Genomic DNA, 72,089 nt, shown 5'->3' on the forward strand with positions numbered 1-72,089 from the left:
TTTGATTACGTCTATTTTGTCATTGTCTGCTAGATATGCCTTTCTAATACCGCAGCAATTGTAACACACACCAAATAAGCAAGACTGTTTTGGCACAAATTGTTATTCCTGTTTGTCTTTTATTTCCTTTCTGTCACTCTTAATCTGTAGGTTTCGCTAATAATTATACCAATGCTGATAATTCGCACACCCAATCAACCACATAAATAACCAGCAATTGGCATTCACCCGTTCGAGTTAATTCGGCTCACCACGTATGGCCCCGTCCCCTGCCGTCTGCGGGAAAGTTTTTCTAGGTGCGGCGAGGATTCCCCTGCCAGAGACACGACGTACGCTATGCATGCATTCAAAAATCATCCTACGATTTGTTCAGAAATCAACTTAGAATGTGTTCTTAAATCAACTTGGATGCGTTTCAAAATCATATGAATAATCGGAAGACCAACGTGCGTTGGATACTAGGCTCTTTGTGAAACAAGGTTTTTTGTTTTCTTTAAGGATATAAATTTGGTGCCCCTGGAATTGCCATCAGGGGCAGTTAGCCAGGTTTGTTCCACCCCCCCCCCCCTCCTCCCTCCTAGATTCAAGCCTGGTTGCTACAGTAAGGGTAGATTTTCACAGTTATTTTTTCTTTGTCCAAAAGTAAAGCTGAGAGCCGTAAACCATCACATTACCTTAACCTAATTTTACTGTCGCCACAACATTCTCTGGTAAATGTCGGTCACCAGCCTTGCAGTAAGTGGGGAGAGCTGTGAGGAGGACAGAGTTCCTTTCAGTTCCCGCTGCTAGACAACGGGTCGCCCGGGCCGCGGAGCTCATCGTCTCTCGAGCATTCTGTTCTGTCCGTACTGGTGGGCAGAGCCGCAAGGCTGCCTCTCTTTCAGCGATGTGCTTCTTTTGCGACAGTGGAGCTGTAAAACTGTGTATGACGCAACAAAAACTGTGAGTAAGCATAGGTCTGTCGCGGCGCTTACCTGATTTCAAAAGCGATCGTACAACTTTACGACGCGCACGCCGACTGCTCACGTAAGTTACGAGTTTGACGTCAGCCCTGTGCACCGGGGACCGCTACGCTGAGCGCCAGCACCGGCACAGAAGGTCGCTACGTTCTGCTTCGTCACCGGGGTTACGTATTGGACGTAACACTGGTCTCACACACCACGCGCAGTTTGTCGTAACGAACGCCTTGTGCCGCGTAATAAAACAAGTGCAAACCGAGCTTCCGTTTGGGCGCAACTGGAGTGAGTATTTGCTCCAAGGCGAACAAGGCGATTTCGTGTTCACTGTAAACTTTGTAGCCGAAGGGGCTATTTGCTAGTGCGTTAGCGTTCTTCCCGGAGGAAGCCAGTTCTATCCTGACTGTGGAAAATATTTTCAGTACCAATATTTTTAGAGCAAAGATCTTGGTCACCATGCGAAGTCGTTCAACAAGTAATGCAACAGGTTTTATTCGGGATGCAAATATACCATATTATTGCCCACTGTTTTGGCTACAAAAGCCTATTTTTCAATATAATTTCCATTCAATCCATTCAATGTGGTGGAGTTACGCCATCTTACTGAGAGGGCCTGTATGTCCGCGCTGTGCCTCTCTGGTGGACTACCGGAGCCAACATCTTGCTGTATCAATAACCTCCCCATCATCCACGTACTGCCTCCCGCGGAGCGCATCCTTCATTGGGCCAAAAAGATGGAAATCGAAAGGTGGGATACCCGGGCTGTACAGTGCGTCGTAGCGGGCACACACCTTTAGTGAACTGGTGAATGGGTATGTCAGCAGTACCAACAGAGGTATTCAGTAGCGCACTAAGGTGATTCGAATGGCTCTAAGCACTATGGGACATCTGAGGTCATCATTCATCTAGACTTGGAACTACTTAAACCTAACTAACCTAAGGACATTACATACATCCATGCACGAGGCACGATTCGAACCTGCGACCGTAGCAGCAGAGCGGTTTCGGATTGAGCGAGGTGTTCGATTGCCATCTGTCGATCACGTAGAATGAGTGTGTCCGCGCGTTCCAACATTGCAGGAGTCACAGCTGTGAGAGGCCGGTCGGCACTCGGGAAATCGGAAAGGTTTGCGTGACCTTGTTGCGATGACGATAGACAAATGGTTCAAATGGCTCTGAGCACTATGGGACTCAACTTCTGAGGTCATTAGTCGCCTAGAACTTAGAACTAGTTAAACCTAACTAACATAAGGACATCACACACATCCATGCCAGAGGCAGGATTCGAACCTGCGACCGTAGCGGTCTCGCGGTTCCAGACTGCAGCGCCTAAAACCGCACGCTCACTTCGGCCGGCGACGATAGACAATTTGGAAATTTGTGGTAAGGTCTTATGGGACCAAAACGCTAAGGCCTTCGGTCCCTAAACCTACACACTACTTACTCTAACTCAAACTAACTTCCACAGAGGGCAACACACACACCCAATGCTCGAGGGAGGACTCGAACCTCCGACGGGGGGAGCCGCCCGGACTGTGACAAGGCGCCTTAGAGCGCGCAGCGATGATAGACACCTCGCTCAACGACTCACTGTGCTTCTGTTCATTGCCAGGTGCCCGTGGACACTCTTCATGCATATCTCAATGACAGCTCTCTGCTTGAAACGCACGTCCGTTACAGACACCATTTAGAAGTCTACGGACAGCACCGCAACGCATCGAAACTTCATGTAACTACAGCGGCTGCAGTCGGAATACTCCAATATCTCTCACCACGAATTCCGCATTTTTTTCAACCGAAAGTGGCCGAGATAAAAGACTGTATTGCACAACTTATTGAGCTCTCCCTGTAATAGGGGCCAGCAGTCTAGTTGCAATGGGATATACAATCAAAATGAACTTTTTTGAATAAAGACAACGTGCAGCAGTGACTGCTCATACATTGGCTACAATATCCTTTTCATTAGTATTCTTCACTTCATTTCTCACTTGGTGTCGTGCCTATTTTAAAGTCCACCCAATCCGCTGCATTTTAACAATATGAACTGTCTCAGAGGAAATGAAATGAATACCCCTAGTTGCGTATAGGTGTTGATATAAGCAAACGGGGACAGTTGAAAAAGTGTGCCCCGACCGGGACTCGAACCCGGGATCGCCTGCTTACATGGCAAACACTCTATCCATCTGAGCCACTGAGGACAGAGAGGATAGTGCGACTGCACGGACTTTTCTCTGTCGCACAACCCCCCCCCCCCCTTCCCCCCATGAAACCCACATTCCCAACTTATTGCCCCGCACTATATTCATAGTGAGTTTGGGCACTGTTTGTGATGGTGAAATGGCCGGTGGGCCTTCATATATATGAGAGGATAAAGTGAAGCACTCAGAAAGAGAGGAGGAAATGAACTACAACACCACGGGTTAAGATGGTGCAAAATGTAATCGCATCGCATTTACAATGTAGTTGGCATTATGAGCGCACTTAATAGTATGACATTGCATTTCCTCTGACTTGCATGCATACATGCACTGATTCGATTACAGGACATGCCATAAATCTGTTGCTTTCTTTCCTGAGGTAAGCTGGCCCTCAACTATTGCTACTGGCCCTTGATATCCTGGATACTCGCACTGGAACGGAGCTGGAGACCGAGCTGGTACCACACAGTTCCTGTCGGGAACGAATCTATGTATCTTGCTGGCCGTAAGAATATCTCAGAATTATACGGGAACTTTCTGGCAGATTAAAACTGTGTGCCGGATGAGACTCGAACTTGGGACCTTTGCCTTTCGCGGGCAAGTGCTCTACCAACTGAGATACCCAAGCTCGACTCACGACCCGACCTCACAACTTTAATTCTACCAGTACTTCGTTTCCTACCTTCCAAACTTCACAGAAGCTCTTCTGCGAACCTTGGAGAACTAGCACTCCCGGAAGAAAGGATAGCTTCTGTGTGGACTACCATTGTTGAAAAATGGGATCACGAAACTGACACGTTAGAAGGTAACATATGGAGACACAATACGTCCGTGACGTATCCGTGACGTACCTTTGTGCTGCCAGTGTTCCCTCCACCACTGCCAGCCGTGACCTGAAGTCACACCCGATACCTCCCCACACGTTGACGCCAAGAGTAAATTCGCTGAGCCTCAGCAAAGTATTAGGAGGATGGGACCTCTTCCTTGGTCGCCACCATACTCACCAGCATTGGGCATCCACGACAGTGTAGAACCGCCATTCATCATTAAACACAATGTGACGCCACTCATCACCAGTCCGTGCTTCCCTGCCGTGACACCTCCCGCAATTCAGACTTTCATGTTATGGTATTAACTGCAGCCTACGCATCATCATCATCTTCCTTTCAAGGATTAGGCTGTGGAGTCACAAACAAAATCATTCTCATCTTTTTCGAGCTCTTCCGATAACTCTTTCCCTGTTCGGCTTTTAGGTCAATATCTTCTAGGGAATTCTGTGACCCGGCATTCTCATGCCATTTCGTCTCCGATATTAACGATATTTTTGAATTTTTGCTTCATGTTTAAAATATGTAATTCTGTTCTAATATCTTCATTTCTAATCATGTCCATTCTCGTGGAGCCTTTTAACTTCTCTTTTTCTCTCCTTTCTTTGTGATGACCCAACTTCCGCTTCCATAGGACAACGCAGGAATAGCCGTCACTTTATAGAACATTACGATGATCTCTTTTTGAACTTCACGCCCCAAGGTTCTGCTAATGCTACCACAGACAAGTTGGAATTTGTGTGTGTCATTTTAGCATCAGAGTCAAAAACAAAAAATGGTTCAAATGGCTCTGAGCACTATTGGACTTAACATCTATGGTCATCAGTCCTCTAGAACTTAGAATTACTTAAACCTAGCTAACCTAAGGACATCATACAACACCCAGTCATCACGAGGCAGATCAAAAACAAAACTTACGGCACAGTCTAAATAACAGATTTGAGAGATTTGTTCTAAAACTGAATTATCCGAAACATTTTATAATCTTACTGGATATTTCCTTCGGAATGCCACTATTTTCGTTTCTTTACTAGGAATTTTAAATTTGTATTTCTTGCACATTTCGTTCAGCGGATAAACTTTCTTCATTCTTTTAAATAATACCGATATCATCTCTAAACAAAAGTACATTCAGGTATTCTTCTTGCGTTATATTAATTTCTCTGTTTACTTTACAGTTCCATTTACGAAGAATGGAGTCGATATAAATATTAAAAAGCGTAGGTGAAAAACCACATATCTGTCTAACACCTTGGTTAATAATTATTTCTTCTCATCGCTTCTATTTTCGTGAAGACTTTTTACTACCTCTGTCAGGTGATAAAGGTATCCACATTCAGACATAATCTTGCATAGGCTATCACGGTCAGGACGGCCAAAAGTCTTCTCAAGATCGATAAAGGGCATATGGATTTCTGTATTAACTTCTAAGTATTTTCCACTATGTTTTTAATTACAAACACATTGTTTGTACATGAACGACCTGATCTAGATTAACTTTGTTGTTCAGGAATAATAACTTCCGTGATATTATCGATGCGGTTATTGATTATCTTTGAATATAGTTTCTAGCCATTGTTTAGCAGACCGATAGTACGACAGTCCTTAGAGCCACTACGCTGCCCCAAGACAGTACGGGCCACCTCCGTGTCCTTCACAGTGATACTCGACCTCGACCGCTGCTCACGCCCCTACGAATTGGACGTTAAGTCCCTAGTCCGATTGCTTCTAGTTTGCGAGCGTCGGTTGGAAACAGGAAGTCCGTTGTTTGTCCTCAGATGGCAGCCTCAGATGTGAAGTGGTTGCGCTGTGCTTGGTGATCCACGCAACGGTGACCCTCCCTTGTGGAGGTCAGATGTGATCGACCTGAAAATCGACGATAAGTATGTCTGCTCTGACGTTTCCAACAGCTGGCCACTGCCATATAAATCCGGACATCACACGGTTCGACCAGCCCGAAAAACTGAGACCCAGAAGGAGGGCCTTTGAAGGTCTGTCCCGCGCATGCAACGCTTTACCACGAGAGTACGCGCCGTCTCCGTTACCTTCACAGTTATACCCATCATCTGATGCTATTCATGCCCCTTTTAAACTATACCCTACCAGATCTGGTAACAACACTGAACACTAACAACGCTATTCAACCTTGTTGGGCTCTGGGTCCGTCACAGAGAACTGCAACTGCAGTCGGTTACACCACCCATTGATGGTGTGTTCTTGTACGAAGTTACGTTGACATCTGACCACGTGTTCTAGGTGCTTCAGACAGTGTGTGACCTACGTAAAGTTTGACTGCAACCCAGCTACTCTCACGGTTGACTTTTCCGTGAGAGTGAGTACTGCATGCTACCTATCTGCTCGCCTGCCTGTCCTGTCTGAGGTTAGTTTCAGGAATGCACGTGGACTGCGCAGCAACTCTCCTTATTAGAAGAGCCGCTGGCCACATACATCAAGCAGTCTGCCTTAATGTAGACATACCTGCTTAGCTTATTTCAGGAACAGGCTCATATAGTTAGTTCTGAAGTACATGAAATTCTTACCTTTACAAAAAACGAGACTTTAAATTTATTTATACCGATAACTCTCTATAATATTTTCTCTGTCTCGAAGTACAGGAATTTCAATAGTGCACTTACCACTAAATGCTTCACTGCACAGCTTCACAGCAAGAGAATAATATTGCGCATCCAGAGGGCACTATGTCGTGAATGTAGTCAGCAGTAAAAGCGCTGATACTGAGAAACAAATTGAAGACTGGAGCAACTGCGGACTGAGTTCATGCCGTTGCATTATTTACATTGTATTACAAAAACAACCCTATGATATATGGTAAAAGTTACATAACACATTAAATCGTTTTCCTCCTAATCTCAACGTGAACAAGTTGTTCGAAGAACTAATGTTGTTACATAAAGGCGGGATTGTGTCACAAGGCGATTTTTACGAAAAATAACGCGTTCTGGATCACGTAGGTTTCATCCGAAGTAAGACATATTCAGATCAAAAATACGGAGCGTTATCAGCTAAACCACATTCTTTTTTATTTTATTAGGCCTAAGTTAGTAGCCTGGTGCAAACATCGGCAACTAACTCAGAATGCAGAGCCATGTAAAATTATGCACTTAAAGAAGTGCAAGAAAAAAAGACAACAAAGAACTGCGCAATTACCAAATGCAGCTGGTGACCATCTTTATTTACAAAAACCTCAGAATAACAGTTCATGGGCATATGAACTGTGATTATCATATAGGTTCAGCGAATGGAAGTCTTCGATTCATTGATCGAATCCTGGCGAACTACAATTTACAGCTTAGATAAAATGTTTTCGGTACATTTGCCGCATAAAATTCGGATAAAATCCCAAGCTTTCGGTTAGTATCTCCTTCGTCGCCGTCAGGAGGTGTGTCTAACTCAGATAGTTTACTCTTTACGACTGGACGGATAGGGTGTGCGGCTGCTTCCTGATGACCTGTAGTGCACCGGGAAGTGCTGACATCGAGTGGCTGTAGGAAGATACAGGATGGCTTAGATAAAATTTATATTTGGTGGTGGTGAACGACAGCTTACTGTAAATATGGAACAATGTAAATCAATGTAGATGAGTAGGAGAAATAAACCTGTACAATGTTCAAAACCAGGTGCCAGTTATAAGAATCGAAGGGGATGAAAGAGAAGCAGTGGTTGAGGTGAGAGTGGGGCAGTTGTAGTCTATCTCTGACATCAAATCCGTACACTGAGCTAGCGGAAGAAGGAAAACAGAGAAAACTGTGGAGTAGGAATTAGAGTCCAAAGGGAAGAAATATAAATTTTGAGGTGTGACGACGACATTGTAACTGTGTCAGAGAAAGAAAAGGAGATGGAAGAGTATGTGAACGGAACGGACATAGCCTTGAAAGGAGGACGTTAGGTAAACATCAACAAAAGCTAAAGAAGTATAGTGCAATGTTGTCGAATTCAATTAGTCTAGCTGAGGTGATTAGATTAGCAAATGAGACACTAAAAGCAGGAGATAAGTTTTGCTATTTGGGTAGTAAAATAACTGATGATTGCCGAATCAGAGAGGGTATAAAATGTAGACTGATAATGACAGGAACAGCTCTTCAGAACAAAAAATACATTTGTTAACATGGAATATAAATGTAAGTGTTAGGAAGCCTTTACTGAAAGTTTTGTCTGGAGTAGAGGTTTGTACGGAAGTGAAACTTAGACCATAAACAGTTCATTAAAAAAAAAAGAAAATAGAAGCTTTTGACATGTGGTGCTAAGGAACAATACTGAAGATTAGCTCGGTGGATGGCGTAACTAATGAGGTGATGACTGGGTGTCGTATGCTGTCCTTAGGTTAGTTAGGTTTAAGTAGTTCTAAGCTCTAGGGGACTGATGACCACAGATGTTAAGTCCCATAGTGCTCAGAGCCATTTGAACCATTTTTTTCTACGAGCATAACACACAGTTTAACAGTACCTCAAACTCGGCAGTTCTGTACATTCACTGCACCCTTTAGTGTAAAATGTGTTTCAATCCGTCCCAGAAACACAATCTGCATGTCATGAGGTTTCCGTTGCTCGACTGTCTGGATTTTGTACGGGTATCAATCAAAAACAGACCGCAAAACTTTCCGCACTGTTGACCATGGGATAGACAATTCTCGTGACGCTGCACGAGCACTAGCTTTACCCGGGCCACGTGTTGCCTGGTCAGTTACAGCAACAACAACCTAGGCAATAACTTCCACTGGGATAGGACGCGTTCCTCTTCCAGCTGTCACAACGATGTCGCTCATATTTTCGAATTTCATTATCATCTTCTCTAAACCATTTAATGGTTCAAATGGCTCTGAGCACTATGGGAGTTCACATCGGAGGTCATCAGTCCCCTAGAACTTAGAACTACTTAAACCTAACTAAAATAAGGACATCACACACATACATGCCGGAGGCAGGATTCAAACCTGCGACCGTAGCAGTCACACGGGTCCAGACTGAAGTGCCTAGAACCGCTCGGCCACCGCGGCCGGCTAAACCATTTAATATCCCCTCCCTGTTGCTGAGTTTTCAGCGCGACGGACTGTCAATTCTAAGGGCCCGGGTTCGATTCCCGGCTGGGTCGGAGATTTTCTCTGAACAGGGAATGGTTCTTGTGTTGTCTTAATCATCATCATTTAATCCCCACCGACGCGTAAGTCGCCGAAGTGGCGTCAAATCGAAATACTTCCACCCGGCGAACAGTCTACCCGATGGGAGGCCCTAGTCACTCGACATTTACAACCATTTAATAACGTTACGCCTCTCCTCAGACGTTTCAGTAGCCTATAACTCTCAGTGCAGTACTGCAGTTGCTGCCGTTCACATAAAACAGTTTCACTAACCGCGCACGGCCTCGCTTCTCGATAGCCATACTGTTCACTCACGCCTTGGCTTGTCAAATGACAATATGGATGGCATTTCATCATGCAGCAAGGGTACAGCGCCAGATTTTCTCCTTGTGGCTACAACTGGAACTAATTTGTTACCATCGTAAATCGGTTGCGCATTAACGCATTACCACATCTACCAAGTTCCACTGCTATACGGTAATTACAGCCCACGCTGGATCTCAGTGGGAAGCTGCGCTATAATTATAATCACTCAGTGCCATATATTTGAACGAAATCGATGATGACGGTATGTGCGGTACCATCGTGAGTGGAGCAAGTCGCTCATATAAAATGGATTTAAAGAGAACACAGTGTGGCTGGCCTCGGGCTTGATTCACAAGAGATCGTAACGATTGCAAAAACTACGCTTATTATTGTGCACCATTGGTATTGGTCTTGTGAAGAAGAAATTAGACCAATAACAGCTGACGCATAGGCGTACCAGCAACCAGTCTTCCCACACGCCATCCGTGAATGGGACGTGAACATATGGCTCAGGGAAAAGCACGCCGCTTCTCGAGATAGAGAAAGAAAATACCCTGTTGTGGACAACTGCATATGCGGTGTGTGTGTATGAGGAGAGTGTGTGCGTGTACGCGGCCGTCTCCGGATGCTGGAGCGGGCGCGCGGCCGAGAATAGCCCGGTGGCTGCGCCCGAACCTCCGCGGCCGGAAGTGAGGGCGAGGTCGCGCCTGAGTCACGCGCGCAAATACACCCGGCCGGCCGCCTTACGTAACGGGCCTCGAACCCGGTCTCCTCCTAATGAATGGGCGATCTTGTTTCGGGGGCGAAAGATACAGCGCGCGCGCGCGGCCGCACATGCGCAGATCGGCCTCGCCGCGAACCGCCTTCAAAATACCGCCCACCGGCCGCGAGCTCCGCGCTGGACGCGCCCGCCACCTGTTGGCCGCGGCCTGGAACTTCGTCGTCCCCGGCGCGCTGCTACCAACATTCCGGTGACGGTGCTGCCGCGAACCTGCATTTTCGGTGCTGGTCCCCCCCGTCCTCCCGCAAGACTGACCGATGATGACCTTGATTCGAGTATTCGCAGTGTACGACGACATTTCGCGGACTTTTTGCTGCTACCGAGTAAGTATGTTCCAATTTTTCGCTTCCCCACCTCTTCTCTCCCATTAGCATAGGACATGCGCATCTCCAGCAAACTCGTTTCGTAAACAGTACATTGTCTGATCAAAAGTTTCCGGACACGCCTATGGAAATCGGAAGAGATCACGAGTCACGAGAGGCGGACCTGCCAGCATAAAAGCAGGCGGGGAGTGTTGTGTGGTCGCCAGAGAAGCAATTAAGGGGTAAAGCACTCATCAGGAAAGCTCAATACTTCTAACGTAGACTAATCATTGGATGGCACCTGAGTAACAAACCCATCACGGGTATTTCAAGGTATATAAAGCTGCCCAATCGACTGCTGGTAATGTTACCGTGAAGTGGAAGGAACAAACAGCAAAACCAAAACCAAGCAATCCAGTAGTCCAGCTAGCATAATGACTACACTTAGGGAGATACAAGGAAGTGGGTACAATGATTGAGCAGCTCCTCATAAGCCGTATTTCTGCAATCAGTGCTAAGCGCTGAACTTGGCGTAAAGAGCGACGCAACCAGACAGTGGATGACTGGAAACCGGTGATCTGAAATGATGACTCATGCTCTATCCCAAGGCAGTCGCGTGGAAGGTTTTGGGTTTGGTAAATGCCTGGAGTACTTTACCTGTCGTCATGTGTGATTACACTGGTGTTATTACGGGATGAGGGTGGAAGGATATGAAAACATCGAATGGGATTATGTACTGCGTACAGTAGAAGAACAAAACGGTGACGATTACTGTTTGTATCAGCATGAAAATGCACCCTGATATGAAACAGCATCTGTGAAGCAACGGGTTGTAAAATAAAAGTCGTGAAATGGTCTGGCATGCCCAGAGTCCAGACGTGGACTCCGCGGAACACTTCTGGGGTACGTTAGAACGTCAGCTTCGCCCCAGACCTCGGCGGCCAACACCGCGAAGACTGGGCTTCCATTCCAACACAGACAATCAGCCACTTTATTGAAAGTGATCCCAGCAGGGTTCATAACTTTGTAAAGGCAAATGGTTGACGTGCCCCATATTTAATAGGTGTCCGGATACGTTTGATGAGGTAGCGCATGTTAAACATACTTTCGAGGTGTTTATCGCTGTTGACAAAATTACTACTCCTTCTTGCATCCCTGTCGCACATTCTGCATAAACAGAAACTTTCTCACAAATGAAAACTGTTTGTTGTACCGAGAAACAGTATTTGATAATGTGGCTCTTTATAAGTAAGCAACTAAGGACCATTTAAATCACAAAGCGTCAATGGAAGTCAGAGGAGAAAGTAGCAGCTGAACTAAATTAGGAAAATGAATAAGATAAGGCTGCTTCCTGTCTCCCGCTCTTTTCAATCTCTACTTACAAAATGTAGTTGAGCACCGCCCACTAAATCGAAAGGGGATACAACTGCTCAAAGAAGAATATGGTGTTTTGTGGTTTTCAGACGACATTGTCTTTCTAGCAACAAATGAAAGAGAACTGTAGGATGTCATTTAAAGTAAAGGGATAATCGTATGGAACGAAAATATAAATGAGAAAAAAGTAATGATACTAGGAACAAAAAGGTGGTGGTGGGGGGGGGGGGGGTGCACTACACGGGGAAACATTACAACATGCGTAAATATTTAGATACTTAGGAAGCAAGAAGGCAAGATAAAAGGCAACTCCAAGCGCAGCAAATAAATTACAAGGATAGTATTGGTGGAATAGGTGTATGGTAAAAAAAGCGGAGTTTCCAGTAGTAACATGGACAAAGATTTCAAGAAAACACAGATGTGGAGGTTTGGACACAGAATTGTCCTGTATGGTGTGAAATGTGGAAACTGAGGAGGGATGAGCATGGATGGTAGCTTTTGATTAGTAATGTGGTGGATGGTGAAATGTATAACTAACATGGATAGGATGGAAATGTAGAGGTACTGGGAAAGCAGAGAGAATCACTGCGCATGAAAAAAGATGGAAGAGAAACTGATTTGAACATATATTACGGAAGTAAGAGAGGCTTATCGAAACAGGTTTATAAGCGAATATGGAGGGGAAGAGAGTGTGAGGCAGGAATAGAACTCAGATTCCAGTGATGTGCTGGACGGTAGCACATGCAGTAGAATGAAGAAGTAAGCGATGGACAGACGTAAAGGACCTGATAACTTAGCAGAAAACTGATAACAATACAACAATGTCATACTCAGACTCGAATTCCGTCCGTTGCACTTAACAGGAAGATCTCATTCTGTATTTATGTGAGATCAAAGTATGGTAACTACAATAATAATCAGCTCACACCTTAAACAATAAAGATAAATTCTTAGACTCGGGGATATAAAAATTCACATACAAAACTCACTCGAGCTACTACACAGAACTACATAGATACACCGAACACATGAACTGTTGCACACACAAACAATTTAAAAAAATCAGCCATATCAACACACGAGTCAAAGACACCAGACACTCAGTCATAAACAATTTGTAGAGCACAAGAATCGAGGAGAAAAAAATTCTCAGTGGAAAAGTAAGTAGTGAACCGATTAATTTCTCCAAACGTTTCTCCTGTATCTAACAACCACAGCTAATCCATAAATGTGTTCAATCAACTTAAGTGGTGTGAAATAGAATGTAAAGAATAAGTGATAATTTAAAACAGTCAGAAGCCTTAGGATGTAAGTGAATTTACAGCTTCACGTATATAATAAATCAATGAAGAACGGAACATCTCCGACTATTCCAAACTATTTGGGAAGCCAAACTGCCGTAAATCTTTGTATCAAATTTTAATTTCGCGTAGACAAAAAGTATGAGTGAAGATTCGCGTGTGTGTGAATTTGGCACAGTACCTACAAGCAAATATGCTAGAAATACTGTTTTCTAACATTAACGCGTAAAAAAATCACAAGATCTTTATTTTCCGGTTACCCGATTGCAATGAAACCACAAAAATATGACCGCACGTCAAGAGAGGCGGGAGAAAACCCGAGCAAACATCACATAAAATGCCAATATAAATTTTCGTTCTTGATGATGAGAATAAATTCTAGCATCAAAATCGTAACAGGTGCAGTGTTTTATCACTTAAACCATCTGTAGCTGATTACTGTCCTCCACGATTTTCAAATAAATTGCAATAACTCTTCTGTGGCTGCAACAGTGCATTGTTATGAGTGTACTTAGGAATAGTCCGAAACAGGCACATGGCACTGCCTCATATTCCCACAATGAGATGCAGAAAGCAAACGACATTCTACGGTTCGAGAGTATGATGCTATCCCTCTCATGAAGCTAAATGACGATACCGCATTTCCAGTAAAATCGCTGAGTAGTTATTGTGTTCTCAATAAATTAGCGATATAATTCTCTATGGAATGTGCGTCTGTGTATTTTCTTACACGTCTGCGAGTGAATTTACTGCAACGTGCGGTCTGGGCGTCTCTCAGTGCTCCTAGCCAGCTGCCAGCTATCGATTCCACACGCTACTACAGCACAGGTGGGGATAGCTTGAGTGTGGTCGTTCCTGAGTCTGCACTAGCCCACCAGGTGCGAACGGTAGATGTCAAGGAGAGCACGATGAACAAATTTCTTACTGAATCAAACATATCATCATACCGTATTGCTTGAAATACAGCGACTGCACTTGGGGCGTTCAATAAGTACTGCAAGACTTTTTTTTTTTCTCTCGGCAAATTTCGGTCGAAAAATTGCCGAATTTGTCGTGGAACATTGAGAAAAATTCCTGCCTTAGGCCCTATAGTTTCAAGAAGTTCCGAGAGGTGGCGCACTGTAACGGAGTTGCTTTCCAAGCAGAGACGTGTCACTCAGCTTCTTTTGGCGTAAACCCAGAGCATCATAGATATTCACACATGCTTATGGGATGTCTATGGAGACCTGGCAGTGAACAAAAGCATGGTGAGTCGTTGGGCGAGGATTCTGTCATCATCGCAACAAGGTAGTGCTAACCTGTCGGATGATACGCGTGCCGACCGGTCGCACACAGTAGCCGACTCCTGCAGTGTTGGTACCCCCGGACACTCTCATTCGATGTAACCGACGGATCATAATCAAACTCCTCCGTGCTCAGCTGGGCGTCTCTGTTGGTTGTGCTGACACACGCGTTCACCAGTTGCGGTGCTCAAAGGTGTATGCCCGATGGCTTCCCCACTGCCAAACAAAATGCCAAAAAGAACAATGAAGAACCATCTGTGCGGAACTTCTTGCATGTTGAGAGGCTGAATGTGAAAATTTTTGTCGAACATCGACACTGTTACCGAAAAATGGATTCATCACTTCGAACCGGAAAGAAAGAGGCACTTCATGTTTTATGTCCGCCCTCATGGTGCAACGATCAACTCTGAGGGGCCGGCCGGTGTGGCCGTCCGGTTCTAGGCCCTTCAGTTTGGAACCGCTTGACCGCTACGGTCGCAGGTTCGAATCCTGCCTCGGGCATGGATGAGAGTGATGTCCTTAGGCTAGTCAGGTTTAAGTAGTTCTAAGTTCTAGGGGACTGATGACCTCAGATGTTGAGTCCCATAGTGTTCAGAGCCATTTGAACCATTTGAACTCTGAGGGTATTTTGCTACCCCCAGGAAATGGAAAAAATGACGGCGTGTTCGGCACCATAAATCTACAAAACTCCTTCTCCATGAGTACACAAGGCATCGCGCAAGACTGCACACCCTAATGGAGCTCAAAAAAATTGGACTGTTTTTCGTCAACCACCCTACAGTCAGGAACTCGCACCTTCCGCTTTCCATCTGTTTAGCCCAATAAAGGATGCACTCCGTGGGAGGCAGTACATTGGTCATTGGGAGGTTGCTGATGCACCAAGCCGGTCGGTGTGGCCGTGCGGTTCTAGGCGATTCAGTTTGGAACCGCTTGACCGCTACGGTCGCAGGTTCGAATCCTGCCTCGGGCATGGATGAGAGTGATGTCCTTAGGCTAGTCAGGTTTAAGTAGTTCTAAGTTCTAGGGGACTGATGACCTCAGATGTTGAGTCCCATAGTGCTCAGAGCCCATTTGATGCACCAAGACGTTGGCTCCGACGTCGACGACGTCGACATGGGGGCATACAGGCCCGACCAGTATGGTGGCGTAAGGCTGTCGTATTGAACGGAGATTATGTTGGAAAAAAGCGTTCTGTAGCCAAAAGAGTGGGGAATAATATGGCGTATTGGAATCCTGAACCTAAACCAACTAGCTTTCCAAAAACAAATGTGTTGCTTAACGTGCCGAACGACCCTCGTACATCCACTTCACGATGCAAACAGGAATAGTTTATGACATTACTTGTTTGTAAAGCAATAAAGTATTCTCCACGTCGGTGTGAAGGCGTTTTACTTTCAATAATCCTGAATCCTGAGTATTGACAGCAGTAATAAAAAGGGAACTGAGATACGAAGAATTCAAAATCACGGCAGATTACAGAGAATCAGTTTAGTAGCGATGTGGGGCGTAAATAGAGAAACTCACTGACAGAAGTCACTTTGATAAAGAGAAGGAAGGAAGATTAGGGTTTAACGTCTCATCGACATTGAGGTCATTAGAGATGGAGCACAAGATCGGATTAGGGAAGGATGGGGAAGGAAATCAGCCGTGACATTTCAAAGCAAGGAGACTTTCTGGGCCTCCTAAAACACCAAGTCTGGTTCAGGTCCTTTGATGATATCTTAATGATATGAACCCAGGGTCAAGACATACTACCTTCTTTCCTTCACAACTTCAACACGTTTTCTCCAATATGCTTCACATGGTTCCCCTCAATCAACCGTGTTACCATCCTAGATGTTGACCACCTCCTCTCTAATGGCTCCATCCACACCTTTGTCGACATTAAGCACATGAACCTTTAAGAATACCTGCATTTTGATAGCTGCCATCCCTTCCATACAACCTGGCTGCCCAGGGGCGGAGTGTCTGCAGTGAGAAAAACTCCTTTCTTCAGCATGCTGAAGTTCTCGACAAGGCCTCCACAGGCAGGCACTATCCCCCAGACCTAGTCTGCAAACAGATCTCCTGTGCCATTTCCCCTCACAACCCCAACCCTCTCACTAGCCGCAATAAGCAACCACAAAGGAATGTGTCACCCAGTACCACACTGGACTGGAACAACTGAGCCACTTCCTTCGCCAAGTCTTTCATTATCTATCATCATGCTCTGAAATGAGGGGCATCCTATTCAAGACACTCACAATCTCTCCTAAAGCGGTGTTCCAGGGCGCACCCAACCTCCACAACATCATAGTCCATCGCTATTCCACTCCTAATCTCAACGCCTTGCCACAAGGATCATATCCATGTGGAAGACCCAAGTGCAAAACCTGCCAATCCACCCACCCAGCACTTCCTATTCCAGTCCTGTCGCATGTTTTCTCATACGTCATCTGAAGCGATTTAGGGAAAGCACGAAAAACCCAAATTAGGACGCCCGGACGCGGGTCTGAAACGTCGTCCTTCCGAATGTGAGTCCAGTGTGCTAACCTCTGCGCCACCTCGCTCGGTTTTAATAAAGGGCAGTTTGCTATGGCCCGGACCCTAGTAACAAACTTCTCAAAAACGGCAAAGCTAGTCGGCTGTCGAGAGCATCTATGGGAAGTTATTGAGTTTAAACACTTCCACTGGCCACTAAACTCCCCTGATATGAACATTATTGAGCGTATCTGGGATGCCTTGCAAAGTACTGTTGAACTGAGAACTCCACCCCCTCATACTCTTACGGACTTATGAACAGCCCTGCAGGATTCATGTGGTCAGTTCCCTCCAGAACTACTTCAGACATTAATCGAGTCCATGCGAGGTCATGATGGCGGCACTTCTGCGTGCTACATGATATTAGACAGGTGTACCAGTTTCTTTGTCTCTGCAGCGTAAATAACTCGTTTCTGCAGTTAACAGCTACTCTTGTAAAAACCCACTGGTAATACTACTAGAATATCAGCCCCATAAATTAGAAGAGAATCAACCACCTTATTTAAAGTAATTTGTTTAAAGTTCAGTAAAATTTTGCACCAGCCAAAGAGCAGCCAAACTGTTATGCTGTTCCTGGACACAAGATGAGCTAGTTGCTGTTTGTAAGCAGCTGGAAATCGTTTTGACCGCTATCAAGCAATTGAAAGGTGCTGCGAATGAGTGTGTTGGTAGGGCTACCTATACTCATGTATGAATGATACAAAAAAAGGTGTCAAGGAATCCCCTGCGGATACTGTTGCCTCTATAGGAAGTACAGGAACTACAACAATTCGTACACTTGATAGTCACTAACACATCAGTGATAGGTCTTGCCACTCTGTACAGGGGAGACAGGGACCAGGGGAACACAGATGTAAAACCCACCGATTAATTTGACGTGCTGTCTTCCTCTGAAACTGAAACGTAGCCAGTGAGACTTACATTCACCTGTTAGGAAACTTGTTGAGTCCCGTGTCAAGGCGGGGCACAAATAGAAGGATAGATGTTTATTAATGCTAGGTACTTCAAATGTATCCCTTAGCGAAATGAAAACAAGGGATAAGCCTGGAGGCCTTCATTCAACATGTTGAAGGGGCTCTTCTGGTAGCCATTGAGGAAACAGATTGCAAGCAACTGCAGTCTGCGGCGCAAGTTGGGACAGACGATGCCTGTCGTCTGGACTCCAAGGTCATACCTGGATCATTCCAGCGACTGCCAGAGAAGGTTGAGAATAACAGATTTGCTCATGGATTTTCAACGAACCTCACAATTTTCAGCATTGTCCCCACAACAAATTGAAGCCCCATCGTTCTGAATCAAAGGCTGGAACCGGGACTGTGAAGGTTATGTGACAAGCTAGGCTGTGACTTCTTAGACTTGCGTTATAAGTATAGAGATCTGTAGAGTCACCCAGAACGGGTTGGATATCCACTGTACATCAGAGACAGCGGCCCTGGCAGCTGACTTTGTGTGGGGTGCATGCAAGGGTCTTTTAGATTAGGCGACTCTCAATGCATCTAAGATAACGACAGCTGTAGGAGATCCGAAGGTATCCGTTTAAGATCCAAAGAAATGCCTCTCACAGGTGAAAAAATTAAAATCCTAGCGTTTAACTGAAAAAGGATTCGCAAAAAGCGGCAGAGTCTGAAGTACTCCTGAAAAGCAGTACTATGTACAGAAAGCTGAATAAAACCCGAATATGAGAGCATTGAGATTTTCGGGGAAAATCTAAGCGTACATAGAAAGGATAGGCTAATGGGTAATGGAGGCGGTGTATTTTTCACAGTATACAAGAAACTCAGAATCCACAGAGGTATAAATTGAAGCTGCATGTGAGACTCATTGGGCAAGTCTCAGTATATAGGGTGTTACAAAAACACACAAATAAAGAATAGATGTTATGTGGACATGTGTCCGGAAACGCTTAATTTCCATGTTAGAGCTCACTTTAGTTTCGTCGGTATGTACTGTACTTCCTCGATTCACCGCCAGTTGGCCCAATTGAAGGAAGGTAATGTTGACTTCGGTGCTTGTGTTGACAGGCGACTCATTGCTCTACAGCACTAGCATCAAGCACATCAGTACTAGCATCAACAGGTTAGTGTTCATCACGAACGTGGTTTTGCAGCCAGTGCAATGTTTACAAATGCCGAGTTGTCAGATGGCCATTTGATGTATGAATTAGCACTGGACAATAGCCGTGGCGCGGTACGTTTGTATCGAGACAGATTTCCAGAAGGAAGGTGTCCCGACAGGAAGACGTTCGAAGCAATTGATCGGCGTCTTAGGGAGCACGGAACATTCCAGCCTATGACTCGCGACTGGGGAAGACCTAGAACGACGAGGACACCTGCAATGGACAAGGCAATTCTTCGTGCAGTTGACGATAACCCTAATCTCAGCGTCAGAGAAGTTGCTGCTTTACAAGGTAACGTTGACCACGTCACTGTATGGAGAGTGCTACGGGATGTGGCGATACCTGTAAGACACCGCTAGCCCACGCCTCTCGCGGTGTGCGTTTAACCCCATTTAAATGACGCGCCAAGCGCGCGCCCAGCGGCTGTACGATTAATTAAATAATCGGCGTGCTATCTCTGGTCCAGAGGGACGTGAAGAGGCTGTGGTCCAGAGAGAGAGTAGAGTCAGTCGAGTCTTGTTCAGTCTTAAGAGTCAGTCGAGTCTTGTTCAGTCTTAAGAGTCAGTCGAGTCTTGTTCAGTCTTAAGAGTGAGTCGAGCTAGAAAGTGTCTTGTGAAACGATCATTCTGTGAATAGTATTAGTGTGATGATTTCTTTTATATGTGTTGTGTTGTCTTCTTCGATGAGTAAAAAAAATATAGGTAAAATAAATTTTTGTGATGTCCATCAATAAGTTCATTCCAGTAAAAATAGAACCACTTCCCTTCACCTTTATTCAACCTTTTTTCTTTCTTTCCTTTCAACAAAACAAAAAAAAATTACCACCCCCCCTTTTTTTTAATTACGGACATCACACTGGCGACCGTGACAGGACGCCAATCTTCGGATTTTACTGGAATGAACTTAACAAGGGCAAATTAAAGTAAAATCATACGTGTAGTAATATTTATTGTCTTGTACATTGGCTAAAAAACTGTAATTTTCTCTTTCATGCCCAATATGAAAACGAGAGCTAACGTTGTTTCAAGATTAACAAGATTTCTGCAAGCTTCAACGCAGTGCGGTGAGTAGTGCAAAAGCATTTGTTCTGCTATGCCATTGTCCAGCGTGCGCCTCCCGCCTATGCTAACTTTTATTCCCATTTCCCATGCCTTTCCCTAAACAAGAATCATACCCTTTGTCAATGGAATTTCTATTATTGTAACATTGAAATTCAACAGTAAGATATGCAGCAGTCATTGTTATGAGTCAATCCTGTTTGTTACGTCATGTCACCACTTTCAGATTAGCTACGCGAATACGGTTACAACCGCAATAATAATTCAGACATTTTTGGAAATCCTATCAAGTAATAGTTATTACCGTCTAACTATTTAAATTTTATTTATCTTTTGTACTTTGCAAGCCATCGCCATTCTGGGTGTACTATTTGTATATTTCACGTTTGTTAATTATTGGCAAAAATGGAACAACAGCAACAGCAAACTGATAACGGTGATGCTACTATATCATCAGCATCCCCTTTCCTAGGCTTTTCCAGCCCAGAATCTATGGAATTTACTGCAGGTGTATCACATCAAATAATACTAAGTAACGAAAGTAATTCATCAGGTGACACACCCAATAATCCTGACCCTATGGAAAACGATAGTAGACGTGTCCCACTAGGGATTTCCCACTCCGATCCTAATTTGCACAACTCTAGTGAAAGGAACAATGATCCAAACATTGATCCGAATCAGTACGGAATTTTAATACAACTTCTTACGCGAAGTATGGATAGCATCCTTAATGAAAGGTTTGATAAACTAGACACTAGATTTGATAAACAGGAGCAGAGTACAAAAGAATTAAACAGCAAAATCGATCAATTGTCTTCTGAGGTAACATCTACTCTGGAAAAACAGGCTAACCAAATATCAGAACTTAATTTAAAAACGACACAATTGACCGAAAGTTTCAACGAATTGTCATGTCGTGTAAACACTCACGAAAATTCCTTTGTTAAATATCAAACAGTGACAAATTCCGAAATGCAGTCATGTAAAACCAAGTTGGATCAGGTCACGAACGCTCAGGCTCAGGTCAATGATCTAGTTCAGAATTTCGTGCAAAATCAAACCACCTCACAAAATAAAATTTCGATGGATATCGAAGGTATTACTCAACAAGTTAGCGTAGTATGCTTACAACAATTAGAAATGAAAGAAAAAATTTCCCATTTGGAGGAAAAAACAGAATCGCTTTCTTTAGAGTGTAACGCAAATATTGCAGAAAAATTAGTGCACGAATGTGGTATTTGCAACAAGCTCATTGAGCAAAGGGTAGAAACCGCTACAAAAGAGATTTTACACCAGGCCATGTCGCAGGTGCAAACCGAGACCAACACTTTAAAAAACCAAATTTCTCAGTTATTAACTCCCGATTCTAACGTAGTTACTGTTCCGCCTACAACCCCACTCACAACGAGTTCACCGCCTAATTTCACTGTGCAGTTTGTTCCACAGTCTAACAGCGAATCACTTGCGAGCGAAAAACATCAAACAGAGCCGCTCTCAGTGATCGCACAAAACAGTAATTCTCAACCACCATTGTGCCATGAAGTTTCACCAGGGAACAATAGTTCAGGCCCTATAGTGCCTGCCGGTATTGTTGACGGTAACATGATTAAACATGAAACTTCCTGGCAGATTAAAACTGTGTGCCCGACCGAGACTCGAACTCGGGACCTTTGCCTTTCGCGGGAAAGTGCTCTACCATCTGAGCTACCGAAGCACGACTCCGCCCGGTACTCACAGCTTTACTTCTGCCAGTAGCTGTGAGTACCGGGCGTGAGTCGTGCTTCGGTAGCTCAGATGGTAGAGCACTTGCCCGCGAAAGGCAAAGGTCCCGAGTTCGAGTCTCGGTCGGGCACACAGTTTTAATCTGCCAGGAAGTTTCATATCAGCGCACACTCCGCTGCAGAGTGAAAATCTCATTCTGGATGATTAAACATGCCTATTTTCCAACGTTCAGTTCCGATGATACCCAAGCGGTGCATCCGATTGTTTTTATTAGGTCTTTTGACGGAATGTTTCCGCACAACTGGTCAGATGCGGAAAAGATTTTTTTTTGTAAGTAATCTGTTGAGGGGGCGAGCATCCAGATGGGGAGCTGAAATAAAAAGGCAAAATTTAACTTTCAAGCAATTTGAAGAAGCTTTTCTGCAGGAATTCTGGTCAGAACATGAGCAAAAACAACTTCGACGTGAAGTTCACAATCCCGAACCATACAACCCTCGTAAAGAAACTTTGCGTCAATATTTTGAAAGATACCTGGACAAAACACTTTATTGGTCAAAACCGGCCGATCTTGCCGATGTGATTAACACCTTAAAAAGTCATTTACCCCTGCATTACCGGACACAATTAATTGGTGTTCCGGAAACTAACATTAAGAAATTTCTAGATTATTTGAATGAAGTAGACCTTGTGTTTAGAGGAGATTCAGGGAACACTCCACATATTTATAATGCTAATTCCAACTCTCGCCAAAACAATTGCCATAATTTCAATCAAAATAACAACAGCGGTAACATGTGGAATGCAAACCCGCTTCCTCAAAATCAGGGGCAAAAATCACAACAGCCCAACTTCACACAATATTCGCAGCAATCTTGCGATCCCCGATTCCAAAATTACAACAGTTTTGGTAATGGTCAATTTTACCGAAAAAGTAATAGTAATGGCAACAGACGCAATGGTAGTTTCAACAACAATCAGTACTCCAGAGGCAACAACAACCGTAACCGAAACAACAACAATCAAAACAGACGTCAGGATGGAAGATACAACCCTGGTTATTTTGAGAGAAATTCGCCATATCAGCAGAATAATTCAAATTGTCAAAATTCTAGAGTCAGTTATCCACCCCCGCAGTGGGGAAACCCGAACTATACACCACACAACTACAATTATATGTTTCCGAATGCACGACACTTTGTACCAACAAACAATGCTAATAACAGGACTGCCAACGGTGCAGGCATCTCTCTAAGAAATATGAATCATCCATTGATCAATTTCAAAGTGGCTATTTTGTAATGTGCAACAATTTATGTATATTTACTTAAACTTTGTACTTTAGGCTATAATTCTTTATACACTCCTGGAAATTGAAATAAGAACACCTTGAATTCATTGTCCCAGGAAGGGGAAACTTTATTGACACATTCCTGGGGTCAGATACATCACATGATCACACTGACAGAACCACAGGCACATAGACACAGGCAACAGAGCATGCACAATGTCGGCACTAGTACAGTGTATATCCACCTTTCGCAGCAATGCAGGCTGCTATTCTCCCATGGAGACGATCGTAGAGTTGCTGGATGTAGTCCTGTGGAACGGCTTGCCATGCCATTTCCACCTGGCGCCTCAGCTGGACCAGCGTTCGTGCCGGACGTGCAGACCGCGTGAGACGACGCTTCACCCAGTCCCAAACATGTTCAATGGGGGACAGATCCGGAGATCTTGCTGGCTAGGGTAGTTGACTTACACCTTCTAGAGCACGTTGGGTGGCACGGGATACATGCGGACGTGCATTGTCCTGTTGGAACAGCAAGTTCCCTTGCCGGTCTACGAATGGTAGAACGATGGGTTCGATGACGATTTGGATGTACCGTGCACTATTCAGTGTCCCCTCGACGATCACCAGATGTGTACGGCCAGTGTAGGAGATCGCTCCCCACACCATGATGCCGGGTGTTGGCCCTGTGTGCCTCGGTCGTATGCAGTCCTTATTGTGGTGCTCACCTGCACGGCGCCAAACACGCATACGACCATCATTGGCACCTAGGCAGAAGCGACTCTCATCGCTGAAGACGACACGTCTCCATTCGTCCCTCCATTCACGCCTGTCGCGACACCACTGGAGGCGGGCTGCACGATGTTGGGGCGTGAGCGGAAGACGGCCTAACGGTGTGCGGGACCATAGCCCAGCTTCATGGAGACGGTTGCAAATGGTCCTCGCCGATACCCCAGGAGCAACAGTGTCCCTAATTTGCTGGGAAGTGGCGGTGCGGTGCCCTACGGCACTGCGTAGGATCCTACGGTCTTGGCGTGCATCCGTGCGTCGCTGCGGTCCAGTCCCAGGTCAACGGGCACGTGCACCTTCCGCCGACCACTGGCGACAACATTGATGTACTGTGGAGACCTCACGCCCCACGTGTTGAGCAATTCGGCGGTACGTCCACCCGGCCTCCCGCATGCCCACTATACGCCCTCGCTCAAAGTCCGTCAACTGCACATACGGTTCACGTCCACGCTGTTGCGGCATGCTACCAGTGTTAAAGACTGCGATGGAGCTCCGTATGCCTTGGCAAACTGGCTGACACTGACGGCGGCGGTGCACAAATGCTGCGCAGCTAGCGCCATTCGACGGCCAACACTGCGGTTCCTGGTGTGTCCGCTGTGCCGTGCGTGTGATCATTGCTTGTACAGCCCTCTCGCAGTGTCCGGAGCAAGTATGGTGGGTCTGACACACCGGTGTCAATGTGTTCTTTTTTCCATTTCCAGGAGTGTATATGTATGTACTTGTCGTATGTTTGAAAATGTTGTATAATGCTGGTGCAAACACTGCACAACCTTGTTCGTCAACTCAAATCTGGTACTGCCGCGAAGTTTGAAAAACTTACGCACCAGTAGAAGGGGCTGTGTGGCGATACCTGTAAGACACCGCTAGCCCACGCCTCTCGCGGTGTGCGTTTAACCCCATTTAAATGACGCGCCAAGCGCGCGCCCAGCGGCTGTACGATTAATTAAATAATCGGCGTGCTATCTCTGGTCCAGAGGGACGTGAAGAGGCTGTGGTCCAGAGAGAGAGTAGAGTCAGTCGAGTCTTGTTCAGTCTTAAGAGTCAGTCGAGTCTTGTTCAGTCTTAAGAGTGAGTCGAGCTAGAAAGTGTCTTGTGAAACGATCATTCTGTGAATATTATTAGTGTGATGATTTCTTTTATATGTGTTGTGTTGTCTTCTTCGATGAGTAAAAAAAAATATAGGTAAAATTAATTTTTGTGATGTCCATCAATAAGTTCATTCCAGTAAAAATAGAACCACTTCCCTTCACCTTTATTCAACCTTTTTTCTTTCTTTCCTTTCAACAAAAAAAAAAAAAAAAAATTAGCACCTCCCTTTTTTTTTAAATTCCGGTCATCACAGGGAGAACCAGTTGTTTCCGTACCATGTACAGCGTGTGCAGGCACTATCAGCAGCTGATTGGCCTCCACGGGTACACTTCTGCGAATGGTTCAACCAACAATATGTCAATCCTCATTTCAGTGCAAATGCTCTCTTTACGGATGAGGCTTCATTCCAACGTGATCAAATTGTACATTTTCACAATCAACATGTGCGGGCTGACGAGAATCCGCACTCAATTGTGCAATCACGTCATCAACACAGATTTTCTATGAACGTTTGAGCAGGCATTGTTGGTGATGTCTTGATTGGGCCCCATGTTCTTCCACCTACGCTCAATGGAGCACGTTATCACGATTTCATACGGGATACTCTACCTGTGCTGCTAGAACATATGCCTTTACAAGTACGACACAATATGTGTTCCATGCACGATGGAGCTCCTGCACATTTCAGTCGAAGTGTTTGTACGCTTCTCAACAACAGATTCGGTGACCGATGGATTAGTAGAGGCGGACCAATTGCATGGCCTCCAAGCTCTCCTGACCTCAACCCTCTTGACTTTCATTTATGGGGCATTTGAAAGCTCTTGTCTACGCAACCCCGGTACCAAATGTAGAGACTCTTCGTGCTCGTATTGTGGACGGCTGTGATACAATACGCCATTCTCCAGGGCTGCATCAGCACATCAGGGATTCCATGTGACGGAGGGTGGATGCATGTATCCTCGCTAACGGAGGACATTTTGAACATTTCCTGTAACAAAGTGTTTGAAGTCACGCTGGTACGTTCTGTTGCTGTGTGTTTCCATTCCATGATTAATGTGATTTGAAGAGAAGTAATAAAATGAGCTCTAACATGGAAAGTAAGCTTTTCCAGACACATGTCCACATAACATATTTTCTTTCTTTGTGTGTGAGGAATGTTTCCTGAAAGTTTTTTGTAACACCCTGTATAGTGATGGGCATAAAATTATAACTGGATCCTTCTACTGAACACTAGACTAATCTCCTGATGTCACTGGCAACTTTAGAGAAAAATTCAGTTCACTATTTCATAAATTCCCCAATAATACCGTAACAGTCGACAAATTCGTTAGTAATGGGCGTGACAGGAAATCCTGCGAAACATGACCAAAGACCTTCTCTGAAAATTACCAGGAACATAAAGTTCGGAGTGAAACTCATGATGGAAATATATTGGTTGAAACGACAACGAACAGACCTGACTTCTTTCAGGATGTCCACATCGAAACTGGTGTCAGTGACGGTGAAGAACTGCAGCAACAATGATTACCAAAGTAAAAATGGCAACTAAAATATGTAGAAATATTTATATGTTGAGTATCAGTAGCAGGACCTATCATATCACAACGAGGAAGCTGAAATCTTCACCTCAGCGCAGGATCACGAAGGAGAACTATGATCTGAGTTCGAAAGAGTATTTGGGATGAGTATGTTGTGGTTGGCAGGAGAGCCAACCGTGTTCCTTAAAGGAGGCCGAAATGCACCCGTTTTAGCTCACGCAGGCTGGCGTAAAGTCTGGAACATGACAAGGAAAATTAGAATTGAGAGAAACGGACGTAGCTGGTTGGAATACTTAACTTTAATCCATTAATGATGGACGTCGCTCTTTATGGTACATGATTCACAATATCAATAGTACGGATACTGGCGCCTTGCTAGGTCGTAGCAAATAACGTAGCTGAAGGCTATGCTAACTATCGTCTCGGCAAATGAGAGCGTATTTAGACAGTGAACCATCGCTAGCAAAGTGCTAGGAAGTGCTAGGAAGTCTCTCTAGACCTGTCGTGTGGCGGCGCTCGGTCTGCAATCACTGATAGTGGCGACACGCGGGTCCGACGTATACTACCGGACCGCGGCCGATTTAAAGGCTAACACCTAGCAAGTGTGGTGTCTGGCGGTGACACCACAGAGTACATACCTAATAGAACAGTACATGTCGGGACGATCCCTACAAGGGTCACTGTAAAGAAATTTCTAAAGAAACACTGACCAGTGCATAATAAATGTTAAACAAAGCATAGAGCTAGGGATATAGAGATGCTGAATGGACCGTGTTTGGCTACGAAGCCTTAATTTATTATCGTAGCTGAATATTACCGAACGTTCTTTCTCAAAACCCGAGGAAATTCTGATCGTATATAAAGACTGTTGGTGGCATAAAAGTTTCTGTCCCGACACCCATGGACAAGACAGGGGCAGAAATTAAGGATCGCAAATCAAGAACAGAAATGCTTAATTCCGTTCTCTAGTTATCCTTTACATAGGAAACCCCAGGAGCAATGACCCAGTTTAATTCTTGTATCTCTGTAAAGTGGACTGAAATTGAAATCAGTGTCAGAGGCGCTGAGAATCAGCTGAAATCGTTAGAACTGAACGAAGTTCTTGAACCTGATTTGCGGTTGACTGCCCGACCGAGACTCGAACTCGAGACCTTTGCCTTTCGCGGGCACACAGTTTTAATCTGCCAGGAAGTTTCATATCAGCGCACACTCCGCTGCAGAGTGAATATCTCATTCTGGAAACATCCCCCAGGCTGTGGCTAAGCCATGTCTCCACTATATTCTTTCTTTCAGGAGTGCTAGTCCTGCAAGTTTCGCAGGAGAGCTTCTGTAAAGTTTGGAAGGTAGGAGACGAGATACTGGCAGAAGTAAAGCTGTGAGTACCGGGCGTGAGTCGTCCTTCGGTAGCTCGTAATGGTAGAGCACTTGCCCGCGAAAGGCAAAGGTCCCGAGTTTGAGTCTCGGTCGGGCACACAGTTTTAATCTGCCAGGAAGTTTCATATCAGCGCACACTCCGCTGCAGAGTGAAAATCTCATTCTGGAAACATCCCCAAGGCTGTGGCTAAGCCATGTCTCCACTATATCCTTTCTTTCAGGAGTGCTAGTTCTGCAAGGTTCGCAGGTGAGCTTCTGTAAAGTTTGGAAGGTAGGAGACGAGATACTGGCAGGAGTAAAGCTGTGAGTACCGGGCGTGAGTCGTGCTTCGGTAGCTCGTAATGGTAGAGCACTTGCCCGCGAAAGGCAAAGGTCCCGAGTTCGAGTCTCGGTCGGGCACACAGTTTTAATCTGCCAGGAAGTTTCATATCAGCGCACACTCCGCTGCCGAGTGAAAATCTCATTCTACCTTTTTCTTGTTAATTCTCATTCTGAATTCCTGATAGGTCTCATTTAATTCTTTCAACATTCCTATTCCTTTGTATCTTATTCCAATAATAGTTCTTTCGCTCAGTGAAAATAACACCATGTCACCCGCAAATTCAATACTTTCTTCCTCTTGTCATCGCGCCGCACTTCTGTTTCTCGTTTCAAACATTTCTTAATAATATGCTCCAAATATATTTTAAACATTATCGATGAGAGACAACAGCCTTGCCTCACTCCACGTCCATTTGTGTTTTTCTCTGTCATCCCATTTGCAATCTGTATTCATATTTTCTGTTGCAGGTAGAGATTCTTAATCGGCCTTCTATAACTCCAGTTGAACTCCATTCTTCCTTAGAATTTCCATTAATTTATTCCATTTTGAACAGATCGGAACATGGTCATTACTGATCGAAATCGATAGTAAGACGACAAAAAAACATTTTTGCGATCATAGATACGCAAAAATAAATTCAGTTGTGTTCCTGGGAAGTGTATTGGCACAATTGCTGTAACAGTAATAGTAACCTCAGACTACCCGCAAATGATGCAGTTATATGTAATGAATGTTTCAGAACAATGCGCAAATATTCAATCACATCTTGATAACATTTGAAAGTAGTACAGAGATAAACAACTGGCTTTAAATGATGAGAAATGTAAATATACTAACCTTCGACTACTAGACCAGTGAATCGGTGGACTCATACAAGTATCTGGGCGCAACAATTTCTATGGATATGAAATGGATTACTTTTTGAAACTACCTGTACGTTAGTGCAGGTTAACATGCCAGGTATCACATATTGTAGCAGGTAAAGCAGCTGGCAGACTTCAGTTCATTGGTGAAATATTAGGAAGTGCTGTCAGTATACAAAGGAGATTGCTCACATAACATTGGTGCGACTCGTCCTGGAATATTTCTATAGTGTGTGGGACTCGTACCAAATAGTACTGACAGGGGATATTGAACGTATGCAGAGAAGGGCAGCACGAATGGCCACAGATTTGTTTGACCTGTGGGAGAGTGTCATAGAACTGCTCAAAGAACTGAACAGGGAACAGCTTGAAGACAGAGGCAAAGTATACCCGTGAAAGGTTATTTGGTAAGTCTGAAGAGCCACCTTTAACAAAGGGATCTAGAAATGTACTGCTGCTCCCTACGTATCTATCCTGTAGGGATCGCGAAAACAAGATTACACAAACTGCACTGCAGCACGTACAGAGGCATTTCAGCAATCATCCTTCACGCACTCCAACATATCCGGATACCTATTAGCGGATGTTAATATGGATTTGTGTGCCCCTTGTCCTTTATGGAGGCTTGAACTCTGCTGAGGACACTCGCAAAGTGTCTGAATGTCCATGGAGGAATTGCAGCCCATTCTGTGTCCGCATATTTGTGGAGGAACGGCAACCCATTCTTCCTCAAGAGCCGAAACCAGAGAAGGTAATGACGTTGGAGGCTGGAGTCTGGAACGAAATCGATCTTCTAATTCATCCGCAAGGCGTTCCATTGGTTTCAGGTCGGAACCGTGGGCATGCTAGTCCATTTCCGGAAGGTTGCTGTCTCCAGGCCAGTCACAGATGACGCTTTATGAAAGGCTGCATTGTCATACTGACACAATCATTGTCTCAGAACTGTCACTCTACTGTATGAAGTACGCTATGTTGTAAACTGCGTTCACATTCTTCGGCATTTAATGTTTTCTAACGTGCACAAGATCTACACCTACATACACACTCTGCTAGCCATCAAGCGGTGTGTGGCGGAGGGCACAATTCGCGCCAAAGTCATATTTCCCCTCTCTGTTCCACTCGCGGATCGCACGAGGGAAAAACGACTGTCTGAACGACCCAGTGCAACCTCTAATTTCCCTTATCTTCGAATAGTGATCAATGCGCGAATTGAAAATTGGTGGTAATAATAAATTCTCTACGTCCTAGGCGGAATTTAGTGAGCAGCCCCTTCCATCTAGCGCGTCGTCTATCTGCAAGTGTAACCCTCCTTCAATCTTTCTGTGAGATTTGTAACGCTCGCACGATGGCTAAATGTACTTGTCACGAATCTTGCCGCTCTTATTTGAACCTTCTCAATCTCTTGGATCAGAGCCAACAGGTAAGGGTCCCAAACAGACGAACAATACTCTAAGACGGGACGAACTAACGTATTGTAAGCAATTTCCTTTGTTGAAGGACTGCATCGCTTAAGAATTCTACCATCGCCTTACCCGTTACTTGTGTAATCTGATTGTTCCATTTGAGATCATTTTGAATAGTCACACACAGACACTCGACGAAAGTTACCGCTTCCACAGACTGGTCATTTATTTTGTACTCGTACATCAATGGGGATCTTCGCCATGTTATACGCAGTAGGTTACACTTACTAACACTGAGAGGTAACTGTCAGTCATTACACCACGCATTTATTTTCTGCAAATCATCGTTGATCTGTTGACAACTTTCGTGTGATACTACTTTCCTGTAGACTACAGCATCATCGGGAAACAGTCTAATGCCGCTGTCAATACCATCAATGAGATCGTTGATGTAAATCGTAAAAAGCAGCGGACCTATTAGAAAACTTTCTATCCAACCGCATATGTCACCGGACAGACCGTAAGCGCGCACTGTTTGGAGCAAGTGGCAGTGCGGAACTGAGTCGAACGCCTTTCGAAAGTCGAGAAATATGGCATCAACCTGGGAGCCGGTATCTAGAGACTGTTGTATATCATGACCGCTGTTTCCTGAAACCGCGCTGGTTTCTGCAGAATAGCTTCTCAGAGTCTAGAAAGGTCATTATATCTGAACACAAAATATGTTCCATGATTCAACAACAAATCGATGTCAGTGAAATTGGCCGGTAGTTATGTGCATCCGAGTTTCTACAGTTTTTACAGATTGCTATGACATGGACCTTCTTCCAGTCCCGTGGAATTTTCCTCTGTTCCAATGATCTCTGATAGATGATGGATAAGAATGGTGCTATATTTGTAGCAAAGTCAACATATAATCTTACGGGGATACCGTCTGGGCCAGATGCCTTCCTGGCGTCTAAGGATGTTAACTGTTTTATAATCCTAGATACTAAACACTATGTCAGCCATCCTTTCGTTTGTTCGACAATTGAAAGTGGTAATGGTGCTGCAGTCATCTACCGTAAATGAGTTTTTGAAAGCTAGGTTTAGAATTTCGGTCTTCTGTTTATCGCCATCGTTACATTACCCGTACCGTCAGCAAGAGAAAGTTTTGAATTATTTGTAGCGTTCACAGATTTTACGTTCGACCAAAGTTTTTTGCGGTTATTTTTAGAATCTGCAGATAAAATATTGCTTTCAAATTGTTTAAAAGAATCTCCCATTGACCTTTTGACAGCTGCTTTCATTTCGCATGATTTCTGTTTGTCAGTGGGGCAATGACTACGTTTAAAACTACTGTGCAAAACTGCCTGCTTTCTCAGCAGCTTCCTCATATGTTTGTTGTACCAAGGTGGATCCTTTCCCTCCCCGATATTTTTGGTGATTCACCACACCGAATCACTCGTATCCGACCGTCCAATGCCCAGTGGCGTCGCTTTCCACACAGGCGTCGCTTAGCATTGGCTAAAGAAATGTGTGGCTCCACGACCACTGTACTCCAATCTGTACAACGCCCTACGCGCAACCATTGAGTCAACGCGAACTGTTGGTAGTGTTTCGGAAGCTGCGAGTCATTCCTTCCGCTGACTTCGTGTAATGTTTTGAAGCAGACTTCGCATCGCTCGACGGTCCCTATCCGTGAGTAAATGAGATCTATACGGTCTTGGTTTAGCTGCTATTGTTCCTTCGCGTTTTCACTCCACAATCACATCACCAAAAGCCGACCTGGCCAGCTTAAGAAGGCCTGAAAAGTCTCTGATGGATTTATTAGTCAGGAGACATCCAATGACCAGTCCATGTTCGAAGTCACGGACCTCTCGTAGCCGACTCATTCTCCACTTACTGCTCTCTCTACTTGTCACAAACATGCCAAGTGTAATAATTATGGCAATCAATGTTCAGACTACTAGCAGTTTCACGGCAAACGGAAATTGCAAACTTTATGTGCTACAGGTGGGTTCTTGAGAGTAACCTCTTACCTTGTGAAGATGACTCGTAGCTATCGTCCCGATTGGTATCTTCTCCGCCGGACGCAGACTTTAATATACAAGTAGTAAACAGTACATAACGAAGTGACAAATGGTAAAATTCTCAGTGATACCAGAAAATGAAATTACGAAATATAGGGACGTCACTTGATTTTCCTTTCTGTGAAAGAGTCGCAAAAACAAAAAAAACAAAAAACAAAAAAAAAAAAACGATTCAGAGGGCCAGTGTACTATTAATACTTATTATTTCCAGAGCACCGTAAAAGGTCGTAACAAAATGCTCCACACAATCTTAGAATTCACACGAGATCTCACATATAAGAGTTTGTTTTCGGAGCCAACTGATAACAATTTGATCCGCTCTCACGCGAAATTGCACTTCACACAGTAAATCAGTTGTTCCCTCCCCGGAAATCGATCATAGACTAGTGAGGTTCAAAAAATGGTTCAAATGGCTCTGAGCACTATGGAACTCAACTGCTGTGCTCATTAGTCCCATAGAACTTAGAACTACTTAAACCTAACTAACCTAAGGACATCACACACATCCATGACCGAGGCAGGATTCGAACCTGCGACCGTAGCAGTCGCACGGTTCCGGACTGCGCGCCTAGAACCGCGAGACCACCGCGGCCGGCACTAGTGAGATTAACACAAGATCGATTAAGTACGTCATGCGAGGAAATTTTTAACAAACTGTTCCGTGTTTATACCGGATCGCATTTTATATACGAGTTCATATACTTCCGCCTCGGAAGCCGATCTTAGGGCAATAGTGAGCTGTGTTAACAATTCTGCAGCTTTCCGCTGAGGGCGCGCTTGTATTCACTGAAATTTCTCATTAGTTTTTTACGTGTGATTTGAGAATTATTGAAATTATTACTAACAACGTATCAGTGCAAGTAACGTCAACAGGTTAGAGATGTACATTAACAGTCAAACATTAGATGTAGATAATGAAAGTTATGCTTCTTCGGCCAGGCCTCGTAGGTGAATCCCCGCTGTCTGTATAGGTTTGCAGCACGATGTGACTCTTAATCGTCCCACAGTTTACACACTTTGAGACAATTTGTCGGGTGGCGTGCCTGCACGCATCTTATTACTTTAAGGCAAATACAGGGCAGATGAACGAAGCCCAACGAATGACAACAAACAGACTCCCCTTGGCTGAAATTTGCGTAGTGTATACAGGTAGCAAATCGGAGCAATTGAAGCTTTTGACTTTGGTTGCGATTCCGGCTGCCGGCGGTAACATCGAGTGTGGACGCCGGGTCGGACGTTCGTTTGTTTAGTAGCCTTTTGCTGTGTCTGTTGAACGGGTATGTACTTCTTGAACCTGAAAATGTTGGAGCACTGAGTGGAATAGGGAGTCAGCAGTAAAGCTGATAGTTTTATCATGAACGAGAATGATTATGGGACGCTTCAATCTGCGCTTGTAAAAACAAATTGGAAAGGTTAACTTTAAATGCGAACATTTTAGGTTAGACTTTACCGTGACTGTTATTGACATTAAATGAAACAAGATTACTGTAACCAGCCACTGTTTCTTTATCTCCACGACGCGTTACAAAGGTTCAAACCTCCATCATTAGGTGGATTTACATTTGTTAGTTTGAAATTTGTGTGTGTTGTCATACTCTGTAAACAAATATGGCGTCTGGAAACTATTTCAGAATATTTACTATAAACAATAAACAGAATATAACAGTGTACAAGTTACGACAGTAAAAGGAACCTGTGGCCTCTGGAGAAGGTGCCACAAGTGCCTCAAAAAAAAAAAAAAAAAAAAAAAAAAATTCAAATGGCTCTGACCACTATGGGACTTAATATCTGAGGTCATCACTCCCCTAGACTAAGAACTACTTAAACATAACTAACCTAAGAACATCACACACATCCATGCCCGAAGCATGATTCGAACCTGCGACCGCAGCAGTCGCGCGGTTCCTGACTAAAGAGCCTAGAACCGCTCGGCCACATTTGGCTGGCTCCTCCAAAAAATCGTAACAGAACACACACAAATGTTATACTAACAAATGTAATCCACCTGATGATGGAGGTTTAAACCTTTGAAACGCGTCGTGGAGATAAATAAACAGTGACTGGTTACAGTAAACATGTTTCAAATTGGAAAGATTAGGTGCTTGGAGGGAAATGAGAGAGCTGTTAGAAAATAATATGCCCGATGTGGAAAAGAAAATGGAATCTTGATGTATATCTTTTTACTGCAGGTGCAGCTCTCCCAAAAGGCGTTTCATCTTTGAACATTTTAGGATCTACACAATTCAATAAAAATTCGAAATCTGTAGCTCTAATTCGCAAAAAAAGAAAAGAAAAAAGAGAAAAACAACCCATATTCCCATTCAGCTTTAACATCAGAGGTTAATGTTGTGCCGTCACACTGCTCCCTATTTCTTAGAAGAGGGGTCGTCTGCCAGCTCCGTTACTTCTGTTTCTTTTTCTGACGATCAACTTCCTGCAGTCAAGTAAATGCTGCACATGTGACAACTCCTAAATCCTCTTCTTTCCTCACAGTATCGGTCGATGAAATTGTTATTAAAACGCTACTTTATAACAATAACAAAATTTGAGAGAAACTCTACAAGTTATTAAAGTCAACGGCGATTCCACGTGGCGGCTGTCGTTCGTTCGCCTTCGTCGGGCTAGTATGCATCAGCCGTTTACAGCAATGTGAATCTTTCTATACTGAACGTTAAAATGTAACAACAAACTGTATTAAAATGTAGGCAGAGATTGGGCATAAACCCCACATACTGGCAACACGATACTTCCTGCCTTCTTTTACACTGGCGGGTCCGCCTCTCTTGACATCAAGCAGTCACTACTCCAGAACATAGGAGTGACCGGATACTTTTGATCAGATAGTGTAAATGGAACGATAAGAAGCTCCAGCAGTGCCACGTAGTTCACAGTGGTTTCCAAAGTACGGATGTAGACTGAAACTCTAGTCAAGCGACGTCGTTATCCTGAAGGAAGTCATTCACAAGATGTGCACGACGGGGCCGGCCGCGGTGGTCTCGCGGTTCTAGGCGCGCAGTCCGGAACCATGCGACTGCTACGGTCGCAGGTTCGAATCCTGTCTCGGGCATGGACGTGTGTGATGTCCTTAGGTTAGTTAGGTTTAAGTAGTTCTAAGTTCTAGGGGACTGATGACCAAAGCAGTTGAGTTCCATAGTGCTCAGAGCCATTTTTTTGCACGACGGGGGTGCACGTTGTCGTCCATGAAGACGAATTCCTCGCCAATATGCTGCCAATCGTCCTCTTGGGTAAAATATTCCTGAGGTAAAATAGTCCCCCATTCGGATCTCCGGGCGGGAACTACTCAGGAGGACGTCGTTATCAGGAGAAAGAAAACTGGCGTTCTACGGATTGGAGCGTGGAATGTCAGATCCCTTAATCGGGCAGGTAGGTTAGAATATTTAAAAAGGGAAATGGATAGGTTAAAGTTAGATATAGTGGGAATTAGTGAAGTTCGGTGTCAGGAGGAACAAGACTTTTGGTCAGGTGAATACAGGGTTATAAAAGCAAAATCAAATAGGGGTAATGGAGGAGTAGGATTAATAATGAATAAAAAAATAGGAGTGCGGGTAAGCTACTACAAACAGCATAGTGAACGCATTATTGTGGCCAAGATAGACACAAAGCCCATGCCTACTACAGTAGTACAAGTTTATATGCCAACTAGCTCTGCAGATGATGAAGAAATTGAAGAAATGTATGATGAGATAAAAGAAATTATTCAGGTAGTGAAGGGAGACGAAAATTTAATAGTCATGGGTGACTGGAATTCGTCAGTAGGAAAAGGGAGAGAAGGAAACATAGTAGGTGATTATGGATTGGGACTAAGAAATGAAAGAGGAAGCCGTCTGGTAGAATTTTGCACAGAGCATAACTTAATCACAGCTAACACTTGGTTCAAGAATCATAAAAGAAGGTTGTATACATGGAAGAATCCTGGAGATACTAAAAGGTATCAAATAGATTATATAATGGTAGAGATTTAGGAATCAGGTTTTAAATTGTAGGACGTTTCCAGGGGCAAATGTGGACTCTGACCACAATCTATTGGTGATGACCTGTAGGTTAAAACTGAAGAAACTGCAAAAAGGTGGGAATTTAAGGACATGGGATCTGGATAAGCTGGAAGAACCAGTGGTTGTACTGAGTTTCAAGGAGAGCATAAGGGAACAATTGACAGGAATGGGGGAAAGAAACACAGTAGAAGAAGAATGGGTAGTTCTGAGGGATGAAGACGTGAAGGCAGCAGAGGATAAATTAGGTAAAAAGACAAGGGCTGCTAGAAATCCTTGGGTAACAGAATAAATATTGAATTTAATTGATGAAAGGAGAAAATACAAAAATGCAGTAAATGAAGCAGGCAAAAAGGAATACAAACGTCTCAAAAATGAGATCGACAGGAAGTGCAAAATGGATAAGCAGGGATGGCTAGAGGACAAATGTAAGGATGTAGAAGCTTATTTCACTAGGGGTCAGATAGATACTGCTTACAGGAAAATTATAGAGACCTTTGGAGAGAAAAGAACCACGTGTATAAATATCAAGAGCTCAGATGGCAACCCAGTTCTAAGCAAAGAAGGGAAGGCAGAAAGGTGGAAAAAGTATATAGAAGGTTTATACATGGGCAATGTACTTGAGACAATATTATGGAAATGGAAGACACTCTGTGACCAAAATGGTACTGAAACAGAGGATGACAGACTAAAGGCCGAATTACTAAATGTCTTCTTCCAAAGCTGTTTCACAGAGGAAGACTGCACTGTGCTTCCTTCTCTAGATTGTCGCACAGTTGACAAAATGGTAGATATCGAAGTAGACGACAGAGGGATAGAGAAACAATTAAAATCGCTCAAAAGAGGAAAGGCCGCTGGTCCTGATGGAATACCAGTTCGATTTTACACAGAGTACGCGAAGGAACTTGCCCCCCTTCTTCCAGCGGTGTACCGTAGGTCTCTAGAAGAGCGAAGCGTTCCAAAGGATTGGAAAAGGGCACAGGTCATCCCCGTTTTCAAGAAGGGACGTCGAACAGATGTGCAGAACTATAGACCTATATCTCTAACGTCGATCAGTTGTAGAATTTTGGAACACGTATTATGTTCGAGTATAATGTCTTTTCTGGAGACGAGAAATCTACTCTGTAGGAATCAGCATGGGTTTCGAAAAAGACGGTCGTGTGAAACCCAGCTCGCGCTATTCGTCCACGAGACTCAGAGGGCCTTAGACACGGGTTCACAGGTAGATGCCGTGTTTCTTGACTTCCGCAAGGCGTTTGACACAGTTCCCCACAGTCGTTTAATGAACAAAGTAAGAGCATACGGACTATCAGATCAATTGTGTGATTGGATTGAGGAGTTCCTAGATAACAGAACGCAGCATGTCATTCTCAATGGAGAGAAGTCTTCCGAAGTAAGAGTGATTTCAGGTGTGCCGCAGGGGAGTGTCATAGTACCATTGCTATTCACAATATACATAAATGACCTGGTGGATGACATCGGAAGTTCACTGAGGCTTTTTGCAGATGATGCTGTGGTGTATCGAGAGGTTGCAACAATGGAAAATTGTACTGAAATGCAGGAGGATCTGCAGCGAATTGACGCATGGTGCACGGAATGGCAATTGAATCTCAATGTAGACAAGTGTAATGTGATGCGAATACATAGAAAGATAGGTCCCTTATCATTTAGCTACAAAATAGCAGGTCAGCAACTGGAAGCAGTTAATTCCATAAATTATCTGGGAGTACTCATTAGGAGTGATTTAAAATGGAATGATCATATAAAGTTGATCGTCGGTAAAGCAGATGCCAGACTGAGATTCATTGGAAGAATCCTAAGGAAATGCAATCCGACAACAAAGGAAGTAGGTTACAGTACGCTTGTTCGCCCAATGCTTGAATACTGCTCAGCAGTGTGGGATCCGCACCAGGTAGGGTTGATAGAAGAGATAGAGAAGATCCAACGGAGAGCAGCGCGCTTCGTTACAGGGTCATTTAGTAATTGCGAAAGCGTTACGGAGATGATAAACTCCAGTGGAAGACTCTGCAGGAGAGACGCTCAGTAACTCGGTACGGGCTTTTGTTAAAGTTTCGAGAACATACCTTCACCGAAGAGTCAAGCAGTATATTGCTCCCTCCTACGTATATCTCGCGAAGAGACCATGAGGATAAAATCAGAGAGATTAGAGCCCACACAGAAGCATACCGACAATCCTTCTTTCCACGTACAAAACGAGACTGGAATAGAAGGGAGAACCGATAGAGGTACTCAGGGTACCCTCCGCCACACACCGTCAGGTGGCTTGCGGAGTATGGATGTAGATGTAGATGTAGATGAAGACGAAATGGGAGATAAGATACTGCGTGAAGAGTTTGACACAGCACTGAATGACCTGAGTCGAAACAAGGCCCCCGGAGTAGACAACATTTCATTAGAACTACTGACTGCCTTGGGAGAGCCAGTCCTGACAAAACTCTACCAGCTGGTGAGCAAGATGTATGAGACAGGCGAAATACCCTCAGACTTCAAGAAGAATATAATAATTCCAATCCCAAAGAAAACAGGTGCTGACAGATGTGAAAATTACCGAAATATCAGTTTAATAAGTCACAGTTGCAAAATACTAACGCGAATTCTTTACAGACGAATGGAAAAACTGGTAGAGGCGGACCTCTGGGAGGATCAGTTTGGATTCCGTAGAAATGTTGGAAAACGTGAGGCGATACTGACCTTACGACTTATCTTAGAAGAAAGATTAAGAAAAGGCAAACCTACGTTTCTAGCATTTGTAGACTTAGAGAAAGCTTTTGACAATGTTGACTGGAATACTCTCTTTCAAATTCTGATGGTGGCAGAGGTAAAATACAGGGAGCGAAAGGCTATTTACAATTTGTACAGAAACCAGATGGCAGTCATAAGAGTCGAGGGGCATGAAAGGGAAGCAGTGGTTGGGAAGGGAGTGAGACAGGGTTGTAGCCTCTCCCAGATGTTATTCAATCTGTATATTGAGCAAGCAGTAAAGGAAACAAAAGAAAAATTTGGAGTAGGTATTAAAATTCATGGAGAAGAAGTAAAAACTTTGAGGTTCGCCGATGACATTGTAATCCTGTCAGAGACGGCAAAGGACTTGGAAGAGCAAGTTGAACGGAATGGACAGTGTCTTGAAAGGAGGATATAAGATGAACATCAACAAAAGCAAAACGAGGATAATGGAATGCAGACATATTAAATCGGGTGATGCTGAGGGATTTAGATTAGGAAATGAGACACTTAAAGTAGTAAAGGAGTATTGCTATTTAGGAAGTAAAATAACTGATGATGGTCGAAGTAGAGAGGATATAAAATGTAGACTGGCAACGGCAAGGAAAGCGTTTCTTAAGAAGAGAAAGTTGTTAACATCGAATATAGATTTATGTATCAGGAAGTCGTTTCTGAAAGTATTTGTTTGGATTGTAGCCATGTATGGAAGTGAAACATGGACGATAACTAGTTTGGACAAGAAGAGAATAGAAGCTTTCGAAATGTGGTGCTACAGAAGAATGCTGAAGATAAGGTGGATAGATCACGAAACTAATGAGGAGGTATTGAATAGGATTGGGGAGAAGAGAAGTTTGTGGCACAACTTGACTAGAAGACGGGATCGGTTGGTAGGACATGTTTTGAGGCATCAAGGGATCACAAATTTAGCATTGGAGGGCAGCGTGGAGGGTAAAAATCGTAGAGGGAGACCAAGAGATGAATACACTAAGCAGATTCAGAAGGATGTAGGTTGCAGTAGGTACTGGGAGATCAAGAAGCTTGCACAGGATAGAGTAGCATGGAGAGCTGCATCAAACCAGTCTCAGGACTGAAGACAACAACAACAACAAATGCTGCCAATATGGTTGCACTATCGGTCGCAGGAGACATTCATATACCTACAGCCGTTACGTCGCATTCCATGACCTACAGCGGCGTATGACGGCCCCACATAATGCCACCCCAAAACAGCAGGAAATTTCACCTTACTGCACTCGCTGGACAATGTGTCTAAGGCGTGCCTCCAAACACGTCTCCAACGTTTGTCTAGTTGAAGGGATATGCGACACTCATCGGTGAAGACGACGTGATGCCAATCCTGAGTCGTCCTTTCGGCTTGTTGTTGGGCCCATTGTACCGCACTGCATGGTGTCGTGATTGCAAAGATGGACCTCGTCATGGACGTCTGGAGTGAAGTTGCGCATCGTGCAGCCTATTGCGCACACTTTGAGTCGTAAAAGGACCTCCAGTGATTTCACGAAAAGCATTACTCAACATACTGGCGTTGATGTCAGGGTTCCTCTGAGCCATAATCCGTAGGTAGCGGTAATCCACTGAAGTAGTAGCCCTTGGGCGGCCTGAGCGAGGCATGTTATTGACAGTTCCTGTCTCTCTGTATCTCCTCCATGTCCGAACAACATCGCTTTGGTTCACTCCGAGACGCCTGGACACTTCCCTTGTTGAGAGCCCTTCCTGGCACAAAGTAGCAATGTGGACGTGATCGAATAGCGGTACTGACCGTCTTAGGCATGGCTGAACTATAGACAACACGATCAGGCCAGAGTGGCCGAGCGGTTCTAGGCGCTACAGTCTGGAACCGCGCGACCGCTAAGCTCGCAGGTTCGAATCCTGCCTCGGGCATGGATGTGTGTGATATCCTTAGGTTAGGTAGGTTTAAGTAGTTCTAAGTTCCAGGGGAATGGTGAGCTCAGCAGTTAAGTCCCATAGTGCTCAGAGCCATTTTTAGACAACAAGAGCCGTTCACCTCCTTCCTGGTGGAATGACTGAAACTGATCGGCTGTCGGACCCCCTCCGTCTAATAGGCGCTGCTCATGCATGTTTGTTTACATCATTGGGCGAGTTCAGTGACACCTCTGAACTGCCAAACAGACTGTGTGTGATACAACATCCACGGTCAACGTCTATATTCAGAAGTTCTGGGAACCGCGGTGATGGAAAACATTTGTTTATGTGTGTATATAGGGAAAATCACTTGCAGCGGAGCATGGAAAAGGAGTTCACCCAAACATCTCAACTGGACAACACCCATCCAACTTCAAGAACTTTTATTACACCTACCTTCTTCAATATTAACTTTGATTTATTTATTTTTTCCACAGCTATTATTCCCAACAATGTGGTTACGCCTCTACATCTGTATCTAAAAAGATACTCCTCAAGCCACGGTACAGCGCGTGGCGGAGGGTGCCCTGTACCAATACTTGTCATTTCCTTTCCTGTTACCGAGCGAGGTGGCGCAGTGGTTAGACACTGGACTCGCATACGGAAGGACGACGGTTCAATCCCGCGTCCGACCATCCTGATTTAGGTTTTCCGTGATTTTCCTAAATCGCTCCAGGCAAATGCCGGGATGGTTCCTTTCAAAGGGCACGGCCGAATTCCTTTCCTGTCCTTCCCTAATCCGACGAGACCGATGACCTCGCTATCTGGTCTCCTTCTCCAAAGCAACCAACCATCCTTTCCTGTTCCACTTTCAAAGAGACCGAAGGAAAAGCGAAAGTCTGTATGCCTCCGTATGAGCGTCTATTTCTCTTATATTATCTTTATGGTCCTTACACGTAATGTATGTTGGAGGATGAAGAATCATTCGGCTGTCAGCTTCAAATGCCGGTTCTCTAATTTTTCTCAACAGTATTTCTCAAAAAGAACGTCGCCTTCCCTCCAGGGATTCCAATTTAATTTCCCGAAGCATCTTCATAACACTTACGTGCAGCTCGAACCTACCAGTAACAAATCTAGCAGCCTACCTCTGAACTGCTTCGATGTCTCCCTTCAGTCCGACATGGTACGAATCCTAAACAATCGACATGTACTCAAGAATAGGCCGCACCAGCGTCCTATATGCAGTCTCGTTTTCAGATGAACGACTCTTTACTAAAATTCTCCCAATAAATCGAAGTTGGCCATTCGCCACTCCTACCACAGTTCTCACATGCTCGTTCCACCTCATATCACTTTGCAACGTTATTCCGAGATATTTAAACGACAGAATTGCAAGGAAATCAGCATTGACCGTATTTTGTTGCTTTATTACCAGCAAAATCGATTTTCGGGCACTTAGTGACCATCCTCAGTGCTGTAATAATTAAAATTGGTAGGCACTGGTATCAAGCTATAACCACAAGCTTAGAGCGATCACATAACTGAGCTCAGTTTATTTATTCCTTCCAATTCTATCGACTATTTGGTCGTGGCGCACACAACACGCCATGGAGTCGCCAATCAATAATATTTAAACGACTTCACTGTGTCGAGAAGGACACTAGTAGTACTGTATCCGAACATTGCAGGTTTGATCTTCCTACTCATCCCCATTCATTTGAATTTTTCTACATTTAGTGCTAACTGCCATTCATCACACCAACTGGAAGTTTTGTCCAAGTCGTCTTGTATCTCCCTACAGTCACTCACCTTCGACACCTTACCGTAGACCACGGCATCATCAGCAAACAACAGCAGGTTGCTGCGCACCCTGTATATGGAGAACAACAGTGGTCTTATCACACTTCCCTGGGGCACACCTGACAATACCCTTGTCTCTGATGAACACTCGCTGTCGAGGACAACATACTGGGTACTATTATTTAGCCGGCCGTGGTGGCCGAGCGGTTCTAGGCACTACAGTCTCGGGCATGGATGTGTGTGATGTCCTTAGGTTAGTTCGGTTTAAGTAGTTCTAAGTTCTAGGGGACTGATGGCCTCATAAGTTAAGTCCCATAGTGCTCAGAGCCATTTGAACTATTATTTAAGAAGTTTTCGAGGCACTCACATAACTGTGAACTTATTCCATGTGCTCGTACTTTCGATAACGGCCTGCACTGGGGCACCGTGTTAAATGCTTTCCAGTTGCCCCTCATCCACAGGTGTAGTTGCAAACAGTCTCAGCGGCTGATGGTGTTGCCTGCGGAGCGCGGACGGCCGTACCGGGAGCGTTGCGGAGGCGCGGCCCGCGGCAGCGCCTGCTTCGCATTCAGGGACGCGAATCCCTGTACAGTTACGTAAGGCGGGCCAGTTGCACAAGCAAGTGCGCGGAATGCCGGCGTACACTTCCTGGGCCGCGGGGTCGCCAAGGCTGGCCGCGGACGTCGCCTGCCAGCACACCTACGGCTGCGTAATAACTGAGCACACCGGACAAGCAAAAAGTTAGCCGCATCGGCAGGCATCACGCTAATGGCGTGTAACACCACCTCTAGTGTCGGTAATCACCTCTCTTAAGCGAAGAAGAGTGTCCACAGGTTTCTGCGGGTGTGCCATACACAGGGGGCGGACAAAAATGTGGAAACACAAACCGTGGCTAATATTGCGTAGGAAAAGAATAGCCCTCAAAACAGCTCAAGGGAATCTTATACCATTCTTGCCGCAAAACAGTGGGAACTTCAAGTAACGATAATGGTTCAAATAGTTCAAATGGCTCTGAGCACTATGGGACTCAACTGCTGTGGTCATTAGTCCCCTAGAACTTAGAACTACTTAAACCTAACTAACCTAAGGACATCACACACATCCATGCCCGAGGCAGGATTCGAACCTGCGACCGTAGCAGTCGCACGGTTCCGGAATGCGCGCCTAGAACCCCAAGACCACCGCGGCCGGCTAACGATAATGGAAGTGGGTGGCGATCAAGCACACTTCTCTCCAAAGAAGACCACAAAGGCGAAATAATACGAGAGTGAGTCAAATGAAAACCTTGTAATACCTGCTTTGCGCTTTAAAGATTGAGTCAAACGTTATGTAAACGCATTTAATATTGACAGTGACATATGGGAGAAGCTTATCAAAGACTGCAGCAGATGGAGGAAAATGATCAAGGATTTACTTGGGAACCCGTGTCTATGGCCCTCTGAGTCTCGTGGACAAATAGCGCGAGCTGGGTTTCACACGATCATCTTTTTCGAAACCCATGCTGATTCCTACAGAGTAAATTTCTAGTCTCCAGAAAAGTCATTATACTCGAACATAATACGTGTTCCAAAATTCTACAACTGATCGACTTTACAGATATAGGCCTTTCCTCTTTTGAGCGATTTTAATTGTTTTTCCATCCCTCTGTCATCTATTTCGATATCTACCATTTTGTCATCTCTGCGACAATCTAGAGAAGGAACTACAGTGCAGTCTTCCTCTGTGAAACAGCTTTAGAAAAAGACATTTAGTATTTCGGCCTTTAGTCTGTCATCCTCTGTTTCAGTACCATTTTGGTCACAGAGTGTCTGGACGTTTCGGTTTGATCCACCTACCGCTTTGACATAAGACCAGAATTTCTTAGGATTTTCAGCCAAGTCAGTACATTGAACTTTACTTTCGAATTCATCAAGCGCCTCTCGCAAAGCCCTCCTCACACTAAATTTCGCTTCGCGTAATTTTTGTTTGTCTACAAGGCTTTGGCTATGTTTATGTTTGCTGTGAAGATCCTTTTGCTTCCACAGCAGTTTTCTAACTTGGTTGTTGTACCACGGTGGCTCTTTTCCATCTATTACGATCTTGCTTGGCACATACTCATCTAATGCATATTGTACGATCGTTATGAACTTTGTCCACTGATCCTTAACACTATCTGTACTTGAGACAAAACTTTTATGTTGAGTCGTCAAGTACTATGAAATCTGATATTTGTCACTTTTACTAAACAGAAAAATCTTCCTACCTATTTTAATATTTCTATTTACGGCTGAAATCATCGATGCAGTAACCGCTTTATGATAGCTGATTCCCTGTTCTGCGTTAACTGTTTCAAATAATTCGGTTCCGTTTGTCATCAGAAAGTCTAATATGTTATCGCCACGAGTCGGTTCCCTGTTTAACTGTTCAAGGTAGTTTTCAGATAAGGTACTTAAAAAAATTTCACTGGATTTTTTGTCCCTGCCACGTTTGAGTCTCCCAGTCTACATATGGCAAATTAAAATCTCCACCCAGAACTATAACATGGTCGGGAAATCTACTCCAAATGTTTTCCAAATTTTCCTTCAGGTGCTCTGCCACAACAGCTGCTGAGCCAGGGGGCCTATAGAGACATCCAATTACCATGTTTGAGCCAGCTTTAACCGTGACCTTCACCCAAATTATTTCACATTTCTGATCTCCGTCAATTTCCTTCGATACTATTGCACTTTTTATCGCTATAAACACGCCTCCCGCTTCACTGTCCAGCCTGTCTCTGCGGTATCTATTCCAAATTGAGTTTAGAATTTCATTACTGTTTACATCTGGTTTCAGCCAACTTTCTGTCCCTAGTACTATGTGGGCATTGTGACCGTTTATTAAAGAGAGCAGTTCTGGGATCTTTCTAAGGACGCTCCTGCAGTTTACTATTACCAATATTGTTATTCCCTGTTGCGTTTTGTCTACTACTACCTTGTCGCGTCTCAGGAGGCGTCTTGTCGGGCCTAGGGAGGGAATTATCTAACCTAAAAAACCCACATGTGCACTGCACACGTACTCCGGTACCCTTGATAGCATCCAGAGCTTCATCGGGAGTCACTTCTTTCTGAAATTTTAGCCACGTTCTGTGGCACGGTTATGACAGTGTGTCTCGCTACCAATTCAATTAAGCTAGGGTGATTTGGGATGGGAGGGTGCAGCCGACTGAAATGGGAATGGAAAGTATGACCCACGGTTCATTGCGTAGTGTATCGTCGCTCTTCCACATCGATGAGGTCGTCTATGAGAGCTCAACGATGACGTCAGCGTTCTGTGAGGAGGTAGTATATCGATGGCGTTTCGTGAGGCATAGGGACACAGGTGGAGGACCTAACAAGAGTCCCTTCCAAGTGTTGTCGCATGAGTGAAGTGATCTTCACTTTAGCACGATGCACTACCGTCTGACAGACAGGAGAGAGTGCCATCGAAGTGCAGCTATGTAGGATCGCATAATATAAATCCATGGTACTCGCTTGACAAAATTAGAAGTCTTTGCCAAATCCCATCGGTGCCCTGCGTAGAGCCAGTTTCGAGCAGGATAGCCATAGAAGTGCAGCTATGTATGCTCGCATAATAAAAGTCCATGGTGCTTGCTTGACAAGCTCCGAAGTCTTTGCCAAATCCCATCGGTGCCCTGCGTAGAGCCAGTTTCGAGCAGGATAGCCATAGAAGTGCAGCTATGTATGCTCGCATAATAAAAGTCCATGGTGCTTGTTTGACAAGCTCCGAAGTCTTTGCCAAATCCCATCGGTGCCCTGCGTAGAGCCAGTTTCGAGCAGGATAGCCATAGAAGTGCAACTATGTATGCTCGCATAATAAAAGTCCATGGTGCTTGTTTGACAAGCTCCGAAGTCTTTGCCAAATCCCATCGGTGCCCTGCGTAGAGCCAGTTTCGAGCAGGATAGCCATAGAAGTGCAGCTATGTATGCTCGCATAATAAAAGTCCATGGTGCTTGTTTGACAAGCTCCGAAGTCTTTGCCAAATCCCATCGGTGCCCTGCGTAGAGCCAGTTTCGAGCAGGATAGCCATAGAAATGCAGCTATGTATGCTCGCATAATAAAAGTCCATGGTGCTTGTTTGACAAGCTCCGAAGTCTTTGCCAAATCCCATCGGTGCCCTGCGTAGAGCCAGTTTCGAGCAGGATAGCCATAGAAGTGCAGCTATGTATGCTCGCATAATGAAAGTCCATGGTGCTTGTTTGACAAGCTCCGAAGTCTTTGCCAAATCCCATCGGTGCCCTGCGTAGAGCCAGTTTCGAGCAGGATAGCCATAGAAGTGCAGCTATGTATGCTCGCATAATAAAAGTCCATGGTGCTTGTTTGACAAGCTCTGAAGTCTTTGCCAAATCCCATCGGTGCCCTGCGTAGAGCCAGTTTCGAGCAGGATAGCCATAGAAGTGCAGCTATGTATGCTCGCATAATAAAAGTCCATGGTGCTTGTTTGACAAGCTCCGAAGTCTTTGCCAAATCCCATCGGTGCCCTGCGTAGAGCCAGTTTCGAGCAGGATAGCCATAGAAGTGCAGCTATGTATGCTCGCATAATAAAAGTCCATGGTGCTTGTTTGACAAGCTCCGAAGTCTTTGCCAAATCCCATCGGTGCCCTGCGTAGAGCCAGTTTCGAGCAGGATAGCCATAGAAGTGCAGCTATGTATGCTCGCATAATAAAAGTCCATGGTGCTTGTTTGACAAGCTCCGAAGTCTTTGCCAAATCCCATCAGTGCCCTGCGTAGAGCCAGTTTCGAGCAGGATAGCCATAGAAGTGCAGCTATGTATGCTCGCATAATAAAAGTCCATGGTGCTTGTTTGACAAGCTCCGAAGTCTTTGCCAAATCCCATCAGTGCCCTGCGTAGAGCCGGTTTCGCGCACGATAGCCGCCAGGATAAGGTAGATGTGTAGGCTGGCCGACGTCTTCGACAGATGGCCCACGCATCCTCAACGATCCGTCGGCAGTCAGGGACAGTCAGGTGGGAAACGCTTAATTTACACAGGCCACATCTGTGTCACACTTGTTTGTAGGCGAGGACACATCGCAATGTAGGCTTAATTTCAGAGAAAGCCAGAGGACAAACTTCGGCATGTCGAGTGTCGCCAGCAAGGGGACGTGTACATACGGTCGAAGCCACTGGACGAGTGCACCACATAGAATCTGAAACCTGCGTGTGTGCCATGAACCTTTGTCCACGTGTCAACAAGTTGAAGTCAGTCGTTGATGGCAGAGAGGGCCGCATAGGTGGAATTTTGTGGAAGTTGGTCAGTAGGACCTTGTATGGAGTTGAAATTGCCACAGAGGACCATTTCATCCAGGGGACCGTCAAAAAGCAGCGTTACCTCGTCAGCAAAGAAGGTGTGTCGTTCACGACGGCCGACCGGGGTGCCCGAGCCGTTCTAGGCGTTACAATCTGGAACCTCGCGACCACTACGGTAGCAGGTTCGAATCCTGCCTCGGGCATGGATGTGTGTGATGTCCTTAGGTTAGTTAGGTTTAAGTAGTTCTAAGTTCTAGGGGACTGATGACCTCAGAAGTTAAATCCCATAGTGCTCAGAGTCATTCTGAAACGTTCACGACGTCTACTGGAATCGGACTGCGCATAGACATTGAGGATACAGACGCCGAACAATGTGAGGGGCATATCTCTAGCACTAGGAAGGTACACTACATCTTCAGCAGGGAGTCCAGCATGGAGGAGCATGAGGACGCGACTACTACTGTCAGAAGAATGGGAGATGTGTGTCGTGTAGCCAATGGGAGCATAGAAATCAGTGACGATCACTTATTGGAGGAGGGCAATGTCAACATCAGTCGCGTAAATGGTCTCTCGGAACATTTCCAGTTTATGTGGAGACTCAATCGTGGCCAGATTCATAGTCGCGATGCGGTAGTGTTGTGGATGTGCTCCTGCTATTGGCACAGAGGTTCAGGCAGATATGTCCGGCTGGTGTGAAACATTCGGGGCAGCCACTGTGGCCGCAATCACTGGGCGAAAGGTGCGTCAGGCACCACCTTGGAACACTGCCTGACAGGTGATCCACCATCCTGATCTGCTCCATGTCTACATCGTCAGCCCAGGAGATTGGAACAGGCGGCAGACGACTGTCGCATTCATCAAGGGCTAGATGTGGTGACGCTTCCATAGCGGGATCCAGGGAACCTCTCTCCACGGGATCCGTCTTTTTCAGGTGGGATCGCGGGTGATGGAAAGGACGCTCCTCAGATGGGACATGTGGAGCGGCCACTCCTGTCGTCAGGGTGTTCGAAGGGAGATCACTGTCTGGTATCTGGTCCACTGCCTGTGATGCCACATGAAGAAATGTGTCGTCGGAGAGCGTTCTACTTCACTTCCTTCGTTTTCGGGGTGACAGCTGCTTTCAGAGGTGCTGTTCTGTGCCAGAGTGTGGAGGTTCAGGGTCTGAAATCGCGTTTATCTGAAGGACAGCAGAGGTAGGCTCCTCACTCGCATCGATTTCCATCGCAGGAGCGAGCCACTCATCGAGCTCTGTAGAGTTGATGGTCTCGTAGCCGCTGGAGAAGATGCAGCCGGTGAGGTCTTGGCCACACCGTCATTCCTAAGGGGTGTGCCGCCGAGCGAACAGGCACTTGCCTGCATCTCGTGGTCGTGCGGTAGCGTTCCCGGGTTCGATTCCCGGCGGGGTCAGGCATTTTCTCTGCCTCGTGATGGCTGGGTGTTGTGTGATGTCCTTAGGTTTAAGTAGTTCTAAGTTCTAAGGGACTGATGACCATAGATGTTAAGTCCCATAGTGCTCAGAGCCATTTGAACCATTTGAACAAGCACTTACTGAAGTGACGCATTAGGGCTGTGCAAGGCTGTGGCGTAGCTGTCTTGTGCAGAAGTGACCGTCCCTTTGGGAGCTGCATCACTGGTCTGGATCTGAAGCATACGGCGACGGTAGCAATCGAACCGAACATGACCCTCCTGTACACACCCGGCACACGTACGTGGCTACCCATCATACATAACGATGGCACGCAAGCCACCTATCGGCAGATAGGATGGTAGATGCTTAGATAGTTCGATCTTGATCTGGCGAACACTGTTCACCACGTGATATGTCTTGGAGGTCTGCCAATTTTCAGCGATGTGGCCCACAACATTGCTGTAGTGTAGGAAGGCTTCGACGACCATGTCTTGTGGCATTCCAAAAGGGTGCTCAAAGACTTGAATTGTTTGAAGACCGAAATGAGCATGGCCTACCGTCACCTCTCCAATACGCCCGTCAGAATGCTTAAACTTGAGTCCACGTGCGTGTTGTCTAACTACGTCAGCACATGCGTCCTCCGTCGTCATTTTAATATAGACTATACTGTCGGTGACAGAGAAATGAATACTTATCACTTCTTGTGGATCCCGACGAAGCTCCTCGCGTATGAAGAGTTCGATTTCATAAGCGCGTGGTCCTCCACGTTAGGCTTAGAACGTTACTGTAAGTGTCTCTCGGCGGTAACAGTGCGCCATGACGTACAATAGTAATGGATGCTACCAAACACAAATACTGCGACACGGAAGTAAACAACTTCTGAGCACTGTCCGGCGCGATGTAGGTAGGGAAATGGGTTCCAGAAATTTCATTACGCGACATTAATTATTTTTTGGTACTGCGACTTTTTTTCCCGTCATGTATTGGAAAGAAAAAAAATTATTTCACACTTGGCAGCTGCATATTTAAGTTCAATTATTCTTTCTCCTATCCCCAAAGATGCAACGTCACTGCAGGTCAGGTCAAGAAAAGACATACAAAAACTTTAATACTGACAAACTCTCCATACAAGGATAGACTGTGCCCCTGTATTATGGTAAAGAGTCTGAACAGGCTCATAGTTTCTCCACAGTTACACGCCAAGGCAATAACTTTATAAAGTAGTCTAAATGTAACTTAGTTTCATAATAATATGAGTTTAATTTGTACTGCATTTCAACATTGGCCTAATTTACTTGTTTTTATGTTCAGATTCAACTTTCTTCGTTCACATTAATATTAATTTCCACTTAACTATGCTTTTATTTTCTTCATTAAATAGCCGTTATACTGTAGAGTGAGAGATGTTTATTTGAGATACATCTAAAAGTCCGTTAACTGAATTCACCTGGTCTATTGATGGAAATGGGTACACATGAATGGACTTTTACGGAAAATAATTCAACATTTTTCCTGATTGTGTTAAAGGTATTTCAGGAATAACGGCTGTAAACTACAATGGAGGTTACCTGAAGAATTGTGACATTCTGTTTCACAATATTTGAAACATTAGATTTCCTTTAATTCGAGTCTGGAGTTAACTGGTCCATTGATGGCAACGTTAACCTGTATTATGTTAAACCTGTAAGAACAATTCTTCTGCTAACGTGCAATAGGAGAGGAACGTTTCAGCATGGCACTATTTATGTTTCTTACTATTACCCTCTACTGTATGGCAGGGTGCAGGAGGATTCATGAGTGGCAGTAAATGGTGAAGTTGTGGTCATGGAAGTGAATAAATTCAACCACAACTCAGATGATTAAATAACTTATCAGTCGCACAAGAAATGCAGATTTCTTTTCCTACTTGCAGTGAGGTTCAGATCCTGTAATTTCACTGTAAGTGACAGTATCTTGTAATGAATAACGTAACTGCTCCCTACCGCCGTTACTGGACTAAATAGTAAGATTTATTTTGATAGGGAACAGGCGTATAGCTTGGAGTACTAAGGTTCCAGACCATGAATAAGTACAGTCATTTACCAGGATATTTGCACGAACAGTTTTACTGAACTAAATTAACTAGGCCTTCCGCAAAATAACAAAGTTTCTCAACATAGAATTTTTTTAAATAATGATTTCCTTGAAAACACATGTCAACGTTTACTAAATGAATAAAGCAACATTTTACTCAGTTCATTTGTTACACAACATTTGAAAAATTAATAAGCAGTGAAGGCCTTCTAATGACTAGCTGTATTAAATAAATAACTCCTACTTCAGTACAATTTAAGAAATATAATTCCGTAAATACTTCAGTGAAACAGGCGGATTTCTGAACTAATTAAACCAGGTAGCATGATAATACACTATTGGCCATTAAAATTACTACACTAGGAAGAAGACGTTCTACAGACGCGAAATTTAACCGACAGGAAAAAGATGCTGTAATATGTAAATGATTAGCTTTTCAGAGCATTCACACAAGGTTGCCGCCGGTGGCGACACCTACAACGTGCTGACATGAGGAAAGCTTTCAACCGATTTCTCATACAAAAACAGCAGTTGACCGACGTTGCCTGTTGAAACGTTGTTGTGATGCCTCGTGCAAGGACGAGAAATGTGTACCATCACGTTTCCGACTTTGATAAAAGTCGGATTGTAGCTTATCACGATTGCGGTTTATCGTATCGCGACATTGCTGCTCGCGTTGGTCGAGATCCAATGACTGTTAGCAGAATATGGAATCGGTGGGTTCAGGAGGGTAATACGGAACGCAGTGCTGGATCCCGACGACCTCGCATTACTAGCAGTCGAGATGACAGGCATCTTATCTGCATGGCTGTAAGAGATCGTGCAGCCACGTCTCGATCCCTGAGTCAACAGATGGGGACGTTAGCAAGACAACAACAATATGCACGAACAGTTCGACGACGTTTGCAGCAGCATTGACTATCAGCTCGGAGACCGTGGCTGCGGTTACGCTTGAAGCTGCATAACAGACAGGAAAGCCTGTGACGAAGTACTCAACGACGAACCTGGGTGCACGAATGGCAAAACATCATTTTTTCGGATGAATCCAGGTTCTGTTTACAGCATCATGATGGTCGCATCCATGTTTGGCGACATCGCGAGGAACGCACATTGGAAGCGTGTATTCGTCATCGCCATACTGGCATATCACCCGGCGTGATGGTATGGGGTGCCATTGGTTACACGTCTCGGTCACCTCTTATTCACATTGACAGCACTTTGAACAGTGGACGTTACATTTCAGATGTGTTACGACCCGTGGATCTACCCTTCATTCGATCCTTGCGAAACCCTATATTTCAGCACGATAATGCACGACCGCATGTTTCAGGTCCTGTACGGGCCTTTCTGTATACAGAAGATGTTCAACTGCTGCCCTGGCCAGCACATTCTCCAGATCTCTCACCAATTGAAAACGTCTGGTCAATGGTGGCCGAGCAACTGGCTCGTCACAATACGGCAGTCACTACTCTTGAAGAACTGTGGTATCGTTTCGAAGCTGCTTGGGCAGCTGTAACTGTACACGCCATCCAAGCTCAGTTTGACTCAATGCCCAGGTGTATCAAGGCCGTTATAACGGCCAGAGGTGGTTGTTCTGATTTCTCAGGATCTATGCACAAAAAAAGGCGTGAAAATTTAATCATATGTCAGTTCTAGTATAATATATTTGTCCAATCAATACCCGTTTGTCATCTGCATTTCTTCTTGGTGTAGCAATTTTAATGGCCCGTAGTGTATAATTCATGGCCTCTGAACAAGGCACCTGCAGCTCTGGAATAGTAATAACAATCCAAACATTAATAAGGCTAACAAATCATGCAGAACTATCACAGATACGGAAACACTATTAAAAAGAGCATTTCAATTGCTAAAAGATTAATTTAGATAACTAGTAAAATTTGGTTGCAAAAAAACGTGAGAGATGCCAGTTATATATGTAAAGTGCAGTAGCTCACGGAGGTCGAGTGTGAGCTGAAACTTGCAGATATACGCTGAAAAACAAGTTCCAGTTGTGGACCCCAGGTGCAAATCTGGCACCGTACACCCCACGCTGTCATTTGAGAAGCCAAACATGGATGAAAAGTATGGCTATCGGGAAGAGAGACCATGCGCTGTTACTGAAACTGTTTAGAGTGAGCAATAGCGATTACCGTGCTGCATTGAGAGAGTATTACCGACTGAAACGTCTAACGAGACGGCCGATGTCATTAAATGGTTTAAAGAAGATCATATGAAATTGGAAAACATGGGTGAGAGGGAAGAGGAAGGCGACCTATTCTGAAGGAAGTTTCTAACGAACTTGCTGTTGCTCAGATTCCACAGGATCTACTGTGAGCACGTGTTCATCACGTCGTTTAACGGATGCAGCAATTTGTCAGCGTCTGAGATGCACATATTGAACAAATTACGTAAACAAAGGTTAATAATATACTCAACATTATACCTTCCTCATTTTTTGCTTGTTGGACCTTTTCTGCCAATGTCACGTTCCTAATCCATTACGTACGGAACCATTTCTGTACGTCTTTCTTACATTCACAGTGCCAAATTTGCACCTGGTGGTCAAAACTGGAACTAGTTTCCTTGTTTCCAGCGTGCATTGGTTCCGCATTAACACATTAGAATCTCCACCATATTTTCTTGCCATACGATAATTACAGCCCACATTGGATCTTCTCGAGTAGCTGGATTTTCATTATAACCCCACGGAACTTGGTTTAATTGCACAAGGTTTAATATGCCAGATATACTTTGTAAAATAGTAAATGAAGCAAGCAAAAAGGAATACAAACGTCTCAAAAATGAGATCGACGGGAAGTGCAAATTGGCTACGCAGGTATGGCTAGAGGACAAATGTAAGCATGAAGAGGGTTACCTCACTAGGCATAAGATAGATACTGCTTACAGGAAAATTAAAGAGAACTTTGGAGAAAAGAGAACGACTTGTATGAATATCAAGAGCTCAGATGGAAACCCAGTTCTAAACAAAGAAGGGAAAAAAGAAAGGTGGAAGGAGTATATAGAGGGTCTATACAAGGGCGTTGTACTTGAGGACAATATTATGGAAATGGAAGAGGATGTAGATGAAGATGAAATGGGAGATACGATACTGCGTGAAGAGTTTGACAGAGCACTGATAGACCTAAGTCGAAACAAGGCCCCGGGAGTAGACAACATTCCATTAGAACTACTGACGGCCTTGGGAGAGCCAGTCCTGACAAAACTCTACCATCTGGGGAGCAAGATGTATGAGACAGGCGAAATACTCTCAGACTTCAAGAAGAATATAATAATTCCAATCCCAAAGAAAGTAGGTGTCACAGATGTGAAAATTACCGACAATCAGTTTAATAAGCACAGCTGCAAAATACTAACGGTAATTTTTTACAGACTAATGGAAAAACTAGTAGAAGCCGACCTCGGGGAAGATCAATTTGGATTCCGTAGAAATGTTGGAACACGTAAGGCAATACTGTCCCTACGACTTATCTTAGAAGCTAGATTAAGGAAAGGCAGACCTAAGTTTCTAGCATTTGTAGACTTAGAGAAATCTTTTGACAAGGTTGACTGGAATGTTCTCTTTCAAACTCTCAAGGTGGCAGCGGTAAAATACAAGGAGCGAAAGGCTATTTACAATTTGTGCAGAAACCAGATGGCAGTAATAAGAGTCGAGGGACATGAAAGGGAAGCAGTGGTTGGGAAGAGAGTAAGACAGGGTTGCAGCCTTTCCCTGATGTTTTTCAATCTTTATACAGTGTGTTACAAAAAGGTACGGCCAAACTTTCGGGAAACATTCCTCACACACAAATAAAGAAAAGATGTTATGTCGACATGTGTCCGGAAACGCTTAATTTCCATGTTAGAGCTCATTTTAGATTGTTCTTCCACCTACGCTAAATGGAGCACGTTATCATGATTTCATACAGGATACTCTACCTGTGCTGCTAGAACATGTGCCTTTACAAGTACGACACAACATGTGGTTCATGCACGATGGAGCTCCTGCACATTTCAGTCGAAGTGTTCGTACGCTTCTCAACAACAGATTCGGTGACCGATGGATTGGTAGAGGCGGACCAATTCCATGGCTTCCACGCTCTCCTCACCTCAACCCTCTTGACTTTCATTTATGGGGGCGTTTGAAAGCGCTTGTCTACGCCACCCCGGTACCAAATGTAGAGACTCTTCGTGCTCGTATTGTGGACGGCTGTGATACAATACGCCGTTCTCCAGGGCTGCATCAGCGCTATCAGGGATTACATGCGACGGAGGGTGGATGCATGTATCCTCACTAACAGAGGACATTTTGAACATTTCCTGTAACAAAGTGTTTGAAGTCGCTGGTACATTCTGTTGCTGTGTGTTTCCATTCCATGATTAATGTTATTTGAAGAGAAGTAATAAAATGAGATCTAACATGGAAAGTAAACGTTTCTGGACACATATCCACACAACATATTTTCTTTCTTTGTGTGTGAGGAATGTTTTCTGAAAGTTTGGCCGTACCTTTTTGTAACAACCTGCATTGAGCAAGAAGTGAAGGAAACAAAAGAAAAATACGGAGTAGCTATTAAAATCAATGGAGAAGTAATAAAACTTTGAGGTTTGCAAATGACATTGTAATTCTGTCAGAGTCAGCAAAGGACTTGGAAGAGCAGTTGAACGGAATGGATAGTGTCTTGAAAGAGGGTATAAAATGAACACCAACAAAAGCAAAACGAGGATAATGGAATGTAGTCGAATTAAGTCGGGTGATGTTGAGGGAATTTGATTAGGAAGTGAGACACTTAAAGTAGTAAAGGAGTTTTGCTATTTGGAAGGCAAAATAACTGATGATGGTCGAAGTAGAGAGGATATAAAATGTAGACTGGCAATGGCAAGGAAAGCGTTTCTGAAGAAGAAAAATTTGTTAACATCGAGTATAGATTTAAGTGTCAGGAAGTCATTTCTGAAAGTATTTGTACGGAGTGTAGCCATGTATGGAAGTGAAACATTGATGATAAATAGTTTGGACAAAAAGAGAATAGAAGCTTTTGGAATGTGGTGCTACAGAAGAATGCTGAAGATTAGATGGGTAGATCACATAACTAATGAGGAGGTATTGAATAGAGTTGGGGAGAAGAGAAGTTTGTGGCACAACTTGACTAGAAGAAGGGACCGATTGGTAGGACATGTTCTGAGGCATCAAGGGATCACCAATTTAGTATTGGAGGGCAGCGTGGAGGGTAAAAATCGTAGAGGGTGACCAAGAGAGGAATACACTAAGCAGATTCAAAAGGATGTAGGTTGCAGTAGGTACTGGGATATGAAGACGTTTGCACAGGATAGAGCGCATGGAGAGCTGCATCAAACCAGCCTCAGGACTGAAGACCACAACAACAACAAACTTTAGAAACATTTAAAATGTTGTAGCAGAACATGAAGAAAAGGTAGTTTTGGTTAAGTGTTGCTAAAATGTGTTCTGCTTTGGCACTCCCCCGATTATCAAACGCCACCAACTGAGGTACTCAAACGTTAGCAAGCAGCAAGCAACCCGTCGGGGGGGGGGGGGGGGGGGGGGACAGGGGAGATAAGACGTGTAAAGAAAATATCGGTATCACTCACAGCAACTTTTTAAAGTTTAAATGATATGAAACACACAGGTAAGGTATTAACCACGGCAAACATAAAAGATAAATTTTCAGTGCCAATTTTCAGATTAGATCCGAAGCGATGACAGCAACAAGCTTAGCATGAAGTTCTCACCCAACAATTTTCCTCTGCAATCGTCTTGGAATAATTGATTGATAGCCTTCAGTTTTCAGTCCGGAATCGCGCGACTTCTACGGTCGCAGGTTCGAATCCTGCCTCGGGCATGGATGTATGTGATGTTCTTAGGTTTAAGTATTTCTAAGTTCTAGGGGACTGATGACCAGAGATGTTAAGTCCCATAGTGCTCAAGGCCATTTGAACCATAGCCTTCGGTTTTGTGTGTCAGACTTAATCTACACAGTCTCACTTCCGTCTCAATGGGTTTCACCAAGGTAACAGCCAGGCCTCGATTGCAGCAGGTACAAAGGGGCCAAGAAGGACTTTCATACTCGGCCACAACAAAGAGTAATGCGACGATGTGCCACACCTAGCCCATCATCGGTGATGGTGTCGCAACGCACTGCACCATACGACTCGGTCGGCGTGCTTGGCCGCTAAGTCGGCGTTGCTTCGGCTGCCCCTGGGGGCGGGGAATAAAAACGTTCTCTCCAGCTAAGAGAAGATACACCGACATGTAACATCGAGTCTGCGTATTCGCACAGGCCACTTTTTCAATGCAGAACAAAGGTGCTCAAACAATGCAAAAGAAGCGCACGAGCACACACACACACACACACACACACACACACACGCACACACACACACACATATTAAGGCCCCGTATACGATCAAACATTTTGTCGAGCTTGATATGCTTGCTAAATATTTGACCGTGTACTGTGCCGTTTATCGTCTTTGTCAAGCATAGATAGTGTTTGACCTGTTTGCCAGAAATTCTGATTGACAAGATGGCGCACGTTATTTGTGACGATATTTCGCAGCATATGCTTAGTGAAAAATTGTTTTATAACAATTTATCTCACTGTATCGTGAGTTTCCACTATCATGGAAACTGCGATAAAGTATAAAAAGAAAACACCGCTAAGAATTACCAGAGTGGTAGTGGTATAGCATCTATCCCAGTCGTATATTACGCATGAAGAGGTTATGACCAAAATCAGTATTTTACGCATACACATACAAACGGAAGTGGAATGAAATAAAAAAATCGAAATTCTCTCGTTCTTCCACGGACGATGTGGGCTATATGTTCCTACGTTGTGATATGTTGGTGAACTGTCAGTCGAGGAATATGTAGAAGAGAGTCATTGTTCCTGTTTTTGTTGTCTTCAGTCCGAAGCATGGTTTGATGCATCTCTTCATGCTACTAAAAATGCCGTATCTACATTTTTAGCCATTCCCACTAGCGTCAAAATACAGCATACACGAAAAGCTTCTGCTTCAAAAGTAAGGTTAAGCTGACAAGATTTCTAGGTACGTGTACCAGCTTGGTTGACACGTCCGTGGCTAGATAAGAGCGAATTCGACAGGCAAATTTTTTCCTTTAGGAAAGGCTTAACAAGCTTTAAGAAATTTAATCATCCTTATGAAGAAAGTCGATGTAATCATCAGGTTCTATTTCCTTTAGCAGATTTTCATGGGCAAATCTTTCATTTTAAGCCTTTCCCTGGACCAGAATCTTGTTTACTTCTTCTTTAAACACAGTACCAAAGTCAATGTCACGACAGATTTAAATCAGTACTGTCAAAATACTTACGAAGACAAACAGATTCTGATTCAAAGTGAGGTTAAACGGAAAACATTGTTTGAACGTGTACTGGCTTGCTTCAGAAATGACTAGATAAGAGCAATTTTGTCAAACACGTCTAATCATTTACGGGGAACTTTACAGAGGGAACCTAGTTACAATACATTACTCTACTGCAGCTAGTCACCCTACAAAACTACAGACAACTATTAAGTTAGTAACGTGACGATAATGTTGTTCCCATGAAACGGTACATCTTTGACCGTGATCGTTCATAATGGAAAGATATCCGACTACTTTTGTGTCCCTGAATATTGCTACTGAAAGGAAACAAACGGGAATCGAACCAAGGTTCTATTATTTATCAAGTAAACTGTAATTGCGTAAAAGGGAACGATCGTCGGCCTAATTATGCAAAGTTGTACCTATAGCTAGCAAAGTTCAGAAAGAAAGTTAACTGTTGGGTTTGGCTTTATTTGAAACTGAACCTCTGTTTTGCGCATAAGATACAATACAGTAGCACAATTTAGGAAATAATGTACCACTGATTTAACTTGAACTACACAGGAGGGGTATTAGTGCGTTTAGGCAACAACTGGCTTTCATATACATTACAGTGGGAAGATAACTTTAGATAGGTGATTACTAATGGTCGAGCAGCACTGAAATGGGCAAGAGATTCTTTTGTCAGTTTCATTAGAGAAAATTACTACTATTGAAATAGTTACGAAGTAATTGTATCTTTTGTGCTGATTATTATATGCATTCTCAGGGAACATTCACTTCCTGTTATTTAGCTCAAGTGGAACATGTGATACCTGGGTCTAGAATAGACTGAATATTTGTAGCCAGATGCTTATTCTTAATTGCTGTTATTGTAATATGACATTTAAATCTGACTCAGCTATTAGCATTGGGACCCAGAAAGTAACTTATCGGTAGATTCAGATCGTGGCTGAAACTTAAATTACAAACACAATATGGAAGACACTGTTAACTACATAACACATGAAATTGTAAACACTATTATTTTAATAAGAAAAATCTTTGAACTGATTTCTTTAACTGTCCAAGTATTTCAAAAACTTATGCTCACTAAATAATTATATGCTTTACAACTCCAAAAAGTTTATTAACTTTTGTTAAGGAAGATAATTACTTTTAAGTTCAGTAAAATAGGATACTCGGATTCATCGTAGCAGTTGGGATAGCACCCTGCCTAGGTAAATGACTAAGAATAAAATACGGTGGCTCAGGACAAAATTTCAAGAACACAAACTTATTATAGAAAACGAAATATAAACGGTCCATGCAATTACAAAGTATACAACTGGTAATTTGACATAAGGGTGGTAGCAGTGTAGGCCTTTTGTGCTACTGAAAAAAGGCGACAAAAGTATCCATGTCTCTCCCCCTGTAGGTTCGAATCCTGTCTCGGGCATGGATGTGTGTAATGTCCTTAGGTTAGTTAGGTTTAAGTAGTTCTAAGTTCTAGGGGACTGATGATCTCAGCTGTTAAGTCCCATAGTGCTCAGAGCCATTTGAACCATTTTCTCCCCGTGTAACAAACTCTGAAAAATCTCTCCTCAGCGTCGGATTTTCATAGTACAGTGCTAACCAAAGTGTGCCATGAATAATAAGCCGAATTACTTCTACATCCACATACCTCGCAGCTCTTCTCCCTCTTTCAGTTAACAAGATGTGCACCCCTTGCCTGCTAGCCACCGACTGACTCATGCCACAAAGGAGCTTTGCAGTTCGACCGCCATATCCACCTTTTCTATTCCCGCGTAGCTAGTTCCGTTGCGGAGGGATTTCCCTCCAAGTATTAAATAATTACTAACCTTGTCTCCCTATGCATGAACCAGTATTACAATTAAAGTTTTAACTTTTAAATTCTTTTACAGCACATTACTTTCGAAATTACATCCTTAGCTTAATTACAATTACATAAATTATCGTAAATAATAAATAAAACATTTGCATCCATGTTACATAAAATAGCATGGTTATACAGAGATTACATTATGTAAAACACAGACAAAGAAGTTAGATAAGACCATTTCAGGTATTATCGATATTAGTGTTACAATTCAGGAGTCTCTTTTGGAAGAGCCTAACCTGAGTGGAAATGATGTAACATGCCAGAAGAGGCTGCCATGAGTATATGACTCAGGGAAACAGTTTACATGTCGAAACACAGACGCACCGCGGGTGTCTTCTCTCCCTTCTCAAAAGCCTGGTTCGGCCTTCTCCAGCCATAGCTTCCAACCTACATCCGAAACACTCTCCTACAATATCCTTCCTCGTGTGCTCCTCACTTCTTATAACTTTTCTGTATTTAACAAATAACAAACTTACTTAAAATCTTCGGTAACCAATAGTCCATATTATTATTATTATTATTATTATTATTATTATATGCGTCCTGACCCTGTATAATCACGCAAAGCATTCTACCTCGTTTGAGCGTTCATTCTGATCTTCCACGATTCTCTAATTTTTTCTCCGTGGAGTATCTTTCTATCTTCAGTCCACTTTGTCCCTGGTTTCTTTGGGATTTCATTTTTTGACCTCACATTACATTTGTGTATCTTGTCCCTGTATACATTTCTGTCGACATTTTTTACTGGATGGGTTTTTACTGCTTCCAGGTCCAGTTTGACTTTGTGACCCATGGTACTGTTGATCTGACTCCTTGTATGTACGAGCGTCACTCCAAAAGAAATGCACGCTATTTTTGTACAAATACAGTTTTCATTCTGCACGTGTAAAAGTTTTACAGTGTGTAGATACATCCTTCCCGCTTGTTTTCAAACTTAGGTCAACCTGTCCCCGTGAGTGGTGCCGTCACAGCATGTCTTTAAGATGGCTGCTGCACTTGACGTTCGTAGGAAGCTACGTGCTGTCATAGAATTCCTGTGCTGTGACAGCGAGACAGTGGGAAACATCCGCAAGAGGTTGATAAAGGTGTATGGAGTACAGTTTGTCGGTGGGCAAGCAGGTTACGTGATGAAAGCGGGCACGGCAATATTGAGGATTGTCCTCGCAGCGGCAGGCCTCGTACTGCACACACTCCAGACAATGCGCAGAGAGTTGAATTAGTGACTGCTGACAGACACATCACAGAGAACAAATTGTCACGCTACGATGGGATAGGGGAAGGAAGTGTTTGCAGAATACTGAAAGTGATGGCGTTAAAAAAGATTTCTGCCAGGTGGGTTCCCAGGATGTTGACACTGGCCCACAAAGAAACAAGAAGAACAGTATGCAGCGAACTTTTGGAAAAGGACGAGAATGGTGGAAATGAATTTCTTGGAAGAATTGTGACAGGTGATGAAACGTGTCCCCATCATTTTTCACCAGAGACGAAGAGGCAATCATTGGAGTGGCATCACGCAAATTCACTCAAGAAAAAGAATACAAAACCACACCTTCTCCTGGAAAAGATATGGCTTCGATTCCGGAGGACTCTTGCTTGTGGACATCATGCCGAGTGGAACCACCATATATGCTGATGCATATGTGACGACCTGAAGAAACTTCAAGCTCGACTGAGTCGTGTTCGACATCAGCAAAAACAGGATGTTTTGCTGTTGCACGACAACGCACGGCCACATGTCAGTCAAAAAAACCATCGAAGTGACCACAAAACTCAGATGGACAACATTGAAACACACACCTTACAGTCCTGACCTGGCACTATGTGACTATCATCTCTTTCGGAAACTGAAAGATTCTCTTCGTGGAACAAGGTTTGAAGATGATGACTCCCTTGTGCATGCTGCCAAACAGTGTCTTCAACAGGTTGGTCCAGAATTTTACCGTGCGGGTATACAGGCGCTGGTTCCAAGATGGGGTAAGGCAGTTGAGAGGGATGGATATTATGTGGAGAAATGAAAATATTGTTTCTAAAGAATGTATCTACACACTGAAAAACTTTCAAACATGTAGAATAAAAGATCGATTTTAAAAAAATAGTCTGAATTTCTTTTGGAGTGACCCTCATATGTTAGAATTCTCTTTATGAGTCGTTTCGGTGGCAGCCTGATGATATGCCCTTACAACTTCAAACTTCTTTTTCTGACATCTGCTATGTTTGACATCTTCTCTGTAGTTATCTTAGAGTGTAATCTGTATCCCTCTTATGTTAGCTGTGAGCCAAGAATTTTCCTCATGCTATTCCTTTCTTCCTATTGTTTTCCATGTCACTCTTTGTATGGAGTGTTAGCGTCTCACTTGTATACAGTGTTTCAGGCTTTATTACTGCGTTGTAGTGTCTGACTTTTGTGTATATTGACATGCATTTTTTATTATATACGTGCTGTCTCTTGCCGAACGCTCTCTACATTTTTTGTAGTCGAGCCTTCTGTGCAATCTTTTCTCCTCGTGTCGCTTCAAGAATTTCACATAGCTACTTGAATTGTACAACTCTGTTTATTTTGCAATTTTTTGTGTCCAATTTTTTTGTGTTTAATTTTGGGCAGAAAAATTCAGATTTCTCGAAAGAGATTTGCAGCCCAACTTTTTTCGTGTATTATTTTAGTACCTCTATTTGTTTGGTTCCTGTTGCTTCGTTGTCTGATCGTATGGCCAGGTCGTCTGCGAAAGATAGGTCAGCCGCGCGGGATTAGCCGAGCGGACTAAGGCGCTACAGTCATGGACTGTGCGGCTGGTCCCTCAGGAGGTTCGAATCCTCCCTCGGTCAGGAGTGTGTGTGCTTGTCCTTAGGATAATTTAGGTTAGGTAGTGTGTAAGCTTAGGGACTGTTGACCTTAGCAGTTAAGGCCCATAAGATTAAAAAAAAAGCTAGGTCTAAAGTTTCTATTTTGTCCCGGCATTTTCCTAGTCGTGTTGGTTTCCAGTGTCTTGAGTTTTCAACTCTTTTTCCCATTCCCTCAATACTTTGTCCAGGACTAGGTTGAATAATGACGGGGGTAATACGTCGCCAAGGCGCAGCCCAGTTTTGATCATGAAGGAATCACAGATTTCACCCATAAATTTAACTTTCGATGTTGTGTCAGACACATCTGATTCATCGTAGTGTTTTTGAGTCGAGTCCCTGTTCTTGTAAGACGCTGAACAAGGATTGTCGGTCAACAAATCATACGCTTTCTTTAAATCTATGAAGGTGCAAATCACTGGTGCGTTCCTGATGGCCTTGCATTTTAGAATTGTTTTCAGATTGGGGATTTGTTCTGTGCGCGAACGACCGGGGCGAAAGCCTGACTGATATTAACCAATTCTGTGTTCTAACTGTTCTTGTGTTCTCTGGAGCAAGCATACTGAGAAAATTTTGTTGGCGACTTGTAGCACGGAAATTTCTCTGTAGGTGTTCACATTCGTCCTATCTCCTTTCTTGTACAGTGGATGGATAAGTGCACATATCCAGTCGCGAGGAATTTTTTCTGCTTTCCAAATGGTAAAGACAGTCCCTATTATTAATTTAAAAATATATGCATATTAATCATTTTATTTTTTAAAACTTTGATTGTATATTTTATAAATTTTCTCCTTTGAAGAGCGACACTACACGTCTGTCAGCCCAGTTTCTCCCTATAACGCTTGTTCTACACAATCCAGACAAATTAACGTAACCATCGCCGTTTTCAACGTCAACGTTCAATAACCAGTCATAGATGGCAGCTCTAGCAGTGGAGGGTGTCGAGGGGACGCGGAAAACAGTGCAGTCGTTGTCCTAATGTGATTTGTTGGACATCTAAAAGGGTATAATCATTGGCTTTCGGGGCAGGGGTGGACACATTTTCAAAACGGTTAAGTTTGTAAAATGTTTGCGTGCCGCTATATATCATTCATGGCAAAATGGTGCTACACGAAACGGGCGCCTGTGGTGGACCACAGGCGACAGATGACAGTGGTTCAAATGGTTCAAATGGCTCTGAGCACTATGGGACTTAACATCTGAGGTCATCAGCCCCATAGAACTTAGAACTACGTAAACCTAACTAACCTAAGGACATCACACACATCCATGCCCGAGGCAGGATTGGAACCTGCGACCGTAGCGGTCGCGTCTCTCGAAACTCAAGCGCCTAGAACCGCTCGGCCACACCGGCCAGTGATGGCAGTGGTGAACGACGGATGTGAACATGTGTGCGTGAAAACAGACGTGCAGTTGTTGAGCAACTAACCAAGAGGCTACCAACATCTCCCCTCAACGATCGTTCAGCGAATATTGCTGCGTAAGATTGGTTGGTTGATTTTGGGGGAGGAGACCAAACAGCGAGCTCATCGGTCCTATCGGATTAGGGAACGCTTGAAAAGGAAATCGACCGCGCTCTCCCAAAGGAATCGTCCCGCTATTTGCCTGAAGTGATTTAGGGAAATAAAAGAAAACCTAAATTAGGATGGCCGGACCCGGGTTTGAACTGTTGTCCTCCCGAATGCGAGTCCAGTGGGATAACCATTGCACCACCTCGCTCGGTGCTGTGTAAGGGTCCCACGTCAGGTGTTGGCTGCTGTTCATGGGCGACGAAGGCTTGAATTTGCACGCCAATACCACAAATGGACGTCCACTAAGAGGGACAAGGAATCTTTTCAGATGAATGTCGTTTTATGACAGATGACCTTTGGGGTGTACGGTGCGAAACGTCCAACAGCAACACTTTTCATGCGTTATGATCTGGGATTGTTTTTATGGAATTCTTTGGGTGACCCTGTCATTCTGAAAGGCACAGCAGATCAAGATAAAATGCATCTATTCTTTGGGATCGTATCCAACCCTACCTGAAGTTTGTTTTTCCTCGGCATGAAATCTACCAGACGGACAATGCATTGCGTCACACAGCTCGCAGCGTACGTGCGTGGTTCGAAGAGCATCAGGGCGAGTTTGCTGGCCATCAAACTCCCCGGATTTAAACCCAATGGAGTAATTGTAGAACCACCTAGATCGAGTTGTTTGCGCCATGAATCCTCAACTGAGAAACCTAGGGCAGATGGCCACTGCACCGGAGTCGGCATGGTTTCACATCCCTATCCGAACCTTTCAGAACCACATTCATTGTCTTCCTGCACGTCTCGTAGCAGCCCGCACAGCAAAATCTACTTCTTCAGGTTTTTCTCAGATGGTCAAAATAATATGACTGGATAGTGTATTGGTGGCAGCATTATTTCTTTTCACATTTAACCTTATTTACTATTCGCAGCTAGATAAAGGTATGCATGTATCAGTTTAGAGTGAGTTCCTTCTCAAACTTGCACATCGACCTACTTCTGAACTCCAACTTTGTATCTGCTTTTACTTCGGAATTTTACTTTTTGAAAGAGTTCCAAGTAATGCATGACGCAAAAGTCGAATGCCGACGACAGCACTATAAAATGAAGCAGTCTCGAAGTTCTCCGATAAATAGAAGTCCCAGAGACCATTCATGAACAGCTGGATGAAAAATAGGCGGTAGGTTCTATGACAGAGAAAGAGATAGACAGAGAGACAGAGAGGGTACTCTCTGCCCACTGAATGGAATTCTTCCGAGCGTCACTTGACTGGTACGTCATCAGACCATTTACTTCTCATTGGCGTGACAGCCGAGTGCGGTATTGGCAAAGCCAACTGCTCTCAGCATCTTTTATCTTTGCCAGAGGCATGGGACACATCATCACCGAGGGCGTGAAGGGTTTCCTCAACGAAACTGAGAACTAAATTTAGGTTCAAAACATGGTTCTGAGCACTATGGAACGTAATATCTGAGGTCATCAGTTCCCTAGAGCTTAGAACTACTTAAACCTAACTAACCTAAGGACATCACACACATCCATGCCCGAGGCAGGATTCGAACCTGCGACCGTAGCAGTCGCGCAGTTCCGGACTGGAGCGCCTAGAACCGCTCGGCCACCACGGCCGGCACTAAATTTAGGAATCCAAAACAAACTGTTAACAAAATTGTAAGTTCACGCGTTTGTTTTTATATGGAAATAGCTTCATGTTTCGTGACAACTTCATTTACTCTCGGGAGGTAATCTTGTATCAGCCTATTGTGTGACTGAGAGTGCCATGTTATTTAGCTGATCCATTACGTTTCACAGTCCAAATTACCTGTCAATGGCTGTCGGGGCACAAGTAGTTTTGGTCTACACTTCCTTCTGGTAACGGTTTTTCGTAGACATCGTCATTGTTTATCCTTCCATGTACTCCTCCGTTGCGTACGTTGCATGTCCCCTTCTCATCAAACTTGTTTCCGTAACACTAAAGTTCATACGTCTCCCTTTTACGCTTCTCCGGTTCACACACAATCCAAATTTCACATACACACACTGCTAACAACACAACAACGGACTTGTTAATTCCATCCCAATCCGACATACAATGATGAGCCAAAACATTATGTCCACCTGATTAATAGCGTGTTGGACCAGTTTGGATCGCGATACAGCAGCGATTCCGAGTGACAAGAATTGGACAAGTTGCAAGTCATTTTCTGGAGATATGCGGCACCACAGGTCTACGCACAGGCCACACATTTCCTGAAAATTTGGGGCTGGTAGTTTGGGCCCGCACCTCGTGGTCTTGCGGGCTCGTTTTCGCTTCCAGCGCACGGGATCCCAGGTTGGATTCCTGCCTCGAGATGACTGGGTATTGTTGTGTCGTCTTCATAATCACCATTCATCACCATTACGGTCGGAGGAAGTCAATGGCAAACCACCGCCACTAGGAACTTGCCTAGTATGGCGGTGAGGGTCTTCCGCATCGTCCGCTACGCTCTTCGGAGTATGGAACCTCATCATCACCGAGCGAGGTGGCGCAGTGGTTAGACACTGGACTCGCATTCGGGAGGACGACGGTTCAATCCCGCGCCTGGCCATCCTGATTTAGATTTTCCGTGATTTTCCTAAATCACTCCAGGCAAATGCCGGGATGGTTCCTCTGAAAGGGCACGGCCGACTTCCTTCCCCATCCTTCCCTAATCCGATGAGACCGATGACCACGCTGTCTGGTCTCCTTCCCCAAACCAACCAAACTCATCACCATCATCAATTTGGGGGTGATGAGTTGCCACTCCATAGCGTCCCAGATTTGTTCTATCGAAATCAGATCACCAAATTTTGTGGCAAGGACATCAACGAGACTTCTCTGTTATACCTCTTAAACCTCCGTAGCACGATTATGGTCTGGTGATAGTGACAGTTATCCTACTGTAGAACTGCCAATGTCGTCGGGGAAGACTTCAAGCATGAAGGGATGCAGGTGATCGGCAATAATCAAATGGTTCAAATGTCTCTGAGCACTATGGGACTTAACATCTGAGGTCATCAGTCCCCTAGAACTTAGAACTACTTAAACCTAACTAACCTCAGGACATCACACACATCCATGCCCGAGGCAGTGTTCGAACTTGCGACCGTAGCAGTCCCGCAGTTCCGGACTGCAGTGCCTAGAACCGCACGGCCACCGCGGCCAGCAGCAATAATCACTAGCAGTGGGACGGCGGCATCAGCGATTTCTTGAAAGTTTATGATATATCTAGGGCTTAGCCAGAAATGAAAGCGAGAGGTGTTAGAGATCCAGAGGGCCAAGGTTTCAGAAAGAAAGTAGCATATTTGGCGCAGATCGGTTGAGGCACGTGCCTTCAATGTTAACATGCGCTGTGGCCAGAGGCTGAGATAGAGGGAATGTTGAAAGGAAATCTGACAGTCGAAGCTTAGCGTCCTTAAGTTAATTACACAGCACATTAAACGAAATAATCCTCAATCCATTGTATTCATTAAAATTATCGAAAAAAGCATAAAAATTGGAAAGGGAAAGAAAGATGGTAGATGAGTACGCGTTATTACTCCATGAAAGTCTGTGAAACGGACAACGTTACACAAAAAATGTTTGACTGATGTGATGCAGCCTTACGTGTAGGAGAACAAATGTATTCTATTAACTGACTCCTGGAAACGATAAACAAATCCAAGACGTGATTTTTCAAGACGAGGAACCGCCATGATGCACTATTAAAGTCCCCCGCCCCCCATATTGACTCGTTAGTGCATTCCTACAATGTCTATTTTTGCCATAATTTGAGTAAAACGCTTCAAAACTGATTGTATTTTATCGAGAGAGAGAAGGAAATCACACCCAGATAAGACTGCATAAAAATACCAATATTTGGTGAAACGATGTGTTACGCGTGGTTTTCTGACATACTGGGCGACAAGGGAGACTCTGTTATGAATCTAAACCCATGTTTGTTTCCTTATGAATGGACACACACAACACTGGTGCAATATTCTACAACATTTATTATTTATTACAAGAACTGGTTTTCGGCTGTTACGTGATCAGTGCAGCTAAAATGCATAACTCCTTTAAGAGGTTACATAACGTCCGTGTGTGAACATCACGCCCTTTACTCTTACTGATAATTTTTGAACAAACAATACTTTCTTTCTAAGTGAAGAGTTATTCAATAAAATTGTTCCATAAGACATTACTTGGTTGAAATGTTCAATATATACCAGGAAGTTAATTATACGAAAAACAAAAGTAGCTGAAATTAACTGTTTAAGGAGCTCAGTAATATGCTTCTTGCAGTTAGAGTTTTCATCGAAATGTAAGCCTAAAAATTTGATGCATTCTACACTATTTACTGACTCCTGCCTATGTGCTACATGTTGTTGGTATGACTCTTTGCTGTTCAGAACTGAATATAGTGTGGTTTCTCCAAATTTAGGAATACTCACTGTTCTGAGAATCATTTAATAATTCTTTGGAAAACAAAAGTTACAATTTTTTTGTACTATTTTCTCTCTGTGGGGATTGTTATTACACTAGTAACCTCTGTAAAGAGTAACAATAGTGCACATTGAATATTAAGTGTATGGTCATTCACACATATATATAATAGGAGTGGGCCCCAGATGGAATCCTGTGGGGCTCTCTTGGTGATTTCTACCCAGCCACTAAAATTTTCTACCCTTCCAACGTTGTTTCCATTTTCAGCTCAGATTTTTGATTCTGTTTATTAAGTATAAGAAAGTACCAATTCTGCTCATTGTGTTTTAAGTGGGTAGTCATTCTTATACACGGTGTTTATTTTAACTGAAGACATTGAAACATCTCTAAAAGTGCAAATCGGATAAAAAAAGTTATAATTCCAATTTTTTGTCTTGGAGAGGGACATCCAACGATCCACACTCGAAACGTCACTCCACCCCGTGCGTGGGTGAACCGGGGCAACTTTGAAATCTTCAATGAGAACTCCCCGTTTTTTATTGCAGATTACGATTCAACGCAAACATCTAAATACGTTTTGTCTGCAGCATTTTCTTCGTTTCGCCACAGATGGCGATGTAATCGGAGGAAGTAAAATGGGTACACAATCGTAATTTGCGACATGGTACTCAATGGACCTTGAATATCCAATAGCACGTGGGACCCGATCTCCATGCTGCGATGATAGGACAGGCCAATTTCATAGCTTCTAATTGGAAACCTCATGCGCAACATTCTATTCCTTCGACATATCGTACAGAGGATTACTCGACACGCAGTGTAGCCAAATACGACGTATTGTAACAGACACTCACTGCGAACCGAGCTCACTTATGGTGCAGATGTAGAACAGACAGCGACTCTAAACATTACAATACTTACGCAGTGCTTGTTGCTTGCACACTTACCTATCATTTGGAGAACAGACGAGCAAGAGAACGATAAATGTTGCAACCACAGAAGAAAGACGTGAAATGATCCTGATTTACGGAGAATGTAGGGAAATTGTTGAAGCTGCTGCTGTCTTGTATGCCGTGCGTTTTCCAGAGAATGCTGGCTCTCTTTCCTTATTTTACAACCTTGTGAACGCTTTTGTGCCTGATGGCAGCGTACAGACCGGTAAAAAGAAACGATGCAAACTCGTTACAGGAGTAGCTTCTAAAATACACTCCTGGAAATTGAAATAAGAACACCGTGAATTCATTGTCCCAGCAAGGAAAAACTTTATTGACACATTCCTGGGGTCAGATACATCACATGATCACAATGACAGAACCACAGGCACATAGACACAGGCAACAGAGCATGCACAATGTCGGCACTAGTACAGTGTATATCCACCTTTCCCAGCAATGCAGGCTGCTATTCTCTCATGGAGACGATCGTAGAGATGCTGGATGTAGTCCTGTGGAACGGCTTGCCATGCCATTTCCACCTGGCGCCTCAGTTGGACCAGCGTTCGTGCTGGACGTGCAGACCGCGTGAGACGACGCTTCATCCAGTCCCAAACACGCTCAATGGGGGACAGATCCGGAGATCTTGCTGGCCAGGGTAGTTGACTTACACCTTCTAGAGCACGTTGGGTGGCACGGGATACATGCGGACGTGCATTGTCCTGTTGGAACAGCAAGTTCCCTTTCCGGTCTAGGAATGGTAGAACGATGGGTTCGATGACGGTTTGGATGTACCGTGCACTATTCAGTGTCCCCTCGACGATCACTAGAGATGTACGGCCAGTGTAGGTGATCGCTCCCACACCATGATGCCGGGTGTTGGCCCTGTGTGCCTCGGTCGTATGCAGTCCTGATTGTGGCGCTCACCTGCACGGCGCCAAACACGCATACGACCATCATTGGCACCAAGGCAGAAGCGACTCTCATCGCTGAAGACGACACGTCTCCATTCGTCCCTCCATTCACGCCTGTCGCGACACCACTGGAGGCGGGCTGCACGATGTTGGGGCGTGAGCGGAAGACGGCCTAACGGTGTGCGGGACCGTAGCCCAGCTTCATGGAGGCGGTTGTGAATGGTCCTCGCCGTTACCCCAGGAGCAACAGTGTTCCTAATTTGCTGGGAAGTGGCGGTGCGGTCCCCTACGGCACTGTGTAGGATCCTATGGTCTTGGCGTGCATCCGTGCGTCGCTGCGGTCCGGTCCCAGGTCAACGGGCACGTGCACCTTCCGCCGACCACTGGCGACAACATCGATGTACTGTGGAGACCTCACGCCCCACGTGTTGAGCAATTCGGCGGTACGTCCACCCGGCCTCCCGCATGCCCACTATAC

This window comes from Schistocerca gregaria, chromosome 3 (assembly GCF_023897955.1).
Source record: "Schistocerca gregaria isolate iqSchGreg1 chromosome 3, iqSchGreg1.2, whole genome shotgun sequence".
NCBI lineage: Eukaryota > Metazoa > Arthropoda > Insecta > Orthoptera > Acrididae > Schistocerca > Schistocerca gregaria.